Consider the following 72089-nt stretch of genomic DNA (forward strand, 5'->3'; position numbering starts at 1 on the left):
CACATTTCTGAACTCTCTTCCGTGAAGATGATGATCACCACCTGAAGGAACTGCTGACTGTAGAATGGCCACTAACCTGCTCTTCTTTTCTGCTTCCATCTGAGCCACCCTCGCTTCAATTATTCACTTCAATCATGACTGAAATCATTGAGTCCACTTATCATTCTCCTGGTTCCTTCACCCTCTCTTCACTCCTCCACTGACAAATAAGGTTGATGAAAATGTGCTGCAAGCATCTTTGCTGTTCACAGTTCACAGATCTCCCTTGCAATGCTGTCATTTTCCTGACCGCCAGCCAAACGACTTCTTAACAGTAAGGCTTCTATGCTCTGAATGGTTGGAGCATTGCAGGAAAAAACCCAACATTGACAGATTGATATGATCAGAAGGGGCCTTTCCTTCCTCCTCCAGGAAAAAAAAAATGTATGAGGCTAGGAGGCTATTACAGACACATGCATGTAAGTACCATAGATAATGTGTGATCTCTCTCTCTCTCATAGCAGAGACCACAGAAGCAACTCCAGATTTACTTCACTGAATGCCACAGGTATGATCAGAGAAAAACATAAGTAACCCTAGGGTAGTTTGCAGAAAAGAAGATGGGAACAGCTAATTGTTTAAGTCAGGCAAACCTTGCAGCAAGCAATTCATTCAGTAAGTGAATTTAGCTCCATTTCATGTTTGCAAATGATCCACAAACATGAGTGTTATTGCAAGTTATATCATGGCTGTTTGATTTGACCAAATGGCAGCCCATGCATCAAGGCCACACACTATTCATATGCTCCATTACTTTAAGTGCCCTTGATTACCCAAGTCATGTGGGATTTTCTTAGACGATTGAAATTTTTACAAGCAGTTAAATAAGTCACCTCCTGCATGAACATAGACGCAAACAAATTTGCACAAGTATTAGTTAGCAGGGATGCTCAATATCCCCTTTCCTTCCATTCATTCCTGTGCTCGAGGAAGTCCTCCTACTCCAAAGTCCCCCCTCTCCTTGGTTGATGAGAGGTGAATTCACCAGGCAGATGCTAGTTAGGGATGTTTCTTGGCTCCCAACCTTCTCATGAGGAAGTAGAGCAGCACCAACACTAGACTGGGAAAGAACCGGTCCTTAACCCCTCTCCTGCCAACTCCCCTTTCTTAGGGGCAAAAACCAGACAAATATAATGCAAACTGCTTGATAAGTTGGCTTGGTGGCATTTTATTTTATTAATTTATTTTTGTAATTTTGATGAATAATATTTCTTCGGCTCTGGACTCTGCTGGGAAAGCCTCCCTTCTCTCCAGCCTCATCTAGCAGAGTACTTGGCCTGGCTGATTCCTTGGCAGTGGGACAGGTCAGGACCCAAGCACAGGGGCAGAGACTACTCTGGTTCTTATGCAGGCCTCAATGCAGGTTGGAGTCCTGATGTAGCCTTTCCCCTACATCCAAAGATTTTCCCCTCCTGTCCAGCACAGCCATCCATTATGGGCCTAGGGGAAAGAATGAAAATTTGCTTGTTTCCAAATTGCAAACACAATTGGAAAGTGTCCAATTTCCTGATGAACCAAACTCCTGTACTGAACCATAGTGATACAGCAGAGATGGACTCATTTTTTGGAGCCACGCTGGGTCTGCACATTTCAGATAGGGACTTAGGCTACAACACATGAGCTGTAATTCGATCTAGCTGGCCAAACTGTTGGAAAGGAATTCAGCTGGAAGTGAGTTCTAACATTGCTCTTTAAATCCTGTTCCCCGCCCAGTGTAGTCAGGGACACCTTAACAGAAATACTTGGAATTCAGTGAACTGCTGAAAGTTCATGTAGAAAAATCAATCCATGTAATACACACTAAGAAGGTTTCCAGCTTGTAAAAGGCAAAGGGTGCTGTATTTATTTAGAGTCCCAAATTCAGTCCTGGTCACAGAAAACACATTGGGTCATAAACCCTTTTTGCAGAAATAGGTGTGAAAACATGAGCACTCAGCCGCCATTCGCTTTTGGGGGACTGAATTTGTGCTGCCTTCACTGGAGGCAGTCCAGTCTAGTATACATGACATGCTGCCTTTGCTAACAAATTAGGGGAATTCTATAGTTTGAGCTACATACATAGATGTGGGGAAAAAGAAAAACTCTAAACATGGTGCATGACCATCAACATCAAGACCTTTAATTTCAAAAGCTGATGAGAAGATATCAGGTCTGAATTTATCACCTAGATTTATTTTTCACATACGTAACCAGAAAGTTTGTTGTAGAGAATGAACACTCAATGCTATTTAGCATCTCTGAAGTTATCAGTGTTAGTGATGTGAAATACTACAGCCCTCAAAGTCCTAGCCAGTCTGGGGCCATGCAGCAGCCAGAGCTGTTTCAAAACAGGTCTCCAGTCTGGCATTAAGTGAGCTGCAATTCTTGCTAGTTTAAGATGAGAGCAGTGTAAGAAGCTATCTAGAATAGCTAAATGATCTCTTTTCGCATGGTGAGTATTTTAAATTTCCTCAACTAGAAATCTTTCTGAAACAGTGGTGAAGGCAAGAATGTTTGAAAAGCCTGTCCTGTAATGCAGCCCCTTATCTTCATTAAAGCCCAGATTTGGGGAAATCCCTGGGACTTGATTGTATCAGACATATCACAGAGATATTCCTATAGAATTTGGATGAGACACGAAGATAAAATGCAGCTGACCAATTTTTCATCACCACCTTGCCGGTTGCCTTGTGTATGGATGCATCATTACACTTCTTTCTATGAGAGAAAAATGGGTTTTACTTCCATATTAGGGCAGGAGAGCAAAACAGCCACAGAATGAAGATGTAAGTGATGCCAGAAAAGATATTTAAAGGGACATTGTCAACCTGAAACTTTCCTTATTTTTTGGAAACTGATTAAAAAATAGTTTTAGGCATTACACTTGTTCCGGAATACACCTGCAATTTTTGTAGTTTTGCAATCACGTTTTTCCTATAAGAAATACAGAGGAAATTGACTGAATGTTTTGGGTGGGGGAGGGCATGGGGCGAACAGGACAAAACACAGTGAAACTGAGTATGGACATAGTGCTGTCAATTAAATGCAAAAAAATGGAAAGAGTAACTTTTGTTTCTCACTTACAGTGCTCTTAAAAGTTGACAGAAGTGTGATTTTTAAATGCATGCTCTCTCCCAACCTTGCCCACTGTGTATAAATCTCCTTACAGCATCTTTAAAAGAATGTATTTCCATCTGTTTTGTTTTTGTTACAGGCCTGTGTAAGACATTTTGAGTTTGAAACATCTTACAGTATGCTTTAAATCAGGAGTTCTCAAACTGGGGGTCTGGACCCCTCAGGGGGTCACGAGGTTATTACATGGGGGTCGCAAGCTGTCAGCCTCCACTCCAAACCCCGCTTTGCCTCCAGCATTTATAATGGTGTTAAATGTATTAAAAAGTGTTTTTAATTTATGAGGGGGTCGAAACTCAGAGGCTTGCTCTGTGAAAGGGGTCACCAGTACAAAAGTTTGAGAACCACTGCTTTAAATACTATAGAATTCTCTAAACAACAGCACTTCCGAGCTGCAAGTGCTATTAAACGTTTAGGGCTGTATTTTGAAACACCAGGCTCAATTAGTTTCCTACAAATTATAAATGCAGTGAATTGAGGTCATTTAGATTTAATTACCTTATTGTATCTGAAAATAAGCTACAATATCAGTGCTCAAAAGTAAACGGCGGGTGTAAAACTGGGGGCCCAGTTAAGGGTAGGCTGAAAAGCAGTGCTCTTCCACTTTGAGAGGTCTACCAGTGACACATACGACTGCATTCTATTACCCAGCTTTAGATTGTCTTATACCAATCACCCAAATCTACAGGACACGAGAGACACTAACACTGTCAATAACAACAATTCAGTATTTCATTCACAATGTGAAAACAAACAATCTCCTTCCAATAAAAGGAATATCAACTAAAACTTCCAACTCAAAATAAGATTTTTCTAGTTAACACAAAACACAAATGACATGCTTGCTCTGTTTCAGGCACTTTCAAGATCATAGTTTATTTACTGTAGGTAAAAAGCTAGTATACAGATTAGGGATCCCTTAAACTTCAACTCTACAGTTATACACCACTTAGTATTTTTGCTCTGAATGTTAACCAAAAAGTTTCTAAACACCTGTAAGCCCCACTATTAGTATGCATGTTATGAGAAAAAAAAATGTTTAATTTGCTCAATGCGTAATATTTACACTGTGAAACCAGTGGCAGATAACAAGCAGTGGTAAAGAGGTAATAAACTTTAAAAAGCCAAAGTTTGTATTTTTTACATTGTGCTAATGAACATAATTGTACATAAAATAATGAACATAGTAGAGCTTCCCATTACAGAAATCTTAGTCATCTGAACTGTAGTCATTACTTGCTAACAATTTACATGCAAAGACCTCCTAGTTTGACATTTGATTTTTTTAAGTGTAAGTAGATTATGACATTTAAGAGACAAACATTAACTTGTGTACAAACAAACTGAAAAACTGCACTCGAGAACTGTACTGGTCACAAGCCTCTTCCATACAGAAATAATATAAACAATGATGGCAACTGGTCTCCTTTCCATACAACAAACATTATCAAAGGCGATGCGTAGGCTGAGTTGTACCCGGATGGTACAACTCCATAGACACTGGGAACACACAGAGTTCACACACATGCTCTTTATAAGAGGCCCATCTTTCCGTCGAATGGCAATGGCTGAAAGCAAGTAAGGGGCACAGGTGTACAACTAATTAAATCTTGCAAAATACAAAGATGGGGGGCTGTTAATATACAATTCAAACTATATACAGAATATAATGGAATGTATCCCATCCCAAAACTGCTTTGTGAAACAACTGGACCTGTCTACACTAGCCTCGTAATTCAGAGTTGTAATGTAACAAAATGTTAAGTACACAAGAGATTTACATGAGAGGTAAAACTTAGGGGGAATTTTGCATTAACTATTTATGGAGATGTTTAATGGATATTCTAATTTTAAAATAATTTTGTTAAGCACATTTGAACCAATGTCTATATATAAAATGTCCTGACAGACACTTCAATATTTAACTTTGGTGATTTAAAAGGCCTTTTTGTGACTTTTGTATGAACGGCATGGCAGAATGCTACTGACGCGTGTACACATCTGCATCAACCCAAGACTTGGTGATCCAACAGTGCATGCACATTTCTTCCTTGAGGTGCTTTCCAAGTTAAACCATTCCAGCAACCAAAGAGTGAAAAATGGATTAAACTAAGAATTTCAGGTAACTGTAATTTAATAGGGAATGGAATGCCAATATGGCAGCAAAACGTTTTTTAAACAGGAAAGTCTCTTGTACCAGCAGAATCCGTATACAGATACACAAAGGGAGAGGGAATACACCACCTATCATTCCTGTGAAACAAGAGCTGATTCATCATGTGAGAAGGTACAAATTACAGAAAACATGAATAGTCAATAGAAGAGAAACAACTGCGTTACATGAAGAAAGAAGAACACTTCAATCTGATCGCAGTTATTTTGTGAAGGCAGCTACAACAGCCCAGAGGACCTCATTTGTGTTGGCCTTCAGACATTCAACTTCAGGGTCTAAATCCAGGAGCTGCCGCACTCTCTTTGTGGCTAAATCATACTGCTCATCCAATAGGGGGGCAAAAGCGTTCTCAAGGACATCTGAAGCATGGGCTAAGTAAATGAGAGCCAGCAAGCGCTTGTCCATGCGGTGAGGGTCATTCACCCATTTGTCAAGAACTGCTTCTTGAACTTTCTTGATGAGGCGCTGTTTTATATTGTTGTTGGTGAGAGGGTGGGTAGTCATGTCAAAAAGAAGGAAGTTCTGTTTCTCTGTCGTCAATACACCTTTTTCCACTAGGTTTTTAGCTAATCGTTCACGCACATTTCGTAACTGGTAGTGCAATTTTAATGGGTTCCATGTCTCACCTAAAAAAGAAACAAAATATCAGTTAATCAAGGTTTAGCTCCTACCTTGACTATTAACAAGGATAAGTGTTTACTTTTTTTCTGTAGTGCAGAAATAAAGGCTTCAATTAATATGGCGACTTAGTGCAGAAAGATGCCATACTACTGGCAGCTCTCTTCTAACCTCTGGCCAGCAGATATAGGCTTAGACAAGTGGAACGTAAGAGTGCCTCCCTGAACAACAGGGCACTCAAACTTACATAAAACATGTAGCTGGTTTGTTTTCACTCCGCTGAAGGTGAAATGCAAGCTAAGTGATGACTTTTTTATCTATATATAAAACTAAACTAAACTAAAACAAAACTATATATTTGTCATCACTTATGTATGTAAGAAAACCATGGAAAGTGGAGAAGAAACAGAGGATAACAATGAATAAAAATAATTCTTAGTGAAGAAAATGTCTCTCCAATCTTTCCCAGTTGTCTATTTCCAGCACTGCCACTTGAAAAGGCTGGGAAACTGTCATTTTCAGCCATTGCCATTCTTTTTGCCACAAAGTTGTGCTAATGTTGATTCTTATCCCAGATATCCTTCTAATTGCTTTATCCAGTTAGTTTTATACTCATTTCCTTTTTGTAGACAAATCTGAGATAAAGGTGACCATCCACCCTCTACTATACATCTTCTTGTAATGCCTGAAGAAAGCTATGATGTTTTCATGAAATAAGGAAAGGCATTTCCAAACACGTTGTTAAAGGAGAAGAACAAAATTTTAAAAAGTATTTTAACTTAACCTTAAATATTTTGGGTAAAACCATGTAAATAAGTGCAGAGTATTACAGCAATGGCTCTTGTTTTTAGTCACTCGTAATCTGCTTAAGCTTTCATCTTGTGGGCTGAAATTTTAGATGTCTAGTCTGTTGAAGGTGAATTTTTTGAGAAAGAAAGAAAGAAAAGATAAGACGCAAAAAACAAACAAACAAACAAGTTTCCCTCATATAAAAAAATACATATCTTTTGGAAAAGCCAGCAAGGAGATGAAAGTTAAAAATTTGGCATGGAGGTGGCTCTTCTTCATAAGGGCTTTCGTACATTTCTATGACAAATGTTCCGATTTGGCAAGTTACAGGCCTTTGAAAATGCCATTTTGCATATATACAATAAAAATATGTTTAAATTGTAGTAGGTGTAATTCCTTCAGAACATTTCAAGGAAACACAGCGTGTGCTGCACATGTATATACAGTAAGTTACAAATGTAATCAAAAACTGACTGTAAAGTTTTATATGCGACTCAAAGATCCTGTGAACGTATGACTCCTTCAGCATGCACATTATTGCCTCGTGAATGACACAGGGCTCTCTACCAGCCCTGCCTGATTCAACGTGGTTTCCTCCGGTGGGTCCTGAAACTGTGTCTAAATAATGGATCACAGTAAGAGAAAGTAAGTAGGGAATATTAGCTAATTGTTTCCTTGTTTTTTTAGGTGTTTGTACTATTCAGATGTAGATTGTTGGTGCTAATAAAATGAGTAGTTTGGTGACACCTTGTGTCCAACTACACGGAACTGCACTACTAGAGATTTAGACGTGGTTGTATTTTCAGAAACAGTGGATGTTCTGACAGAAGTTTGCTTGTTCTGTAGGCTGCTTTCCCTAGGGATCACCTTAGGAACCACGCCTGCTTGAAAAACATTGCCTTAAAATGGCCTAATTTGCACTTCCATGATGGCTCTGGAAGATGTCACATAAGCAACCCTCTTAAATAGAATCTTCTTTTCTCTCTCATTTATCTTAAATTAGTGCAGCATAATATAAGAGTGGCTTTTCCCCAGGAAAAGTCTTCAGCCAAAATACTAAAAAACAAAAACTGTGTGTTGCTGTGAAGTCTATTTAAAAATCCAAGTATTATTCTTCAAAAACCAGTTCTCTAAACCAAGGATTCCCAAATCCTACCTCAAAACCAGCCACCAAATAACAGAGTATAAATAAAGAGGCTTGATCTAGCTTTCACGCATATCCACCTTAGGCTGTGAGCTCAAAGCTCAGAAGGGTCAAACCAGGTCAAAATATGGATGAGACCTTAAAGGAAAACCTAGAGTGTTGGTGACACATTACATGACCTAGGACCGGCCTAGTATGCTCAGCATGGGGAAACGGGCAGTGTGCTAATATGATAAGAAAAGCAAGCTCTAGAAATATTTGCAAGATTAGAGGGCTGTTAACCAGAATTCCTACTAAACCACAAAACTGTTCTTTCCCCTCTTCTCCTTTCTTTCCGTCTCCCATTAATTCATGCACAGTGAAAGAGAGGAGAGAGAAGTGATAGTGATAATGAATGTCAAGTATGAAATGAAGTGGGAGAAAAGGTGAATCAGTGAAGAGGGAAGGAAGGAAGGAAGGGAATGAGACTCCACTCTAATTTAAATATTGATCCGAGTTATTTGTGCTATACAGAAAGGGGGGAGGGGGAATCTAAAGGGAACACTGATTTTAGCCCTCTAACTTCATTCTGCCTGTCCTTAAGTCATGTTGTAGTTTCCATTGAACACAGTCGTTTTCTTCACTTTCTTTTCTAAACTACATAGTGTTGCTCTGCATTGTTCTACAACAGCTACAATCTATGTAGGAGTAGCTGCATTTCATTTCCATTCTGGGTGAAGTAACAGAGACAAACAGGGCGGATAAAAAGAGATGATTTTAAAAAATCAGATACATTTAATTTAAATACATTTTTCTTTGTTTAACATAAACTTGTTTAAAATTAAATTGAAATTATGACAATTTATGTTAAGGCATAATTTTACTATATTCTAGTCAAATAATTTAAATAAAATATGTTGCATCAATGAACCCGCCTCAAATTTTAATGAGTTGGAGGGTGCTGATTTTTTAATTTATATATAGAATCAGGGGGAACATCATATTTGAGGTCAACTCAAGTTTTATAAATACGTCACAACGTTACGTACTGCATTAAGTATCTATATTATTTTCAGTCTTTATAATGGAGCAAATGCTGGCATTTACATTTTTACAAATGTAAGTACTTTTCGTTTCTACAGTGCAGAGAACCTTTTGCCTTCATTACTTTTGGTTTCAGTTTGCTAGCAGCTGGTGCAAAGAGAATATTATTTTCTTCATGTGGACTATTTCATTCAAAATTGAGAAACCAGTTTGGAGTTGAAAAAGCAAGAAAACTTTTTTAGTCCTAAGTGGCACACAGGATCTGGTTCAAGAGGTGAATAGAGCTGACCTGCTTAGTAAAAGCAGCCACCATGTAATTCAATTTAACATCTTTCTGGGGGGAGGAGAAAGGAAAGAATTCCACGACAGTAGCATTTAACCTCAAAAAGGGGAACTACACAATATGAGGAACCTAGTTAAATGGAAATTAAAAGGAACAGTCACAAGAGTAAAATGTCTGCAAGCTGCACGGAAATAATTTTAAAACAACACAATAGAGGCTGCCATTGTGACTGAACAGAGTAAAAGAGGCAGTTAGAGGCAAAAAGATATCCTTTAAAAATCGGAAATCAAATCTTACAGAGGAAAATAGAAAGAAGCATAAACTCTGGAAAGTCAAGTGTAAAAGTATAATTAGGCAGGCCAAAAACAAATTTGAAAAGCAACTAGCAAAAGACGGAAAAAACCCTAACATCAAAAAAATGTAAATATACCCGAAGCAGAAAGCCTGCCAAACAATCAATATGGCCACTGGACGATCCACATGCTAAAGGAGCACTCAAGGAAGACAAGGCCCTTGCAGAGAATCTAAACGAATTCTTTGCATGGGTCTTCACTGCAGAGGATGAGAGGGAGATTTTCACACATAAGCCATTCTTTTTAGGTAACAAATCTGAGGAACTGTTCCAGAATGAAGTGTCAATAGAGGAGATTTTGGAGCAAACTGTAAGTTAAACAGTAATAAATACCCAGAACCAAATGGTATTCACTTGAGTTCCAAAGGAACTCAGATATGAAATTGCAGAACAATTAACTGTAGTATGTAACCTATCATTTAAATCACCCTCTGTAGCAGATGACTGGAGGATAGCTAATGTAATGCCAACTTTTTAAAAAGGCTCCAGGGGCAAGTCTGGCAATTACAGGCCAGTAAGCCTAACTTCAGTACAACGCAAATTGGGTGAAACTATAGTAAAGAACAGAATTATCAGACACAGATGAATACAATATGTTTGGGGAGACTCAACATGGCTTTTGTAAAGGGAAATCATGCCTCACCAACCTATCAGAAATCTTTGATGGTGTCAATAAGCATGTGGACAAGGGTGATCCACTGGATATACTGTACTTGGCTGGACTTTCAGAAAGTCTTTGACAAGGTCCCTCACCAAAGGCTCTTACGCAAAGTAAGCAGTCATGGGATAAGAGGGAAATTCCACTCATGGATCAGTAACTGGTTAAAAGACAAGAAACAAAGGGTAGGAATAAATGATCAGTTTTCACATTGGAGAGAGGAAAGCAGTGGGATTCCCTGAGGATCTGTACTGGGACCAGTGCTGTTCAACATATTCATAAATGATTTGGAAAATGGGGTAAACAGTAAGGTGGCGAAGTCTGCAGAGGCTATAAAATCACTCAAGATAGGTAAGTCCAAAACTGACTATGAAGAGTTACAAAGGGACCTCTCAAAACTGGGTGACAAAACAGCAGATTAAATTCAAAGTTAGTAAGTGCAAAGTAACGCACATTGGAAAACATAATCCCAACTATACATACAAAATGGTGCTGGGTCTAAATTAGCTTTTTCCTGAATGGTAACAGATCTTGGAGTCACTGTGCATAGTTCTCTGAAAACATCTGCTCAATGTGCAACGGCAGTCAAAAAAGTGAACAGAATGTTAGAAACCATTAGGAATGGGACAGATAATAAAACAAGAAATATCATAATGGCACTATATAAATCCAATGTACACCCACACCTTGAATACTGAGTGCAGTTCTGGTTGCTTCATTTCTAAAAAGATATATTAGAATTGGAAAAATTACAGAGAAGGGCAACAAAAATTATTAGAAGTATGAAACAACTTCCATATGAGGAGAGATTAAAAACACTGGGACCATTCAAGCTTCGAAGAGAGACCACTAAGAGGGGAATCTGATACAGGTTTATAAAATCATGAATAGAGTAAAGAAAGTGAATAGGGAAGTGTTATTTACCCCTTCACATAACACGAGAACGAGGAGTTACCAAATGAAGTTGATAGGCAATAGGTTTAAAACAAACATAAGGAAGTAATTCTTCACACAACGCACAGTCAACCTGTAGAATTCATTGCCAGGGGATGCTGTGAGGGCCAAAAGTATAACTGGGTTCAAAAAAGAATCAGGTAAGTTCATAGAGGATAAGTCCACCAATGGCTACTAGCCAAGATAATCAGGGATGCAACCACATACTCTGGGTGTCCCTAAAACTCTGACTAACAGAAACTGGGGCTGGATGACAGGGAATGGATCGGATCACTTGATAATTGCCCTGTTCTGTTCATTCTCTCTAAAGCATCTTGCACCAGCCACTGTCACAAGACAGAATACTGGGCGAGATGGACCATTGGCCTGACCCACTATAGTTATGTTCCTTTCTTAGTCAATGAATAAAATCAAGGAGGTGGGAGGTGAAATCCACCAATTCTAAAAACTTAAAGGTTATGGGGCCAGATTTTTAAAGACAGACCCCTAATAATGCAAACAGATGCCAGTGGGACTTTTAAACAATGTCTACGCAGGTTTCATGTTGATTTCATCTTCATTTGATGTGAGTTAGACACCTTGTTACTTTTGAAAATCCCATTAGGCATCCATCTGCATTTTTAGGCACAAATATTTTTGAAAATCTGGCACATGGTGACCAGAAACAGTCAATTCACTAACTACAGTTAATACTTCCTTTGTTTAATAAATTAGTTTAAAATGCAAAACATGTTCTTGTAAACTTATTTTTCCCTTGTGTATACAACACAAAGTAGTTTTATTTTACTAATATAAAACAATTTTAAAACATCAGAGGGGTAGCCGTGTTTGCTGCTTTTACAGATCCAGACTAAGAGTCTTGTGGCACCTTATAGACTAACAGACGTTTTGGAGCATGAGCTTTCGTGGGTGAATACCCACATTGTCGGATGCATGTAGTGGAAATTTCCAGGGGCAGGTATATATAAGCAAGCAAGAAGCAGGCTAGACATAACTAGGTTAGTTCAATCAGGGAGGATGAAGCCCTCTTCTAGCAGCTGAGGTGTGAAAACCAAGGGAGGAGAAACTGGTTTTGTAGCTGGCAAGCCATTCACAGTCTTTGTTTAATCCTGAGCTGATGGTGTCAAATTTGCAGATGAACTGAAGCTCAGCAGTTTCTCTTTGAAGTCTGGTTCTGAAGTTTTTCTGCTGCAGGATGGCCATTTTAAGATCTGCTATTGTGTGGCCAGGGAGGTTGAAGTGTTCTCCTACAGGTTTGTGTATATTGCCGTTCCTAATATCTGATTTGTGTCCAGTTTGGACAGTCTCTACTGAAAAGGATAAATGGCCGTGAATGGCGTGCCAGCTACAAAACCAGTTTCTCCTCCCTTGGTTTTCACACCTCAGCTGCTAGAAGAGGGCCTCATCCTCCGTGATTGAACTAACCTAGTTATGTCTAGCCTGCTTCTTGCTTGCTTATATATACCTGCCCCTGGAAATTTCCACTACATGCATCCGACAAAGTGGGTATTCACCCACGAAAGCTCATGCTCCAAAACGTCTGTTAGTCTATAAGGTGCCACAAGACTCTTTGCCAATTTTAAAACAGGTTTTTGCATAGAATCATAGAATCTTAGAATCTCAGGGTTGGAAGGGACCTCAGGAGGTCATCTAGTCCAACCCCCTGCTCAAAGCAGGACCAAACCCAACTAAATCATCCCAGCCAGGGCTTTGTCAAGCCTGACCTTAAAAACCTCTAAGGAAGGAGATTCCACTACCTCCCTAGGTAACCCATTCCAGTTCTTCACCACCCTACTAGTGAAAAAGTTTTTCCTAATATCCAACCTAAACCTCCCCCTCTGCAACTTGAGACCATTACTCCTTGTTCTGTCATATTTTTAATTGAATTCTAATTTCCATCCAAATACAGCTTGACAAATCCTGAGTAAAATATCATCTAGCAAATATGAAATGTATCATTCATTGCTTAAATAAACAAGTATTGATAGTGTATCCCCTGGTTAGCAAAAATTAGTACCACATTTAGAATAAAGTCTATTTAATGTTTGCAAATCAACAAATTTCAATGGTTATACCAACCAATGAGAATGAACCATTTTTTAGGAAAATTCCTAAAAAATACAAAAGTGAAACAAGATTAAAAACAAATGATTAAAATCGAGGTTCCCTGCTTGCTGATTTAAATCATGACTGAAACTGGAAATTTAAATCATTTTGATTTAAATTCATCCATCCTGCAGACAGACAACTTTGTAATGAGTCTTGCTACACTGAGATGGAAAGGCACTGCATAAAACAAGATGATCATCATTCAGTGGTAGAATTCCCTTTTCATTTCAGTGCAGCTGATGCACTATGTGGAGAACAACTGTCATGGATTTAAGTGTACTTGCAATTAACGTTTTCTTCAGTAATGGTATAATCTAACTTGCATTCCATCTCTTAAAACCTGTTTGTGGAACTGTATCAAAGCAATTGTGCCCAAATACGTCATCTTGCATCCTTCATTCTGAAGAGATTAATCAGAGTAGTCAGTTCTAGTCAAATTTCAAAATATTTTATAAAGTTTCTCTGAACGGTGAATTCTGAAACAAAAAGTAAAGAAAGTCGTGGGCTTGTTTTGATTTATAAAATTTTCAATTTAATTATGTCCTTGTTTTAAATTTGAAATATCAATTCCTCACTTCCATTTTTTCACTGGAGGATGTGGGCAAGATCTTTGGAGGACGTGAACAGTAAACTATAAGGATGTAACTTGAACTGAAGCGATCCCTGCTTCCAGATAAGAGGGAAAAGGCTCTTATAACTTGGAGAGGAAGGCTTGTGTTATTGTGGATTCAACTGTTATTTCTCAACAGAGGAGATGTGGTATTCCCAAATATTTTGGCTTAATATTCCTCAAAATCTGATGTGCCAGGCAATTAGTATCCCCAAATTTTACATCTTCTATCTAGTTAAGCCAATACCAGCAGTTACTTGTATTATCCAACTGGCCTCATTTTGATAAGTGCTGCAACACACCAAGGATCAGTCACTTCCCCAAGAAGCTTACAATATTTCCTCTAATCCAGTGATGACAGTTAACGAGAATTATTTTTTTAAACATTTAAAAATCCTATGTTGACATCTTACCACTAAGCAGTTCAATCCAGTTTTGTACTGTTTCAGGAGGCTGGGTTTCCTTAATGTGCTTCAGAGCTTCATCAAGTAGAACATCCCCTGTGGGAGCATCTGACTTGCAGATCACCTGATGGCAAGTAAAAGAATGCATTACACGTCATCCTTCTGTATTTTCATCTCCTTTTATACACCTTAAACATCTAGGATAAAAACTGGGAACATACGCCTTAATACCACACAACACTATTACATTTGATCTGCAATTCTCAACAGTGCACATTACATCTTGATCAGGAACATCCTCTTTGAAACAATTTAAACCCAATTTATAAACCACCAACAATTTTCTCTCTCTCTCTGAAGAACCTGCAAGGAAGCTTTAGTTAAAACCTCATTTTACCATACCTGGTGACTCCCAGTTTGTACTTCTGCTGTACAAAAAATTAAGGCCGCCAAGAATTTAACTGTGAAAAGTAAGTACTGTGTAATTATCAAGTATAGTCATTTATAGACAGACTTTACAAATACTGTTCCCAACTTTGAAACTTAATTATGTAAAGAGAATCTCTGATTAAGTTTAATTAGTCAGATTTACTGAACCATCCAAAGTAAGTTTTATTGCTTAACTTAGATAATGTTTTCACCCCTCAGCACTTCAATTTTTAGAATTGACATTTCAGCAGGTAACTATTCATCAAAGTTTCGTTGTAGTCTCCCACCAGTTGCAATTCACTCTCTTCCATAACAACCTGATACAGCAGCACCAGCCTGAATTAGCAGCTCTATGAAATGTAAATTGCTCCATTCATCTCTATCAAAGCTCCATGGACTCTGTTATTCTGTGGCCATGGAATCAGGTATTTTTCCATTATGCCTCAAAATGGAGTATTTTATCATAATTTACCATTTACCAGCAGCAAGTTTCCCATCATTATTTTCCTTTGTCTCCCTGCTATACTGGGACCTGCTTGTAACTGTTTCTTACTCTCCAGTTTTCCGCTCAAGGGGAAGTTAATTGGATTACACAGTGCACTGTTACATGGAGGCAAGCAGCTGGGCAATCCCAATCACCCTCTCTTTCTTCTCTTTTCTGGAGATCCCCTTAATGTGTTTCTGCCCTTGCAGCACACTTCACAGACCATCACTGGCCTGCTCTAAATGTCTCTTTTTAGGGACTGAATTTGACTTAGGTTTTCAACCTGGAGGTCAGGACCACCCTGCACTTTCCACACTGCTAAATGGGGAAATGATCTCAGGAAGTCAATCACAGCACCAAGTGCCCACAAGGGAGAAATCTATTTTAGTCTGGTGAACTAAGGCAGAGAGAGATTAAGGGCCTGATTTTCAAAGCTAATGGCCACTAACTTTCTTGCCAAATGTGTCTTTCTGTAATTTTGATAGCCAATATTATTTGGACTAGGTTCCTATCTATTGGTTACATCTCATATCCTGAAGCTGAGTATGCATACTTCTGTTTTATTGAAGTTCGACTGCTGATTTTCCACAACGCAGCAGTGCTGCTTTGGAGTTGAGTGGTACTAAATATGAAACTGCTCCTCTTTAAGCAAGTTCCTCACTGTATGGACCTCTCAGTCTGGTAATCCACTTGCTTATGGGTGTCTGACTCAATGCTGCCAGTCCTAAATATTCAAAAATTATGGAGTTGTCTTCCCCTCCTCCCCAACTTTTTTTTTTTAATTATAACATATTGGGTTCTTTTTACTTGCCTTTTGGTTTCTGACCTTTCAGGGTGCAGCTGGGTCACATTTTCAACTTTTTCTCCACAATTGGGATAAGAAACCTATTTTTTTTTTTAAATGAAAGCTGATTCTTACACAACTGTCTGATTCTAGGAGAACCACAAGTACATTGATGCAGAATGACAACAATCTGGGGATTTGATTGGACAGAAGTGGCCTGGGCTGAGAGCACCACCTACATTTAAAAACCTGCCTAAATATAACACCATTTTGAACCCCCATCACATGGAGTGAATGCGAACTTTGTTAGGAGAATGGAAAGATAAGACCTTTGACATTTATAATGAAAAAGATTATAAACATATTAGAGGGTCTCAATATGTCCATAAAGAAAATTACTTTTGCTCAGAAGAAGGGTAATGAAGTCAACCGATATTTAACTTGTGTGGCTGACAATCAGAGTTCAGGCACCCCCAGGGAAGAACAGGCGGTCTGAACCCCAAAGAGTAAGCAACTGAATCAACTGCTTGTATACAATGTTATTGTACATAAAAATATGTTGAGTAATGTCTTTTATGAAAGCTTGTAATGTTCTGAACTTGATGGTCATTATGAGATACGTATACAGACTAGTATCAGAGGGGTAGCCGTGTTAGTCTGGATCTGTAAAAGCAGCAAAGAGTCCTGTGGCACCTTATAGACTAACAGACGTTTTGGAGCATGAGCTTTCATGGGTGAATACCCACTTCGTCGGATGCAAGACTGTGGTTGTGAATCTATACATGTATATACATAATATTCTATGCTCATAATCTGTACTACAATTTCAAATACACCTGAAAGAAGGGAGGTACTCCTCCCCAGCCAGATGTTTACCCAAAGTCAGACACAAATAATGATCCATGGTACAACCCAGGAAAGGACAAGTGATGGACCATTACAGTCAAGAGGGAATTCCCCCTCCCCCCCGCCCCCATGAACCACCATAGTCTGAGAGGAAAAAAACCTGCAAACACTTAAAGAAAAAGGGTTGAAGAGAAGGCTATCCAGAACTCACAGACAGTCTTGAAGGTGGGGCACTGTCTGTGAATGATGGATCCTCCTTTAGGACTCGAGGGCATGTTGAGAAACTGTTCAGAGGTAATAGATAACTGGTATTAGAAAAGTGAATTTATCTAACATAGAAGTATAAAGCCTGAAGTTGCATCTTTATGTTTATTCTGTGTAATGTATATGCATTTGCTTTCCCTTACTATTTCATCTTTGAATCTGTGATTTTTCTATTAAATAAACGTTTTTGTTTATTTTTTAACCTAAGCAGGTCTCTTGTGCAAACTGTGTGGAGTGCTAACATGGAGCTGTTTTCACACCTTTGGGAATGATGAACCAGAGGGGCAAAGTCCAAATGACTGGTAGTTCAGAACTGTGGGCAGACGTGTTTGGAGAGACTCAGGACTGGAACGCTGTTGGGGTTACCCTGCAAAGAGTCACTAGGTTGGTGGAAGCCAGGGTGAAATTTTTAGGCTTGTGGATTGGCTACTGGAGTCACAGCAGTGAGCCATTGCAGCACAGCATTAAGGCACCCAAAATTACAAGGCAGGCGGTGACAGAATCCCTTACTGGTCTGGGGGATCCTCAAAACTTCACAGATTTTAATCTGTTACATTTCAAAATCAGATGGATAAACTGAATCCACTAGCCCCTCCATTTCAATAGGCCTCATGATTTAAATATTGTTGCCACAGTATTTAAGTCTCTCTTTAAAGCTCAAAATAAATTACTTTCTTCAAGATGTTCTCGTGTGCTTTTTATTATGCGGTTGCTGATATTTTAGCATTTGTTTTGGTAAAAAGCATGCACACTCCACTCTGATGGAATAAAGAATTCATGGCTTTTCAAACAAAAAGTAGGTCAAATTCTAAGCAAATGAACCTTGAAAGTGCCCCTGTAAGTATGAGATGTGAAAGAATGAACATTTTAAATATTAGCATTTAGGGCTTTTAGCTATACTATTCCTTAAACTCCGCATAACCTTTTCATCCATTTTAGGTTAAGTCTTTCATATATGGAAAAATGGAAATAGAGAGACTAAAAAAGTATTCTTTCAACGGCAACGAACACCAGAAAAACAAATCACCTAAGACTGAAACATCTTTTAACTCCAAGTTCTTTTATTTTATTTTTTTTTAAATACACCAATAACAAAATAAAATGCAAAATGGCTATTTGGTTTTTATTCCTGATTGCACATGTGCACATATTCATATCATTTCACATAATACATCTTTTAGATTCTCATTAAAAGCAGTTAACAAAATTCTAGGAAGAAAAACAGTATTGGTATGAGGATCCAGAATAAATATAGCCTTTAAGAAACATTCTTGAATGTCTGACAAACCAAAGAAACTCTATGAGGCTTTGAGAGGTGGGGGGGGGGGGAGAGATTCTGTGCAAACAAATTAAGGCGGAATACTGCTGGACTAGACGTAACAGTAGTTAGGTCTGTCTGCCTGAACAGAGGTCCAATTCTTCAGAAGTAGAGGAGGTTGGGAGGAGGCTTGGAAAGTTTTCAAACTCTGCTTTAAAAAAAGTTGACCAAAAGATAATGCTGACAGGGCAGTCTGCCCACAAAAGTAAATTTATTTTATGGTAAAAAGGCAACATTTAACCATTTTTCAATAACTTGATTTTATAAATATCCATTAGCGCCGCTCTGATTAATAATCCCTAAGTATTGTAGGAGTCTCCACAAAGAGTTACTTTAAAACCTGCAAAATCCAGGTGCAAAAGTGATGGATTAAAGACTGACTCAGATTTTTAGCTTAATTAGGGCCCTGATTCAATAAGGTACATAAGCACGTGCCCAGCTCAGAGTATCTGAGTAGTCCCATTGGCTTCCGTGAGACTGATCATGTGCTACATTAGGCACATACTTAAGTATTTTACAAAATTGGGGCCCAGATGCTTCAATTTTTTTCAAATTATGCACATCAATTCATTAACTCCTTTTAAAAAGTTCTTCAGAGTAGTGATGGTGCTGAAGCATATACACACAGCATAATCAGTATACTGTACAGCCCTTAGCACATCTGGGCCCTGACCATGATTGGGTAACATCTCTCAGTACAGAAAAAGATATTTTTTTCAGTATTTAAATTGTAATTTACACTTAGCCAATTACTTAGAACAATACAGAAAAAAATAAGATTGTTTGCCTCTTCCTCTTACCTTTCTTGTTAATAGACTTTTGCGCCTCATTCCACATGCCTCCAGTTGAAGACGTCCTCTCAATGCCAATTCAATTAACATGCAGCCACGCAACCCAGAGGAGATACAATCATTCCAAAAAGATGTGTAACCCTGCAGAAGGAAAGACAACTTTAAACAAAAGTTTTTCATCTGACGTGAACACAGAAAGGCTTGCTGTCTTCTCTAGTCAAATCTTAGAATTTCAGACAAAGGTCAATTTTCGTCTCCCTACTATTGCAAACCTAGAAAAATTAGCTTTTCACCCGCCACTTGATACAGAAAATCTGGAAGAAAATCTACCCCCCGATTTATTTAATTGATTTCTCAAAGTCTATCTTTGAAAAGTGGTGAAACATTAGAAAATTAACACAAATATTGTAGTAAATGATGCTTTTTAGTTATCTTTAGTGTGCTGTGTTAAACATATGCACAAGCAGTATATATAAATTACTTTTGTAATTAATTTTTTCAGACCTCGAAGTTTAAGTTGTAGTCTAATTTAGACACTCTACTGGTTGAATAGTATAATTTGTGTTTCCTGAGCAATGCTAACATTACATTTACATTCGTAAGTAGAAAGGCCCTGATGAAATGCTTAATACTGGCTTTCAGACTGCTATTAATGTAAATAGCATGATTATGCATAATAATCAATAAGCAATCCCAGATCATATGAAGGGATCTACTTAAAAACGCAGAAAAATCACATTTTTTGCAAGTTGGTCACAGCATAAATAGCCATGTAATACATCTGCGAAATTTGCTATTTATGCCGTGACCAACCCGCAAAAAATATGTGATTTCTCTGCAGTGCTTCTCAAACTGGGGGTCCCGACCCAAAAGGAGGTTGCAAGCCCTATTGTAGGGGGATTGCTACATTGCCACCCTTACCTCTGCGCTGCCTTCAGAGCTAGGAAGCTGGAAAGTAGCGGCTGCTGGTCAGGTGCCCAGCTCTGTAGGCAGTGCCACCATGAGCAGCAATGCAGAAGGTAGCATGGTATGATACTGCCACCCTTATTTCTCTGCTGCTGCTAGCAATGGCGCTGCCTTCAGAGCTGGGCACGTAGCCAGCAGCTGCCACTCTCTGCTCTGCCTTCAGCATTGGACGGCTCAGAGAATGGCAGCTGCTGGCCAAGCGCCCAGCTCTGAAGGCAGCGCAGAAGTAAGGGGGCAATACTGCAACCCCCCATCCTCCACAGTAGACTTGTGATGCCCTTTTGGGTTGGGACCCCCAGTTTGAGAAACGCTGTGTACCTTTTCTATACTTTTACCCTAGGGTAAAAAGCAGTGATGAGCTGCCAAAATCTTAACAACGGGTTCCCTATAAAAAGTTCTGATTTAAGGGATGTGCGACAGCATGTATTTTTTGTACCAATAGGGTTACCATACGTCCATATTTTCCCAGGAGGTGATTAAGAACCGAAAAGCCTGACATGTCCAGGAAAATACAGATGTATTTTAACCCTACCTAAAGTTCTTTTTTAAAAAGATGGGGCTGAACTAGAAATGAGCTCCGTTTCACATGTGTGGGTGGTGATCAGGGACAGTCTCAATTTTTGGGTCTTTTTCTTATATAGGCTCCTATTACCCCTCACCCCCGTCCCGATTTTTCACACTTGCTGTCTGGTCACTCTAGGGTGTGCACATATGTGGGTCCCAGCTGCTCCCTGCCCCCCCCCCTCATTAAAGAAGGTGTGCAGGGTTACTGCCCTGGGAACTGCAGGGCACCAGTGGATGTGGGGCTGGCTGCAGATAGGGGCGTGGGGTAGGGCTAGCTGGAGGCAGGGAGTGACACGGGCTGGCTGTGGGCAGGTGATGCAGATGGGCGGGCTGCAGGTGGCTGTGGGCAGGGGGTGGCTGCGGGCGGCTGTGGGCAGAGGCTGGCTGCAGGCAGGGGGTGGCTGTGGCAGGGGCTGCAGGCAGAGGCTGGCTGCGGGCAGAGGCTGGCTGTGGCAAGGGCTGGCTGCGGGCAGAGGGCGGCTGTGGCAAGGGCTGGCTGCGGGCAGAGGGCGGCTGTGGCAAGGGCTGGCTGCGGGCAGAGGGCGGCTGTGGCAAGGGCTGGCTGTGGGCAGAGGGCGGCTGTGGCAAGGGCTGGCTGCGGGTGGCTGTGGGCAGGGGGTGGGGCAGAGGGCGGCTGTGGGCAGGGGGTGGCTGGGGGCAGGGGCTGGCTGCGGGCAGAGGGTGGCTGTGGGTGGCTGGGGGCAGGGGGTGGGGCAGGGGGGTGGCTGTGGGTGGCTGGCTGCGGGCAGGGGGCGGCTGGGCTGGCTGGGGGCGGCTGGGCTGGCTGGGGCTGGCTGGGGGCGGCTGGCTGGGGGTGGCTGCGGGCAGGGAAGGCGGGGGAGGGGCGCAGATACTCACACGGGGGGGGGGGGGGGCTGGGAGCAGCAGGACCCAGCTGGGGACTCACCAGGCAGCAGCAGGAGCCCCAGGGCCAGAGGTCCAAAGAGCAGGAGCAGCAACAGGGCCAGGAGGCAGCTCACATGGCTCTCGCAGCACAGTGCAGCGCCCCCCGGCGGCCGGGAGGAGGAATTACAGGCTTCCCAGGCAGAGCCCATCAAAGCTTCCCTCGCAGGGAAGCTAGTTAACAAGCGGTTCTAAAACCGCTTCTAAATTTAACAACGGGTTCGTGCAAACCGGCTCCAGCTCACCCCTGGTAAAAAGTATATAAACACCAGATTTCACGGTCCATGCCACAATTTTCATAGCTATCAATCTGGTAGACCCCTAATTATATGCAACACTTTATTCTGCGTACATTGAATAAAGTTGTTTTCCAAACCAATTCTATCAAAATTAGCTATTTTTCTAGTCATTAGTTTCCTGTTTGAATACAACTGGCTAAGTATTTTTGAAGCCTATTGTAAAATAGTATTTATACATGCCACAAGATAGCAATTTAAGGATGTTTCATGAACTAAAGCAAGTCTAAAGTACTATCTTAGGTTTCTGTGATCTTTATGCTATCTGCTTAGGAAAAAGTCCTGCACAGATAGGAGAAATGGAAGAGATGACTCAAAAAATCTTCCTAACTGTGCATCTCATTGCTTACGTTTTTGTCATGACTTTAAAGGAATAGTGTCAATTTGAAAACCACGTCTAAAGTGTTTTGACTTACAGTAGTTCAAGATAATACCAAATGTAGGCCATTTTCAAACCAAACTAATTTTTTAAGTGGTATTTATTTTGAAGGCAAAGAAGAATGCATTTCCAAAGTTTGGGAGGGGAGTTGAAATTCTAGCTTATGATGGGAAGCCAACTTCGATTTTAACTATAGAGCAGTCAACATGGCCATAATACTATTTTTCATAAGTAAACTTAAAATATAGGACAAAACCAAACCCTTTAGAAGAAAAACAAAATCAAAGGAAGATAGGAAAAGTCATATTGGATCACACTCATGGTCCATCTGGTCCAGCATCCTGTCTTCAGCATTGGCAAGCACCAGATGTTTTAAAGGAAGGTGCAAGTAGGCAGATATGAGATAATCTGATAATCATGAAAGTCTCATGCTAACCCCCAAAAAAGACTTGATTAAACCAGGAAGCATGAGATTTTATATCGCTCTCAAATCATATGTCAATGTGTACAGTTATACCAAGCTAAAATGAGTGCATGCGTGCATTCATGATTTTGCTATACATTAATGTCGAATATGTAGTTTTTAATCAAATTAAATATACGTTATTCTCACAGTAATTATGAACAGTAACAAAAATTCTGTCAACTGATCAAAATATTAAAAATGACAAAGTAAAGTGTTTTTATACATAAACAGAGCATTAAGCACCTGTGGAACTCATTGCAGCAAAGGTTCAATAAGATTCAAAAAGGAATATTTATATTATATAAATATTGACAAAATCCACAGCTGTTAGATCAGCGGTGGGCAACCTGCAGCCCATCAGGGTAAGCCACTGGCGGGCCGCCAGACCGTTTGTTTACATTTGCATGGCCGCATGCAGCTCCCAGTGGCTGCAGTTTGCTGTTCCCAGCCAATGGGAGCTGCAGGAATGGTGAACTGTGGCTGCTGGGAGCTGCAGGCGGCTGTGCAAATGTAAACCATCGGTCTGGTGGCCCACCAGTGGCTTACCCTGATGGGCCATGTGTGGCCCGCAGGCTCAGGTTGCCCACCACTGTAGTAGATGAAACAAACATCTTTATAGATTATTTAAAAAAAAAAAAACCAAAAAAAAACCCCCACCCACCTTATGCTGAAGAGCATATGCCAACCACTAACTAATGGGAGCTAGAAAGAAGCTGCTTTTATGGATAGGTTATGCCTTAACTTGTCCACTATGGGCTTTGAAACATCTGGTCCTGGACACTGTCAGAAGCAGGATACTAGACTAGATGGATTACTGGCCTGATCAGTATGGCACTGTAGTAGGAAGACAGCCTGAGACAAAAGCCCTGTTCTGTGAGCGGGACCTGTTTCATACCAGGCCTCTGATACAAGGGTTTATGTCTCAGGCTCTCTGCTGGCACTTCCTACTAGTATTTCCCATTGAACAGCATCCTTTGAAAGAAAAAATAGATATTGAAATGAAACAAAAACCCACTGACCGGAGTTAATGTTGTGCCACAATGAAATATGCTTTTCCTTATATTTGATAAAAATGTGTTTATGATGTGGGTAGTTTAAGACTCATGAGGTTCATAACTATTTATTTCCTTGCTTTTAAGTCCTAGTGTTTTATAGAGAATTGTCATTTAGGAACCTTGATTTTTTTTTTAATTAATTGTTTAGATCAGTTGAAGTTAGTTTCACTATTACCACAGTAATCCCTACAGATATAAACTTCCCCACTTCAGCAATAATCCAAAACCATACATGACTACACTTCTGCGTAGGAGTTAAGCAATTAACCATGTAACAGTTTTCAATTAAGTGATTTTGGGGTGACCAGACAGCAAGTGTGAAAAATCGGGACGGGGGTGCGGGGTAATAGGAGCCTATATAAGAAAAAGCCCCAGATATCAGGACAGTCCCTATAAAATCGGGACATCTGGTCACCCTAAGTGATCTTGAAAGACTGATCAAAAGATAATTATTGTTTGTTAAGATTACAATGCTCCCTCTAGAGGGTTAGAAGACATTAAAATGGTGAGACCGCCTAAGTTCTCTTTTTTTTTTTAATTAGTCCTTGATGAAAGATTCAGACAGAATGTAGTTGACCCACATGTGAAGTAGCACCATGTTTCAAGGAGCACAGATTGCAGTGCTATGAACACAGTCACCAAGGAGAGTATTTAAAACAAATAAATAAAAAAACATTCTGTACATTTTAAACCTGGCATATTAATTGGGCTTTTGATGGCATTCAGACAGAAGCACTGATCATATTTGAGTTCACAGCAATGACCACACATGATAATAGAAACATTCACATAAAAGGCTGATTTAGCAGGAAGCAGTTAACTCAAACCTCCTGGTATAGTAGAAGAGGAAGAGAAGAAGTGTTTGTCACCATTATAACAATATCTTTTATTCAAATCAGATCACATTGAACAACTCAGAGCAGTATTACATGGTACTATTCTTGCCACTCACACAACCCTCACCAGAAACACTGCTAACTATCCTTGATTTACTCATCTTATAGAATCATAGAAGTGTAGGGCTATAAGGAACCTTGACAAGTCATGAAGCCCATCCCCCTGCGCTGAGGCAGGATCAAGTAAACCTAGAAAATCCCTGACAGTTGTTTGCTTAACCTGTTCTTAAAAACCTCCATTGATGGAGATTCCACAACCTACCTTGGAAGCCTTGTTTCACCACCTTCTGAGACTTTTTGTAGAAGTCTGCTAACCAGTTTTAAAACCCTTATTTTAAAATTACTCGGCAGAAGGTAAAAAAATTTTAACTGTCTCAATGGGCAAAATATTGAAAGGCTAATTTTCTCTGCTGAAAGTCTGTATTAGAACAAATGTCTCTGAGTTCAATATTATATGGCAAGTCAACATTTCAAATCAAGGTATTATTTTAATGACCTGTAAATGAACTGTTACACTGATTTCTTCAAATCACGTAGAAAAATTCAGCTTTGACTTCAAAGTGAACCTGGCAATTTTCATGTCAAACAAAATTTTGCTAGCCAAAGTTATAGGAAGCTAAAAATAAGGCTAATACAGGAATCTGGTTGTGATCTTAACTATGGAAAGATCACTCTCTCAATGTATTTTATTTTACATCACATTTTAATATGACACCAGAACATATACGAGTTCCTCCTATGGTTCTGCAGTGAGTGGTTAACTAAAACATTACTCTTCAATTGTGCAGATTTATGTTCTCTTCCACAACGGCACATAGACAGATAAGTAAATGTGCTGGTTTCTGCTTCACTTAAATGAGAGAAAAATTGTGCTAGATGAAGACAAAGTTGGCAGGAAAATAACTTTAATTTTTCAAGCCTTTGAAGTCCTTATCTGCACTAGTCAAAAAGCATTTCAACCAACCATTTGAAGCACTGTAAATGTGTATTCCCTGTACAACTTCAAACCACACAAACACAAAGAAGCTATGACAGGCATTTTGAAAGCATTCTTTGTACCAAGTGGTTGTAAACCTGAGAAAGTGTTTCATTCAGGTCCAGTTGAACCAGTGCAATCTACAGTGGTTTCTCCCCATTGTGGGCAGGAAGCCACAACTGTTGTAGCTGTATCAGATCAGCTAGTTCTAATTCCATCTTGCTGTTTATTGGCACGAGTACTTTTATCTACAGAGATTGATTTCCAACTGTCCCTATACCTTGCTAGTCCATAAACTTGGCTGGCAGTACCAATGTCTCAAAAAAATCAAAATAAACAAGTACAATAGGACCCTTTTTATCTGAGCCTCCATTATCTGTCTCTCTGTCTTAGCCACCCCGGGGCTGACAGTCTGAACCCTGCTGCCCCGGGGGCTGAAGCTCTTTGACCATTCTCTGGATTATCCAGATTTTTGATTATCTGATGGTGCCCCGGTCCCAATTAGATCAGATAAATAGGGTTCCACTGTATTTGATAGCAATGCATGCCATCTTCCACTCTGCTGGATACCACAATGTAATCTACAAATACAACATTTCTGTAACACTCATCTGACCCAGTTTTAATATACTGTTGAGTAGTGCCCATACAACACAACCAGGGGTCAATTAAGTTTTTGCATACCTACCAATTACACTGATTAATCATGTCTGTAATGTGCATTTAGGGAAAATTAGACAACCATCGAATAGGCAACAGTGTGTCAAGAGGCTATATGAATGTAGAATTATGTACAAAAAAACTGTATTCAAAAATTAAAATATAAAATTTTAGAGCCTACAAGTCCACTCAGTCCTACTTCTTGCTCAGCCAATTGCTCAGCCAAACAAGTTTGTTTACATTTGAAGGAGACAATGCTGCCCGCTTCTTGTTCACAATGTCACCTGAAAGTGAGAACAGGCGTTCGAAAAGCACCATTGTAGCCGGTGTTGCAAGATAGTTATGTACCAGATGCACTAAAGATTCTTGTCCCTTCATGCCTCAACAACCATTCCAGAGGACATGCATCCATGCTGATGATGGGTTCTGCTCGATAACCATCCAAAGCAGTGCAGATCAACGCATGTTCATTTTCATCATCTGAGTCAGGTGTCACCAGCAGAAGGCTGATTTTCTTTTTTGGTGGTTTGGGTTCTGTAGTTTCCGCAACGGAGTGCTGATCTTTTAAGACTTCTGAAAGCATGCTCCACACCCCATCCCTCCAGATTTTGGAAGGCACTTCAGATTCTTGAAGCTTGGGTCGAGTGCTGTAGCTATCTTTAGAAATCTCACACTAGTACCTTCTTTGCATTTTGTCAAATATGCAGTGAAAGTTTTCTTAAAACAAATAACATGTGCTGGGTCATCATTTGAGACTGTTATAACATGAAATATATGGCAGAATGTGGGTATAATACAGAACCAGAGACATACAATTCTCTTCCAAATTTGTGAGTTCAGTCACAAATTTAATTAACATTTTAATGAGTGTCATCAGCATGGAAGCACGTCCTCTGGAATGGTGGCCAAAGCATGAGGGGACATCCAAATGCTTAGCAGATCTGGCACAAACAACGGCACCTTGCAATGCTGACTACAAAAGTACCATGCCAATGTCTGTTCTCCCAATTATCTCCCATAAATGTAAACAAACTTGTTTCTCTTAGCTGCACAAAAAGTACGTCTGTGTGGACTTGTAGGCTCTAAAGTTTTACATTGTTCTATTTTTGAAAGCAGTTTTGTAACCCCCCCCAAAAAAATCTAGATTTGTAAGTTGCGCTTTCACGATAAAGAGATTGCACTACGGCACATGTATGAGGTAAATTGAAAAATACTATTTCTTTTATCTTTATTATGAATATTTGCACTGTAAAAATGATAATAAAAAGTGAGCATTGTACACTTTGTATTCTGTGTTGTAACTGAAATCAATATATTTGAAAATGTAGAAAAACATCCAAAATATTTAATAAATTTCAATTGGCATTCTATTGTTTAACAGTGCCATTAAAACTGCGATTAACTCAAAAAAAATCAACCACGATTAATCGCAATCGGCAACCCTAGTTTAAATATGAATATATAGTACTATAGTAAATGAAATGATGAATTCACACTACCATGCCTCTTTTGCATAATGTTGATTGCTAATTTGGCTCCTGGACCAATGAGGTCTGAGTATCACTGATTTAGATGGTTCATCAATATGTATCAGCTGTTCAAATGATGTGCATGGCAAGTTCAGGCAAAATATTCCTCAAGTGTTGTGCACTAGATACACCACTACCTCAGGCTTACTATTTTGGGATGATTATCCCTATCTTAGCAAATCTGAATTAATTTCCAAGTTGTACTATTCAAATTCCATAAGACAAAGGCAACTGCAATCTCTTGCTGATGCCTTTGAAGCAATAGTGAAAATTCTTTTGGAAATATATACTGTATACGCAGAGTTACTATGCAGATCAAAGCACTATGCGCAATAATAAAAAAAATCATCATCTGTCATCCATTTGAAGCATACTGCAGAGGTTCGTCAGCTGACATACCGTGAATTCTTAAAAAGATCAAGACAGCCAACTTTCTGGGCAAGGTGTATTTCATAATGCACTTAATCATCATTATGAATAGAAGTCTCTAACTTTTCAAGTTGAGGATTTCTTGTTTGAAGTTTTGCTAAAAGTTACGCAGAAACTCACAACAAAGATGGACAATTTTGGTCTTTATATTAAAAAAACATTTCTTAGCAATGTAAAATTTGAAGAAGCGAGCATTTCTGGATCTGTAGAAATAAAGCTGAAGAAAAATTCACTTCTACTGGTGCCTGCACTTTAGCTAGTCTAAGAATAATGACTTAAATCTTCAAAACTAACTAGCATCAAGGGTCTTACGTTAGGATTAATAGTTTTAAAGGTATTGAAGAAATTTCATTTACACTTAGCTAAGGGGAAAATGATTGGTCAGGAGACGGAAACAAAGTGTCAGATTAGTTTAATTAAAGGAGCTTCTTACTTGTAGATGTACTATCAGATAAAAATACATTCCTGTAGTTTGTGACAATTAACTATCCTTATGCACTATAGCACTGGCTGCATGATCACAGTCCATTATCTCTCCAGGAAGCCCTTCAGCAGAAATTGGAAATCCCAGTGTTTTCTGTGAGAATAGATTTCCTGTTACCGCTTTTGTTCTCAGAGCAGAAAATCCCTTCTGCACAATCAATTGTGCTGAGGACAAACACTATTTCTACAGTAATGAGGTTATTTTGTTTTAGTGTTTTTTTGCAAAGGGCAGAGGAGGTTAGGGAACAAGGAACTCCCCACTCCCAATGACAGGAACCTGGCAGCATTGTTTTAACAATAAATTGCATTTCCTTTAAATAATCTGCCTCTTTTGATAATGGAATTTGAATTTTTGAAAGCAAAAAAAAAAAGTAGTAGTAAAAACACATCACTTCGCGTCTCCATAAAATTGTGCTCAAATACCACAGTGATGGATATATTAAACATTTAACTAGATAAATAGGACTTTTTCCATAGAGGTTTCTGCCTGACTCCTCACCCAAAAAAGTAAATGTTTTTTAGTCTGAACGTTCTCTTTACCACTAACTTCACTTTGATCCAACAGCTCACTATGATTTTATAAAATTAAATCTGACCTATTCCTGCCAGCTATAACACAGAAGTGAATTAAATGGTTTGGGTTATTTACAGGCCAAAGTATATTTGTAAAGGGACGGTGCCAGCAGAAGGGGGTTTAAGTTGCAAAATCAGGATAACAGCATACACAAACTTTAACCATTACTATAATTTAGGTAGAGGTATTTTTCCATGTAACTGTAACTAAACTCAAGATTACAGAGAAAAGACGGGAAGAGACAAACTGCCACAAGAGCATAGAACAACATCATATTTCTTGCTTTTTTGCAAATTTAAATACACTATCTAGGATACTGCACTTTGAATGATTTGACTGCAAAATTACTTACAGTCAAATCCATACATTTCCTGAAATAAGTTTTCTAGTTTTTTGAGATAAGGAACGCTTTGGCAGGTATCCCACTTAGGAACACCACAATACATGTCATCCTAGAGTGGAGAACTTTTACATTAAAAGCCTTGATGTAATAACTGCCTCCTTCAATGCTGATAAGAGGTTCTCTCTTTATGGAAAGCAATGAAAAACTTGTGTAGACTTTTTTCTTTTCTAAAGATTTATTCACATAATTTGTTAACTGGTGTTTCAAGATAATCCTTCAGCCTTTTCAAGCATGTCCTTCCATTTGTTTTTAAGTGTACTTTATTTTATTCTTCCAGAGAGTAACTGTTTAAAAAGCTCTCAACATATGAATAAGGAAACATAAACATTACAAAAATAAGCACTCAGTCAATATGCTCTTGCTTTGTTTACAATCTTTCCAGTGGTAAACCTTTTATTATTAAAAACAACTAACATATGTGCCCATTTTTGTTTTGTAATGACTTGTACTACTTTAATTTAACAGTGAGGGCAATTTTACACATATTGTGCAACACCAATTAAATGGTATGGAAGTCACAGGGCTAAATACTGGCTTAGCAGAAGAGTGTATTTCTTGAAGCTCTGCAGAACTAAAGGCATTACAGAGTAACAAGCTACCTTTTAATACCATAGTTAACAAAAACACTTATCTGTATCTGGTACAATCAAACCGCTATTCTCTGATTTGCCAGGATACTAAAAAGACATAGCAATATTTATAAATATTGGTTTATAGCTGCCCATTTTTCATATCTAATTATTGTATTAAAGTCATGATGTGTTCTAATCTACCTTTGGTATTGGATTCTTGATTCAATCTTTACCAAGAGAAACTCTCCTTGTACTTATTTAACTTACATGAAACAGAAAACAATGTAGCCGTCCATTTCTACAATTGGAAAAAGGGCTTATTTTCAACATGTTATCTATCATTCCAGGTAGACAAGGCAAGTTTTAACACGTTAGTTGATTGAGGTAAACTTTAGGCAGGGGATGGGTTTACCTCAATGAAATACCACATGTTAAAACTACAACTGCCTTGTCTATACTACAGTGTTACCATGTATTGGTTGGAGTGTTAAATACACCTATTTCTCCTATTGAAGACAAGGCATTAGTTACATACAAGTTGCCCCTTGTAAACTTTTGATTATTAAACCAGTACCTCAGCAGGATGCATTTTGATTTTACAATCTTGTGTCAGGTTTATATACTGACATGACAAACTTATTTTCTAGTGAAATATCTGCTGCAGGAGACTGAAACGTCAGTTTTAATTAAAAAACATTACTTCCAAATGTAATTCATGTTTTATACACAGTGACAAGAGTTGGTGCCGAGATGTTAATTTCCAGGCTACTGACCAACTTGGCTAGAGCTTAAGTAGAGCACCAAGTTTTAAGAAGAGCACAAAATATAAAAGTTGGGCCTGGAGACATGGTGTCTGGAAACTATTTTGCAAAAACCATGCATGCCTTTGAACTAACTATAGTCCAGTGTTTTTTTTTTAAATCATGCTATTAAATTCATAGGTAGGTATCTAAATTGGTAGGACTTTCTTAAAGGTACAGAATGTTCAAAGGTTCCTGACTTCAGTGGGAGCTTGTAGGTGTTGAGCAGTTTTGAAAATTAGGTGACTTACACAGGGCTTGTCTACACAGTGCTGCAGCAGCACTGCTACAGCGCTTAGTGAAGACACTACCTATGCCAGTGTAGGTACTCCACCTCCCTTTGAGGCAGTAGCTATGTTGACGGGAGAAGCCTGTATGTAAGCAGGAGTTAGGCTGCTACAACTGCATTGCTTAGGGGTGTAGATTTTCCACAGCTGAGTGACATAGTTATATCGACATAAGTCTGTAGTGTAGACTAAGCTACAGGCACCTAAATAAGAATTTTAGGCACCCGTTTTTAAATAATCTTGGCCATAGTATTTAGCTAAAATGCTATCAGTGAGTTGAGCTGTTGCTTGATGTTTATTTGAGATGCCCTAGTGCAATGGTCCCCAAACTTTTGAGGGTTGCGCCCCCCCCCACACACTTCTATCTGTGCCCTTTCCCCGCCGCCCGGGAAGGGAGCGCTTCCTCCAGGGGAGGAGGATGCGAACAGAAGTGAGGGGGCCAAGGCTGGAGCTGGGGCTGAGAGTGGGGCCGCAGCCAGGGGTCGAGGCTGGGGGCAGGGATGGAGCCACATCTGGAATGTGGTGAGGGCCAGCAGCTGCGCCCACGGCCAGGGGCGGCCACACACTTTCGGGACCTCTGCACTAGTGGCTAACCAAATTCCTTGGTGCTGGCAGGTCCACTGTCAACAATGCAGTATTTGTCAAGATATCTAACCATTCTTAAAAAGTAGCTATAGAATATGGAAATCACAGGAGCAACCTGGTTAATTCTAATCACAAGCTGAATTTACAAGAGTTGGAACTTAGGGAAAATATCTTGTTTAAAAAAATTGATCTGGAAGTCACACAGAGATAACTATTGCACTTCACAATACCATTTTTAACAGTTATTTTAGGGGCAGTACTGTGCTTCACGTAACTGATTATCCAGGCCAAAATACATCTTTATTTCTAGAGAAAGGAGGATCTGTTAGTTATCCTTTTAATGGAAATGGCTTACTTGAATTCTTTTTAAAACAATTCAAGAATAACGTTCTAAAATTTTTTGAAGGGAAGCGAGATAATGAGAATGCTTTCTGATCTTTCAAAATTACACTGCGTGTGGAAAGGGACTATAACACTCAAAAATTATGCTTTTCTCAGTTAGTGTAATGGTCACAAAAATAATGAAAGCCATAATATTTACAATATAGGTTTTTCCCATAATTTTACTCATGTAATTTAAAATCTGCAGCATTTAGTTTGGCTTCAGAGGCATCCATATAAATGGCTCTCATTTCTGCTAAATAGCTTTACAACAATAGCTTCTTGCTTTCTCAGGTTACAGTATTTATTCATAGCAGGTTGCAACATAATGAATTTTGAGTTCTTGTTTTTGAACGGTTTCTCATTGAAGCTTTTCTAAACATATTCATGGATGGTGCTATTTTTCTGTTATGTGGTGAGAGTATTGTGCATCCATTTAATTGGTCTCTCCTTCCATTTGCAGTGCAATGAATTAATACACAAAAGGTCTATGTTTTGGAATGGACTGTCTGAACTGCTGTTTGATGCAAAAGAAAAAAATCAAGCTTTTCCTAGCAACATGTTCAGAAATAGCTCCATCTAGGAAGATGAGTAAAAGCAGAATCTAACAGATACTTCTTGGAAACCAGAAAGCATTTCTATGAGAAAATCACAGGGGGAAAAAGACCCCACTTTTTATAGTATTTCTTTTTCATTTCACATTTTTTATAATACTGATTTTTCTAAGTCACCCTAACAAACAAATCTCAGAAAATTTGATACTTAAAGTGAAAGTGTATACCTTGAGTTTAAACAATAAAATTATGTAAGAGGGGGAAAAAAGCCCTAAAGCTGTTCCCATCCCTCCTCATCCCAACTTTTCAGGGAAGTTTTGCCTATCTTTTTTCTTTCTTTCTTTTTTTTTTTTGGAAGGGGGAGGGAGGTGAGGGAGAAGGCTTTATAGAAAAGATGAGCAATACATTTTGAACTAAACACAATTAGGCTTGGGCTGAGTTGGGTGTCCTCTGGCAAGAAGTTTCATAGTTGAGGTCTCACTAGAGCAGGGGTTCTTAAATTGGGGGTTGGGACCCTTCAGGGAGTCATGAGGTTATTACATGGGGGGGGGGGGTGTCGCAAGCTGTCAGCCTCCACCCCAAACCCCGCTTTGCCTCCAGCATTTATAATGGTGTTAAATATATAAAAAAGCATTTTTAATTGATGGGTGTGGGGTCACACTCAGAGGCTTGCTTTGTGAAAGAGGTCACTAGTAAAAAAAAAGTTTGAGAATCACTGTGCTAGAGAGACTATTCTGCCCCAGCTCCGAGAGTCTTGTCTTGAGTAACTTAAACTGTACTGGCACTGTGCAATGCAGTTGTCTCAGTGGGTCACAGAAATTGTCTCAGAGGGAATTAAGTACCAACCCATTAACAGACCTGCAGATTGGGACCAGGACATCAAACTTGTATTGGAAATTAATGGAGAGTCTTGAAATCCTTGGATCGCATGTGCAATCCTTCATGTCACCCTTTGTTGCTTAGGAGACTTGCCACTCAGCTGCATCAGCTGCAGCTTCTATCTTGTGGTTATGCTCATCCCCAGGTAGTCAGTTTCAACAGTCTAACCTGCTGGTGACAAAAACTAGCATTACAATGTGTTACGTCCTCATCTAACATGAAACAGCATGTTCTGGTCAGCTAAAGGTGGAAAACATACATTATTTGCTATAAACAGCTGTCTGTAGTAAAAGAAGTCCAGTTTTACCCTGAGGCTTCAAACAATTTTGATGTTCATAGTCTGCATTCTATCAGTGTATTGATGAAGGTTTATTAAAAGTGTGTTCCCATTTCTTCCATCATTTCTGGTTTTTCCTCACTTATTTTTTTCACCCATTACACACACAGAATCATAAGACTGGAAGGGAGCTCAAGAGGTCATCTAGTCCAGTCCCCTGTACTTAAAGCAGGACTAAGTATTGTCTATACCATCTCTGACAGGTGTTTGTCCAACCTGCTCTTAAAAATCCCTTATGATGGAGATTCCAGAACCTCCCTAGGCAATTTATTCCAGTGCTTAACCACTCTGACAGTTAGGAAGTTTTTCCTAATGTCCAACCTAAACCGCCCTTGCTGCAATTTAAGCCCGTTGCTTCTTGTCCTATCCTCAGAGGTTGAGAAGAACAAGTTTTCTCCCTCATCCTTGTAACAACCTTTTATGTACTTGAAAAATGTTATGTCCCCTCTCATTCTTCTCTTCTCCAGACTAAACAAACCCATTTTTTTTTTCGATCTTCCCTCATAGGTCATGTTTTCTAGACCTTTAATAATTTTTGTTGCTCTTCTCTGGATTTTCTCCCATTTGTCCACATCTTTTCTGAAATGTGGCACCCAGAACTGACACAATACTCCAGTTGAAGCCTAATCAGCGCGGAGTAGAGCAGAAAAATTACTTCTCATGTCTTGCTTACAATACTCCTGCTAATACATCCCAGAATTAGGTTTGCTTTTTTTTTTTTGCAACATTACACTGTTGACTCATATTTAGCTTGTGATCCACTATGACCCCCAGATCTCTTTTCACGGTACTCTTTCCTAAGCAGTCATTTCCCATTTTGTATGCGTGCAACTGATTGTTCCCTCCTAAGTGGAGTACTCTGCATTTGTCCTTATTGAATTTCATCCTATTTACTTCAGATCATTTCTCCAGTTTGTCCAGATCATTTTGAATTTTAATCCTATACTCCAAAGCACTTGCAACCCATACCAGCTTCGTATCATCCGCGAACTTTATAAATGTACTCTCTATGCCATTATCTAAATCATTGATGAAGATATTGAACAGAACAGGACCCAGAATCGATCCCTGCGGGACCCCACTTGTTATGTCCTTCCAGCATGACTGTGAACCACTGATAACTACTCTCTGAGAATGATTTTCCAACCAGTTATGCACGCACCTTATAATAGTTCCATCTAGGTTGTATTTCCCTAGTTTTTTTTATGAGAAGGTCATGCAAGACAGTATCAAAAGTCTTACTAAAGTGAAGATATACCACAGCTACCACTTCCCCCCTATCCACAAGGCTTGTTACTCTATCAAAGAAAGCTATCAGGTTGCTTTGACACAATTTGTTCTTGACAAATCCATGCTGACTGTTACCTAGAAGATAATGTGGTGATAAGTGTGTGCAAATTGATTGGTTATTTGCTTCATTATCTTTCCGGATATAGAAGTTAAGCTGATTGAGCTGTAATTCCTCGGGTTGTCCTTATTTCTCTTTTTATAGATGGGCACTATATTTGCCCTTTTCCAGCCTTCTGGAATGTCTCCTGTCTTCCATGACTTTTCAAAGATACACCTCTACCCCGATATAACGCGACCCGATACAACATGAATTTGGATATAACACGGTAAAGCAGCATTCCGGGGGGATGGGGTAGCACACTCCGGCAGATCAAAGCAAGTTCGATATAACGTGGTTTCACCTATAACGCTGTAAGATTTTTTGGCTCCCAAGGACAACGTTATATCAGGGTAGAGGTGTAATTGCTAATGGCTCAGTCAACTCCTTAAGTATTCTGGGATGCATTTCATCAGGCCCTGGTGATTTGAAAACATCTAACTTGTCTAAGTAATTTTTAACTTGTTCTTTCCCTATTTTAGACTCTGAGCCTACCTCATTTTCACTAGATGTTCAATTGCCACCAACCTTCTTGGTGAAAACCGACACAAAGAAGTCATTAAGCACCTCTGCCATTTCCACTTTAAGGCCAGAAGGGGCCAACATGATCATCTAGTCTGATCTCCTGCACATTGCAGGCCACAGAACCTCACCCACCCACTCCTGTAATAGACCCATAATCTTTGGCTGAGTTACTGAAGTCCTCAAATCATGATTTAAAGACTTGAAGTTACAGAAAATCCACCATTTACACTAGTTTAAACCTACAAGTGACCCATGCCCCAGGGCAGCAGAGGAAGACCAAAAAACAAACAAAAACAAAAACAAAAACCCCTATGGTCTCTGCCAATATAACTTTGGGGGTGGGGGGAAGAGGAGAATTCCTTCCTGACCCCAAATATGGTGATCTGTTAGACCCTGAGCATGTGGGCAAGGACTGACCAGCCAGACACCTGGGAAAGATATATTTGCTGCTAGCAGTCACAGATCAGTTACCTGCCATTGTAGGCACTCTCCTCATACCATCCTCTTCATAAACTTATCAAGCTCAGTCTTGAAGCCAGTTCTGTTTTTTGCCTCTACTGCTCCCCTTGGAAGGCTATTCTAGAAATTTACTCCTGTAATGGTTAGAAACCTCTGTCTAAATTCAAGCCTAAACTTGTTGATGGCCAGTTTATATCCATTTGTTTTTGTGTCCACATTGGTGCTTAACTTAACTAACTCCTCTCCCTGATATTGATCCCTCTGATGTATGTATAGAGAGCAATAATATTTCCCCTCAGCTTTTTTTGGTTAAGCTAAACAAGCCAAGCTCTTTGAGCCTCCTCTCATAAGGTAGGTTTTCCATTAGTCTGATCATTCTAGTAGCCCTTCCCTGAACCTGGTCCAGTTTGAATTCGTCTTTCCTAAGCATGGGAGGCCAGAATTGTACACACTATTCCAGATGAAGTTTCACAGGTACCATTATACAAGGCAATCACTTCCATCTCTCTACTGGAAATACCTTGCCTGATACATCCTAGCACTGCATTAACATTTTTCACGGCTGCATCACATTGGCAGCTCATAGTCATCATGCTGTGATCAACCAATACACCCAGGTCTTTCTCCTGTCTCTTCCAACTGATAAATTCCCAGCTTATAGCAAAAATTCTTGTTACTAGTTCCTAAGTGTACGACCTTGCACTATTCAATTTCATCCCATTTCTATTACTCCAGTTTTCAAGATCATCCAGATCTTCTTGTATGATATTCCAGTCTTCCTCCGTATTGGCTATACTTTTCAATTTAGCGTTATAAGCAAATTTTATTAGCACGCTCCCTCTTTTTGTGCTAAGGTCATTAATAAAAATGTTAAATAAGATTGGTCCCAAGACCAATCCATGAGGAACTCCACTAGTAACCTCCCTCCATGATGACTTTCAGATCTACCTCTCTGCCTCCTTCTGCCCCTCTCTCTGACATCTTGTGGATGTCTAGCCATCAAATCAAGCTAAACATGGCTAAAACAGAGCTCCTAATCTTCCCCTCAAATCCTTCATGCTACATCCTTTCTTAATCATAGTGGACAACATCACTGTGCTGCCTGTCACTCAGGGCTATAACCTGGGCTTCAATTTTGACTCAGACCTCTCCCTAAAGATCTCCCAAAGATCATTTTCTTAGACAGGTGATGTGGTCAAAGCAACAGGCTCTTTGGATTCTTCTACTGGCTGCCCACTTTTTGTCACATCAAACATGATCTGCTTGTCTTCATGTTCAGAAATGACCTTAATGAGCAATCCCCACTCTACCCATCATCTCTCATTTGCTGTCAAGATGTCAACTTTCGCCTCTAGTTGGCCCATGATGTCAGCCTCCATCACCCACTTATTCCTTTGTGTTTTCTCCCATGCTGACCCTTACTCGAGAGGAGCTCCTCATACAGATTTCCAAATCTACCTCATTATTCACCTTCAAAACCCACCTCAAAATTCTCTTATGCTGTAATGCCTACAAAAAAATTGACAATGGCTGCTGATGTGCTGAGACCACTGCTTACTATGCTGTCCAGTATTGTCTCACTGCTTCCTTGTGCTCCCCAGTCTGTCTATCCATGTATTTTGTTTCCGGGGTTTTGTGTATCTTCTATTAAGATTATAAATTAATTGGGGAAGAGGACCATCTTTTGTTCTGTTTGTACAGCAGTTAGCACAAAAAGTGGGGCTAGCCCATGACTAGGGCTCCGAGGTGCTACAGCAATACAAATAATATATATTCACTGTCACTGAAATCCATATTCAAATGTCGCTGTAGTCCATGGCATTTTACAATCTCAGAGTCTCATATAGATGTTAAACAGCGGGTGAGAGAAATGAGTCTCAACAGAACTCCACATGACAGGGAACTAGGTGAGGAGAGGCACGTATCCATGTCCAGAATCTGTTTGCAAATTAAATTAAGATTAAATTATTTTGTCTGTAGTCTGAGACAAGTATAAGGCTGAGGAATTTAAAAATACTTGAATTAGTTACCCCACATACTCTAGTAACTGTCATGCCAAAAAAAATACATGTGAAGAAAACATTAAGTTTGCATGGTTATGCATCCATAAATAAAATAAAATAAATAAATCAGGAAATGCTACAGTTGAGGGGTCACACAAACAAACTACTTTCTTCCATATGCCTATGCTTTTCATACTATCTAATTATAGCAACACATTGTTTCTTATATAAAGCAATAATACATTTTTTTCTATGATCCTAGCTCACATATATAACCTCTTAATATTTTGGTCGCTGCATATATCAGAAGATGAAATTTATTCTTATAGATTAAGCCCAGAAGACACAACTGTGATCATTTTATCAGACCTTCTGCACAACACAGGCCAAAGAATTTCAACCAGGAACTTCTACAGGAAACTTTTCTTGCCTAAAAATTTACCCCAAAACATCCCACCTTCTTACGTAATGTTTCCCCCTCTTTCCTAGATGGGCAGATGAGAACTTTTGTCCTTACTAGGGGGTAAGGGAACATCCTCCTCCAATCTTTCCCAGAACAATTACTAGAAGGTATTACTTTCTTATTAATGCAAATATTTAGCTGTGCTATAAACTAAACAAATTTCATTTGTAACAGATCCTTCAATTAAAGGCAACAGGTCTGCAGAAACAACTTAATTCTGCAGCTTCTCAGAAATAATCCTCAGGGCCAGATTGCAGGACATGAATGGCTCAAAAACGAAATTTGCGTGTCAGAGTAAGTTTTTGTCCGTCTCTCCACCCCTCCCCAAATACCCCAGTATCTTAACTGTGGGATGTTCACAGCAGAAAAATCCATTTCTTGGAAGAAGGAAGGATTAAAACAGTAATTGTTTACAATAAGCAGTGTCACAATAAACAACAAATTACTGAGGCACCAGCTTCTAACAAGCTCTCTTTGTGATTCAATGGAAATTTATTTCCAACATGTCACAAGCCAATATTTCCGTTAAGAAAAACATTAAGAGTGCAAAAGTAAAGGGAAACAGACTTCTGAGAAGTTCTACTAGTGATTACTTTCTTTTTTAAGGAAACAAACAACCTTCTTCTCCATCCAAGCCAGGACAGATCTTAATAAGGATGATGGATTTGTGACAATCTGGTGAATCTGTTTGTACAACTTACATATAAAGAGACCCCAGCATAAAACAGAATTTGTATTGGTTTCAGAATGCAGACTCCATTTTGGATATTGGGCTTTTTTATCTTCTCTGCAGTCATCTTACCTCCACATTAAACTGGAATTCCAAAGACTGGGGGCAAAGGTCTAATCTTAGAAGGTCACTGACTTAACTGCTCTCCCAACGAACTGGAATCACCCTAAAATAGGCTGGCTCCCACCTAAATGAACTGGTTTATTCCGAGAGAGGTTGACTAGCAATAAAGTCACTTGGTAAGGGTCTAGGATTATCTGATGACGCTGATCCAGTAACCTCAGTAACCTGACTGAGGGACCGAGTGGTTATAAAAGGACTTGGAGAGGGGAGGATGGAGAACACCACATGGGAAGTTTTGGGCAAGAGGCGGGAAGAAAATGGCCAACGTCAGAAAAGGTGAGCTGGATGGAGAAGACTCCATGTTTCAGAACACAAGCCATGCATTGCAGGTGGAGGACTCTCAACAGACCCAAAGGATCCTGACCCCAGCCCTAAGAATGCTCAGGAATGGTCATGAAACTGAGGCAGGGAAACGCATGTCAGGTTTATTATTTTTGTATAGACCTGTGTATTTCTCATGCAATTAAGCGCAATGGTTTTAGAATCTTGTGCAAAGTGTCTCTGCATTTTATGTTTTACACCTACAACATATCCCTTGAAATAAACTGTGGAACCAGATCACCACATGGCTGGAGTTCTGAGAGAGAACGTGTTTAGGCTACAGGGGGAATTTAAGGAGTCAACACCAATTCTAGGGTCTAACAGTCGGACTGCATACATGGGTGCGACTCAGAGGAGACCCCAAGACAGGCTCTGTTCAGACTCTGGAGGCTTAAAACACATGGGATTCAGCACCTGTATGCTCTCACAACAATCTGATGAGTTACCAGAAGGGAATGCTAAACTGGAACCATGATAGCATTGCTGGTATAAAAGGATATTTAAAGCTGCATTGTAACTGCACCTTCCAATAGGCTATCTTCATATTCATGGGTTCTGAAGGTAAAAACTTGCCTACCAATTGAATGGCTGTCTTAGACTCAGGAAGTGGCTGCTACCTTACATAACCCTTGTGCTTTGGCAGCAAGTACAATCTGTGGGAGTCCTCGGCCTCAAAATTCATCACATCTTCAAATGCTACATGGAGGAAGATGCACTACTCAGACTTAAGGGGAAAGCATTCAGTTTTAGGCGGTTCTCTCTGTCAGCTCCCACTTGTTCAGTCTGGATCCCCAGGGTAACAATCACCTTCTTTAACGAGAGGTGAGGAGGGGTAAAAATGAGTCTCATCTTCCCCGATCCCACTGGGAAAATTCCACTTCTTCTAGTTGAACTAGACAAAAACAATTTGTTTGGCCTTTTCTTGCTTTTGAATGTCTTTGATTTGTGTTTCTTATTACAAAAAAGTCAGTTTTTTCTTTGACCTTTTTCTGGCTTGTAAAGGTTCACCTCGAAGTCAAAACCAAGCACAGGGTTATCGTCTCTTCAAGTCCCGAATTCTCTAGTGAGTTTTGGAGAGAAGGAGTAAGACTCACACAGCATGTGTCGTTTTAGTTCTATTTCTCCGAGAACATTTGAGGACTACAAAATTGGATCCTTCAAGCATCCATTTGCCTGAGAATCAGGTCTGAAGCCACCAGACAGGGATAGGAGGAGCATGTAGGGATGTAAATATCAGTTAAAAATGTTAAAATTATATCAGTTAACTGAAGTCGCTCCGGCAGCGGGGTGGCACGGGGCAGCAGGGGCTGGGGTCACGCCGCCCAGCATGGCCACTCCAGCCCGCTTGGCCCAGGGTGGCCAGCACAATCGGGGTCCCCTGTGGCCTGGCAGGAGCTGGAGTACCTGCTGGCCCAGCTCGGTGTGGCAGGGGCTAGGGTACCCGCTGCCCCAGCACAGCCGGGGTGGGGTTGCTCCAGCCAGCCTGGCACGCCAACAGTGGGGATTACCAGTTAAGGGCTGTTTAACCTTTTACATCCCTACAAGCAGGGTTTCCCCATGGGGAAGGATGGGTCCCCAAGTTAGGGGGGGGAGGGGGGACACGCACAGGTGGAGAAGGAAAGGCATGTGAATAACATAGGTTACTGGTTTCTCCAGAGAGACAATGCTTTACTGGAATCCACTCAGACATCTTGGTGCTGTCACCATGCACACACTAACTGGGAACTGAGGTGATAAGATCTTCCCCAGAGTCTGGACTCTTTTGCAGCTGCGGATCCTTTGTGACAGGCTGAGCAACCATTTCTGAGTCTTCTCCTTCTTTGCCACATTGGTCCAGGTGGAAGACAAAAGATAGGAAAATGCTTCAGTAAAACCTTGAGCTCAAAGCTCAAGAAGAGTAGATTTGCTGGTTCCCTTAAAAAATTAAATTAGCTTCGTCACCAGAGGTCTGTAGCCTACAGTTTGTGCTGCTCTGAAGACAAAGAAATCTGGGAGAGGCTTAAAGGGACAGCCTCATAACTCTGCCAAGTCAAAGAGATCCAGTCTGCCTTCAGATGCCTTTGAAAAAAAAAGAGTAGAAATATTCACAATTAAGATGGTGGGATATGGAGGGGACAGAATACAACTGAGTCCACTGAACTCATGTTGAAAATACACAGTAAAATAATCGTTACTCACCCCAGCATAGAATCATGAACACTGGCTGGTATATAAAGATCACCTCAGTTCACAGCTAAGTTGTCTACATAGCTAACTATTGTAGCTCCTGAATTGCATCTAAGGAGGTTGTGACATTGGTTGAAAAGCAAGTGTATAGTACATGGCCGATGACAAAGGTATTAAAAGAAATACCCAAGAGAGAGAAGAATCATGCAAAAAGCCTACCAGCCTGATTTGCAAAAGTGGTGAGTACCCACAAATGCCACTAAAGCCCATGGAAGCAGCAGATGTTTAACACCTGGGGGGCTGGGGGAGAAACAGATTACCAGATACTCATTTTATAATGTTAATTGTTCATTTTAAGTACTGAAAAAGATTCTAGAAGCTACATTATGTGAACATATGTTTGTAGGGAAAAACTGATATGATATTATCCAAGATATTTTACATATTAATAAAATAAAAGCATTTATTAATCAATATGCATAAGAGGCATAGGAGGAGGAAAAATGAATTAGGTATTGGGTATACTTTTTCAACCTTATTTCCCCAAGGACTAGGCCTATTAATATGGGTGAAAAATACCTACATCCAGGATCATGCTTTCTGCAATTTCAAGGAACAGAACCCCTGTACATATTGTACACAATAAAGGGTGCACATGCAGCACTGCCAGTTTTTGTTTTCGAATACTTGACTGTGCTACCTTTAAAAAAAGGTTACGATTTTTGTATGGAATTGGAAAAAAAAAAAAAAAAGGGCGACTTGTGAGGTTAGCCATTAAATGCCTAGTTAAAAGACAATGTTAAATGACTAACTGTCAAGAGTCAAAATGAATGTAGAATTTTAGTACCAGACTGTGATCAAGTTTCTCTTTGTAGACCTCTGTCCAACGTAGGTGAGTTACTAGAGAGCAGATGCATCTCAGCTAGTCTGTGTGTGTCAGCACCATGAAACCCATTTACAGGCTGAAGCCCTACACAGCTAAAATTTGGGTAAGAGTTAAAATATAATGCAAAAGCTATATTCTACTTTCTGTAGGACAATTTTCTGTTTTGAAGTTTTCAAAAGCATGCTCTCCTCTACAGAAGTTTTCCCAGCCAGCATCTGTAATGATCTGTGAGATTTTAGTACCTGGTAAAATGACGTAACATTACTTTTCTTCTGTAAGTTAACAGTCCAGTCTCCAGCTCACAAAGAGTCAAGAAAACTAAAAATATCTACTGCTGCCCAAGCTACACAAACTCCTGATTAAACTTCTGTGTGTGTGTGCGCTCGCGCGCCAAGAAAAGTTCACAGTTATAGCCTACAACAAAATTATTATATTGGTCTAAATTGCAATAGATAATAGCAAGTTGTGAGCATACTATACAATTTATACGAGTTTTATTTTAGCACAGAATCAGTTAAAATATTTGATCTGTATTTAGTGTAGCAATTATCTACACTATGGAAATAAAACAGAAGACCCACTGAGGCTTGTTTCATGATTCATCATGCTTCTCCAAATAGATTAGTTGTGGCACATCTGTAAAGAGTTTGAGAGCAGCTGTATATATTGCTATGATTGAAAAGGTTTTCATTTCTTACAGCGAGGACTCAAAGAACACAAGTAGATGTTACAAAAAGCAGCCAACTCCCAACCTTGTAGTTGTCAAGGGGACTGATGCCAGAGCTAGACACTGTATAAAAGATGAACAAGGGCTGTTAAGAGCAGTCTGTACCGCTCTTTTAAATTACACTTTAAAAAAAAAAAAAAAAAAACTTTCCTATCCTCCCAATATTTATTGTTCCATCTTCCTTAAGCACTTCAGTAAGTCCATCAAAGAGTAACCCTCTTTCACTGTTCCTTTTATAAGTACCATCTTATAACATAATACAGTAAAACAATAGGCCATTCGTCATCCTCCTACTTCAAAAAAATAAGTACCCTTGTGTCACAGAAGTTTGTACCATATTAGAATGCCAAAAACTCTCTAAGTGAATTCCAGTAGATCCTGTATTTAAAGATTAGGCCCAAAAATTGAAAGAAAAGCCAGAGAACAAGAATTAATAGGACATAAGTAGGAAATTGGACTGTCAAGAATTGTGCAATATTCCTAAGGTTGTTACAGTTAATTTGGTCCACCGCCGTTTATCAGTTTGTACATTCATGCCAAACACATAGCTACTTTTAAAACAATAATGCTGTTAATTAAAAATTTATCACTGCTTTCAATCACAGCAAAGAAAACCTTGGACTTATAAAATTAGACACAAATCATTCATTAAGCACTTACCAAGCAAAAAACAAACAGTAAAAATGGACCATCAAACTGAAGCACTCTGGAATATGTTTCTCCTTTAGTCAACAGCTTTAAAAGGTTTGCATGAACTGGACTTCATTTTTAGTGCTTAACTTCTGAAGGGTTTCCAGAGGAATTGCAGAACTTCCTGAAGATGTGATGATCCCTGAAGAATCCTAGTTATGCACTGTGTTCCAATATGTTACCTATTCCCCCAAGGACACCACATCTGCCAGTTAACATTAGTCTCCGTTGTCCCAGTAGCATGTCAAGCTGCTATTAATTGAAATATCTGATTGAGCTTTAGAACATTTCAGCCTCCAAGATTGTTCAAGCTACCCAACAACTACAGATATCTTTAGATAAATCACTGTTTCATAATATACACTTTAAAGAGATTGTGTTTACTGAACACACACCATTCCTGGAAGCTTAAATGTACCAATAATGGAAAAACTACTCAGCAGCAATGTAGCATTACTGTAGTAATTTAAAAATATGATCCTGAACATTCTGTGTATGCTACAGACCCACAAACACACAAAAATGATCATAAACATACGTAACTCCTTTGGCCATCGTTTTGCCAATTCTTTTGTCTTTTATACAAAAGGCACATCACCCGTCTCTCTGTCTCTCCAAAATCCATAGTACTTTTTGTATACTATTCCAATTATTTGTTACATGGTGTAATAGTTGGATTTTTACCTAAAACGTCACACTTAAGTGCGTCACTCAAAGACTACACTTCTATAGAAAATTGCTTGCACGCAGGAAGTTAATAAATTTAAACCTTTGTAAGTCAGCATTTTGCCTATAGGCTCAAGATGTATTTACATCAGGGTCCTCAGTATCTATATTATTTATAATACAGTATGCATCAGAATGTTTAACGTGAAACATGTATGTGTGCATATATACTTTTTTTTTTAAACACTAAATTATTTCTTTTGTATTTTACCTTACTATTAAAATACAGAAACGGTTATGTGCATTTTGGAAAAAAAATAAAGAGGAATAATCAACGGGAAAAAATAATATGAACTCAAAATGTACAAACAATATCATAGGTAAGGATCAAAGGCCAATAGACTTTGTGTTCTGAACACGTGTATACTGCACACAGAAAATGCAAATACAGTAGTAAGATAAAGCTTTTTTTGTTTTGAGAGAAGTAAATTTCTCCATACCAAGGATGTCCCAGGCTTTGTTGAAACAAGTACAGAGTAGGAGTACTTGTGGCACCTTAGAGACTAACATTTATTTGAGCATAAGCTTTCGTGGATGCATGGAATGGAACATATAGTGAGGAGATATATACACACACACACACAAGAGCATGAAAAGGTGGGAGTTGTCTTACCAACTCTGAGAGGCCAATTAAGTAAGAGAAAAAAAAATACTTTTGAAGTGATAATCAAGATAGCCCAGTACAGACAGTTTGATAAGAAGTGTGAGAATACTTACATGGGGAGATAGATTTGATGTTTGTAATGGCTCAGACTGGGAATGGCTGGTAAGACAACTCCCAACTTTTCATGCTCTCTGTATTTGTGTATATATCTCCTCACTATATGTTCCATTCTATGCATCCGAAGAAGTGGGCTGTAGCCCACGAAAGCTTACGCTCAAATAAATGTGTTAGTCTCTAAGGTGCCACAAGTACTCCTGTTCTTTTTGCAGATACAGACTAACATAGCTGCTACTCTGAAACAAGTACAGAGTGATTACGCTCAGCAGGCATACTCTGCGAGTTTTGCTATGTTTTAATTAAAATAGTGTACCTCTTTTGATCCACATAAAAACCTACAATACATTGAACATATTTAGTTATATAAAATTCCTAGAGCTACATTGCTGTTTGAACCTTTTCCAAAAAGGTTGTTAAAAAGGAAAGTCTCACCACACACTTCAATTACAAATTGCATCCATTTCAACAGGGCTCCTTCTGTATACAGTTTAGGTGATGTTAGATTATATTAAATTATATTGATAGAATATTAATACATCTGTCTAGACTCTTTCCACCACTCCCTCAAATTTTCCAAGAAACTCTGAGAAAGACCCACACAAACAACAGGGGAAACAAACCATACAGTAAGAAACAGTTAAACTGACTATACATAAAGTGCTGTCAAATACACGAAGTAGACTTGTTGGAAAAAAGTGAGAAAACTATTTTTGTTTACTAATGTTAAGTATTACTTGTAGCAATGGAAGATAAAATATTTTCAAAGATACGTGATTTTAAATTGACAGATTTTAAGTTGAAGACACAAAGCTCTACAAAAGAGCTAAGTAGATAGGACAGACATACACAAAGCATATAACCCCATGATACATTTATCACAAACCTCAATAACTGCATAATACTGTAGCCCTTGTCCACATGTCCTCTACCTAACCCCAGTGGATGACCTCATGTCTTTATATTTTCTCTCAACCATAAGCTCTCTGGGACATGTATATTTCTTTTGTCTGTAAAGTACCATGAATATCTGTCTCAATGGAGAAACATTAAATACAAGTATAATCTACAGAAGATTCCTTACTGCAGAAAGAATCCTTAGATTCTTTTGCGACATGTGCAGTTATTAAAAAGAGACAGAACAAATCATCCAACTATAACAATCTGATACATAACTTGTACAAAGAGAATTTTGAGGCCCAATATCAAGAATTTGAAATCTGGAAGCACCCAGAATGTGTTAAGTGCTATACATACATACATACACACACACACTCTCTCTCTCTCCTAAAAAGAGCTTACAGTCTAAGGCCCTGATCCCGCAAAGACTTTAAGCACATGCTTAACCTTACTTCCATGTGTCAGTGTGGAGGCCTCATGACATTATTGGGACTCAACACAAATGCAAAGGTCCACCCAAGCAGATCCAATTACAAGAACATGGCCTAAAACAGTGGTTCTTAACCTTTACGCAGCCTGCACCCCTTTGGTTCTCAAAATATATTCCCACACCCCTTATTAAAAATCATTGAAGTAGGTCAGTTCTTTAAACCTAGATATATTTTTGTTTGTATATTACAGTAATTGTTAAAAATGTATAATGTTAATAAATACATAGGTTTGATGAAACAAGTAGTTGTACTTGCGTACCTGCGCTTAATTTGTGTTTTCGATGATTTACCTTCTAAAAAAAAAAAATCTGGCATGTCTCACCCCCCCAGAAAGGCCATCTCGCACCCCCAGGAGGTGCATGCACCCCCGGCTAAGAACCACTGGCCTGAGATAACAAGTATCACACAAGAGATCTGAAATAGGGATGTAATAAAAGGTATACAATTTTAATATACGTTTAAAAAAAAATGTCAGTTATACCAGCTGCTTCTCAACCTAGCCATTATTAGTTGGCTAATTAATTTTAGGTATCATGCAATAAAAGTCATCTAAAACAGAATGCTAGCAGTCCCATCTCACATCAGACCTTACTAATGAGCACACACAATCTGAAGGTACCTTCTTCCTCCCACTGCCTGCATTTGCTAGTTGGCTTGAAAAGCAGAGCAGATCTCTAAGTTTACAGGTGACATCAAAACTGAATGGAAGACCAGATTAGTATATAACACATACCAAACTAATCAGTCCCTTTCTGTTGGATTGTTCCTACAGGATTAGTTTTCTTTATCCCTATTAAACCCTCTTCCCCCTCACCCAAAAAAAGAGAAGTTGGTAGAGATGAACCAGCCCCTTCTATAATCATGTCACAAAGACAACTAAAAATACAATAAATTTCAAATGATAAATTCAAGAAAAAATATGAAATTGTTTACCATCACGATTTAACCCACTTCTAGTGTCTGAAACCCATTTTTGTCAGAAACAAACTTATCTCCCAGCATTTTAAGGAGGTACAAATAAAATACTGACATACACTAGACTAGAACTGCTTATTGCAAATAATTTTTTTTAAACGCAAAATATTTTACACACACAGACATCTGCACCTCCAATTTGGCAATCCAATTAGTTTAGCAACCCCCAAAGCCCAGTATTATTGTGTACAACCAAATACATGGAACTGAGCCAGTCTCCCATATACCAAAGCCCCAAATGAACTGTGGAAAAGTGGGTAAAATATTACAGCTCTGGCCTGGTACCCCAATTTCACCCCCAATAGTCTCTGGAGTTCCTGACACTCACCTTCAAGGTCACTGCCTTTATCCCCAAACCCAGAGTCACTATCCTGCCTAAAAAGCCACTACATGCACCCAAACCTCCTCCTCTCCAGAATCATTACTTCTCTCAAATTCACTGCAAGCTATCCTCCAAAGGCACCCCAGCCCAACACCACCACCAAAACCACCACCAGGCCCTGAGCTACTGTGCCAGATCCCAGTCCTCCCTCCCCCACAAGGTCCTGGGCTCCCCCCCCCAGCCAAGCCATGGGCTCCACCCTCAATTCCCAGGCTCCTACCCCACCTCCAGTCCCTTGTGCCCCCCCACCAGCTCCTCCTCCCCCAAGTCCCAGCCCCCCTCACCAAGTGCTTACCTCCTCAGAGATGCCAGCCCCTCCCCGCCCCCGACAGGTCCTTATCTCACCCTCCCGTCAGTTCCTTGGCCCCCCACCTCAGCACACCCATCCGTCAAGTCCTGGGCCCACCCCATATCTCAGCCCCCCCCAAAGTCCTTGTCCCCCAGCCCTGATGTCCCCCCCGGGTCCCTGGCTTCCTCCTAGATCCCACCCCCCCCACCCCTCAGGTCCTTGGCCCACCCCATATCTCAGCCCCCCCCCAAAGTCCTTGTCCCCCATCCCCGATGCCCCCCCCGCCGGGTCCTTGGCTTCCCCCTAGATCCCAGCCTCCCCCACCCCGCACCCCTATCCCTCAGGTCCTTGCCCCACCCCTCGGCTCGGCCTCCCCGATGTCCCTGCCCCACGCCCTCACCAGACCCCCGCCGCCCCCCCCGGGCCTTGCCCTCCCCGCACCTCTCGGTCCTTGAGGCCCAGCAGCAGCACCTCCTCCATCAGGGTGAGGCGGGTTTCCTTGGAGTCGCCCTTCTCGTCGTCGCCCTGCTCGTCCCGGCGGCCCTCCTCCTCCGGGCCGCCCCCGGCCACCCGCTCCTTGTCGGCGGCGGCGCTGCGGGAGGCCTCGGTGCGGCGCTGCACCAGGCCCGAGCTGCGCTGGGTCAGGGAAGTCATGGCTCCGGCCGGCGGCGCGGGCGGGGGGGGGGAACCCGAGCGCGCGGGACGGGGCCGCGCCGGGGACACGGGCTCTCGCTAGCCGCGCCGGGGCTGCGGCCGGCCGGGGGGACGCATGGGGGAGGGCTCGGCCGCGGGGGCGGAGGGGCCGGCTCCCCCTACGGCAGGAGCAGCCGAGGAGGCGGCGGACGGGACGCGGCTTCTCCTCCAATATGGCGGCGCTGGCTGATGTCAGCGGAGGATGTGGCAGTCCGGGCAGGGGGAGGGCACCGGAAAGAGCCGCGGCCGGGGGGAGGGACCCTGCGAGGCGGCTCGGGGCGCGGGGATTCCCCCCCAGGGAGAGACGGGGGGCGGGGGGTCCCCACAGGGAAAGGAGAGGGGGTGGTTGGGGGGCAGGGATCCCCCACAGGGAGAGGAGAAGGGCGCAGTTGGGGGATCCCCAGGGAGAGAAATGGGGGGGCTGAGATATGGGGGGGCAAGGACCTGAGGAGGGGGGGAGGGATCTAGGGGGTAGCCAAGTACCCGGCGGGGAGGGGCTAAGATTTGGGGGGGGCATGGGGCAGGGTCATCGGGGATGGGGGACAAGAAACTTGGGGGGTGTATGGGGGGCAGGGAGGAGAGGAGAAGGGGGTAGTTGCGGCGTGGGGGGGTCCTCTCAGGGAGAGAAAAGAGAGCACTTGGAGTTTGGGGTCCCCTCAGGGAGAGAAAGGGGGCCCGTGGTTGCAGGGATCCCCCTCACAGAGGGAAAAGGGGGCCCCTCGGGGTGCAGGAATCCCTTTCACAGAGGAAGAAGGGGGAGCTTGGGAGGGGGTGAGGATTCCTGTCTGGGAAATTATTGGGCAAATAGGTGGGTTTTAATTTGCTGAACAAATTAAGCTTGAGGGTTTGGTTTTACTAAACCAGAACTGGAAGTGGTTTGGATCTGGGATTCCTTTTATCCCAATGAATAAAGTCTGCATGCTGCTGAGGATAACTGGCTTCAACTTTGAATCATCTCTGATTGTTATTGATAATGTGAGTGAAAGTTGGCAGGTGTTGGGTTAGTGCAGAGGGAAGATAGGAACAGCATGTGCTGGGAACTAGTAAATCATGTTGTCTGTGAATCTAAAACCAAACTAATATTCAACCATTGTGTTAAAATAATAAATGTAATGTTATGGTGCAATCCAGCTCTCCCCAGAAAATCCAGACATTCTGACGATCGCTTGCTAATCTAGACTATATTCTCCAGGGCAGGGACTGTAATTCTTTATTTGTTAGATGAGGAGCTCAGCATATATCTGGAATGGTATCTCAGACTAGGGCATTGTGAACAGGAATTTTAAAAACAATTTGAAGGATTTCTGAAGTGTCTTTTTGAAAACCCAAAGCAAAATTCTTCAATTCAGGGAGAGAGAATGAGAAATACCCTTAAAATTCATCCTTGATGAGAGTCTTTGTCTTCACAAAAGAGTGGGACTTGGCAGGTCTCGAATTGTGAACTAGATGCCACAAATAGTAACACTTGTGCTTAAATTTAATCAAATGAGTAGTACCACTGACTTCAGCAGGACTATTCATGGGAGTAAGAATACTGATATGCATCATAGTTTCCAGCCTAAGGACCAGATCATTCAAATTATAATTTTCTAAAAACAAGTTTATTCTCAGTTTAATCTCATATGTATCCTGTGCCAAGGGATTATATCCTACATTTTCAGGGGAATGAGTTAATCTAATTTCTAACATGAATGATTCTATAATTTCTTAAAAGCATAAAGAAACATATATCCAGTCCTCTATGCTAAAGTATTATCGCTAGCATTTTGGTGCAGCTTTCCACACAAAAAAAGGTGGGTGGAGGTATATGTGTTTCAGAATCTTCCTCTGTATTGTTCTAGCAGAGAGATTGTCAAACAAGGAGAAGGGCTCATAAAACTTTCTAAGGGGCACAGTGAGCATGGAAAGTCTATATGTATATTGGTCCCCCATGAATTAGCTGGGTTTATCATGTCTCTGCCAGGCCACCTACCTTCTCTCTCATATCCTGGGACCAACACAGCTACAACACTATCCAAAGTAAAACACCTTGGGACAATGTTTGCTGTACCTGGGAGAGGACACTTTCTCCTCTTAGTCTGAAGGTTGTGAGGGTTGGGAAGTAATGGAAAATTACCAAGAAACAGAACAAAAGAAGCAGGTGACCTCAGCAGGAGTGTATAAAGCAAGGGTCTCAAACTCAATTTACCTTAGAGCCAGTACCAGTCCTCAAATCCTCCCAGTGGGCCAATAATGGCACTGAAGATGGTGTTCATGCCACCTCCCAGTCCATTTCCCACCCTTTTCCCTCACTCCCTTGGCCTCATGCCACCCCAGCTGACTCTGCCCGGTGACTAGTGATGCTGCCTCCATGGCTGATTCTGCCCTGAGACTAGAGACGGTATCTCTGTCCCTCTCCCCCAGCCAATGGGAGCTGTGGGGAGCGGTGCCTGCAGCAGACAGCCGGGAGCGTGGCTGCATGGGCATAGGCGCTGACTTCCCCGCTTTCCCTTGGGTGCTCGACCCATGCTCTGCCCCTGGCTCCACCCCCACTCCACCCCTTCTATGCAACCCTGCCCTGCCTCTTCCCACCCCACCCCTGCCCTGCCCCCATTCCAACCCCTTCCCCAAAGTCCCTGCCCCAACTCTGCCCCTCCCTGCCCTATTCCAACCCCTTCCCCAAATCCCCGCCCCAGTCCCACCTCCTCCGCTGGGCGAGCCACGTTCCCGCTCCTCCTCCTCCCTCCCAGCATGCCACCAAACAGCTGTTTGGCGACAGCCAGGGGGAAGCACTGGGAGGTAGGCGGAGGAGTGGGGATGCGGTGCACTCGGGGCAGGTGAGGTAAGGTGTGCGGGGGGTGAGGGGAGCTTGGCTGCCAGTGGGTGCAGCGCACCCAGTAATTTTTCCCTATGGGTGCTCCAGCCCCAGAGCACCCACAGAGTCGATGCCTATGTGCATGGGTCTCTCCTCCACAGCTCCACTGGCAACAGCAGGGATAGGGAGCCAAGCTGCCCGAGGTGAATGACATGTTGCCGAATGCAACCCCTGGGAGCATCCCAGCATCAGGATGGAGCAAGACTGGAGGGAGGGGCATGTGACTCTCTCCTGCCTGCTGCCCTCCCGCCCCCACCCACCCCCCCTTCGCTGGCAGCCATAAGGGCCAGATGCAAGAACTTTGCAAGACCCCTGGTACAAAGGGACTCACAGGAGAGAACTGGGGGAAAGAGCCATCTTGCACCAGTGTTAGATGGAGGCTGTTGTAGAGGCACGATGGAACACAGATCTCTCGGGGAAGCGGTAAACTAGTAGGAATATTATGTTTAGGGTGAGTTATTATTTTGTATGATCTGTACTCTCCTGTGAAATACATGATTAAAAATAAAGAGTATAAAGTTGATAGATTGAACAAATTATGAGTCTGTTGACTGCTTCACAAATACTGCATGTTCCTGAGCAAGTTACACTGTAAACCAGAAGCTTCACACCTGTTGGGTGAAGTTCTGGGTGAGGGATGTGTTTATATATGGGGGAGCCAGAGGGAGTTAAGGCTGAGCCCAGAGGGGCTAGGGGGTTGGACAGTAGGTTCCCACACTCAGAAAAGGGGGGCGGTGCCTCAGAAAAGGTTTGCAGCCTGAGTGTGCGCCTAGGGATCCCAAGATTGGGGCAATGGCTAGGCTCCATTCAGCTACCAGAAGCTTAATCCAAACCCATGGATCCAGAGCACATGGACTTGGATTCCCCTCACAGCAGTCCTAGTGGGTAACCAGGAAGGGGACCTTGCTAGTTTCTGAGACACTTCATATGTTTTCTTTTGACTTTTATCTTCTCTGACCTTTAATCCTCATTTCTATCTTATTCTATAATGGGCAAAGAATAAAGAAAAACATGCAGTATTTGGTTTAATACTTTATCTTTATTGTGAAGTGGTTCAAGTCCTCCACCTTCTGTTGGTTTGTAAATATTGTACAATTTTTTTTTCTTTTTATTACTACAAATTTATACATTTATTATTTCCTCCATCAATCTGCATTCCAAAGTGAATGATATATTATGTACAGCTAAGAGGAGCAAGAACAGTTATCTGAAAAGAAGAAATGTTCCTTGTAGCCTACAATAAAAGAGCGCTTGGGTCTCAGTGATAAGAGATAGTCAATAGTCATTGTATAGTCTCCTAAGAACTCCTCTGCTGTTTAGCCAGTTCAGGAATGGCTGAATCATGGAACTGTCTGAAAGGTTTAATGGAGAATAGGATCCTCATCTCAGTAGCCATTACTTTGTTGAAGATCCAGTTCTCCATGGTACTAAAGATCCTTAACCACATGAGTGGTTTTATATAGCTCCTGGTCTCTGCCAAAGTAGCCATTATTTTGTCAAAGATCTTCTCCAGCACAACATATGCCTGTAGACTAGCTAAATCCATTTGCCCCAATCTCAGAGGCAGGCAATATCACTGGGGATATGTCAAAAGGCACTGTTGCATTCCTCTCCTAAATTTTTCTAAAAAAGAGGCTTCCATGTGTTGGACAGTGGAATTTAAGCTATGTTCTCCATCTGCTAACAATGGCACGTAAGGAGTCAGCTAATACTGGCCTGTGCGTGTGTTGTGGTGGGAGTTTTTTGTTTTGTTTTTCTAATTAATACAATGACATACTCCTCCTACCCTCCAGACTCTCATTGTGTACAAATTTGGGGGCCATGGCTCATGCTGCATGTTAATATCCATAGCTCATGATGCAAGGGTTGGGCCCTCTATTATTGTGTTTCTAGGGCCCTGTGTTGCCATTATCCACCTTTCACCAGGAGTTTACACTGAGGGTTTGGCTACACTTGAGAGTTACAGCGCTGGTGGTGGCTTTACAGCACTGTAACTTACTCCCCGTCCACACTGGCAAGGCACATACAGCGCTGTATCTCCCTGGCTATAGTGCTGGCTGTACTCCACCTCGACGAGAGAAATAAAGAGAACAGCGCTGCTCTTGCAGCGCTGGAGTGCCAGTATAAACAGTGATAAATCTTACTACACTGTAACTGACCTCCGGAGCCTTCCCATAATGCTTTTTAAGTAAAGATAACACTCTTTGTTTTGTTGTGATGCCTCTTTGTTTTGTTGTGAACTCAGGGCTCCCGGAGCTGCTTATCTAAAAAACAAACACAGCTTCTGTTTGCTCGAGCAGAGGCAGGGAGGGGGGGATCCCCTTGTGTTTGCTTGAGGAGAGAAGCAGCCCGGAGTGGGGAAGGGGGAGTCTGTTTTGGAGCAGCTGCTTATCTGGTCTGAAGGCTATTTGCATTTAGTGAATGAGCGAGGGGTGGGGGAAGGGGTCGAAACTTTTAAAATGAAGGTTGGTGCTGTGTATCTTCAAGTCCTTAGAACTTGAAAGGCAGGGAGCTGACAGTGTCAGCTCCAAAAATCCACTCTCTCTGTCTCCCCCACGCTCCCTGTCACACTCCACCCCACCCCCCTCTTTTGAAAAGCACGTCGCAGCCACTTGAACGCTGGGATAGCTGCCCATAATGCACCACTCCCAACACTGCTGCAAATGCTGCAAATGTGACCACACTGCAGCGCTGGTAGCTGTCAGTGTGGCCACACTGCAGCGCTTTCCCTACACAGCTGTACGAAGACAGCTTTAACTCCCAGCGCTGCACAGCTGCAAGTGTAGCCAAACCCTGAGTGCTGGTATTCCCTATAAAGTTGTGGCAACCCAGTGCACCACTCTGTAGAACTAGAAATTAAGTTTGATAACTTTTTGAGGTTTTTCAGCTTGTTCTTGTATTGGATACTAGATATCAACAGGGACTGTCCAGTGCTATGTTTCGTAGGGATACTGATAATAGATTTTTTTCCCTGATCTCTGCACAAACAAGCAACATAAGAAAGTTGAAATTTAAAAAATGGGTCATTGGGGTGAGGGCTGTATCTCAAGGATCCCATGACCAAATTACCCCAAATTTGCACCACAAACTTAACCTTGAGTCCTCCTGAACTGACTTAGCAGTTTTGAAGCCAATCTGACCATACAGATGGATTTTGGAGAGGTTGGAAGATTTAGCTTTACCCAGAAATGCTACTGCAACTTGAAATGGGTATATCTCAGGGGTGGGCAAACTTTTTGGCCCGAGGGCCACATCTGGGTGTGGAAATTGCATGCAGGGCCGGGGCAGGGGGTTGAGGTGCAGGAGGGAGTGTGAGGTGTGGGAGGGGGTGCAGTGTCCAGGAAGGGGGTCAGGGCAAGGGGTTGGGGCAGAGGAAGGGTGCAGGGCATATGAGGGGACTCAGGGAAGAGGGTTGGGATGCAGAAGGGGTGTGGAGTGCAGGAGGCGGTTCAGGGCAGGGGTGTGGAGTGCGGGAGGGTGCTCAGGACAGCGAGCTGGGTTGCAGGAAGGGTGCAGGGTGAGGCAGGGGGCTCAGGGCAGGTGGTTTGGATGCAGGAGGGGTGCAGCAGGGGGCTCAGGGCAGGGGGTTGGGGAGGGGTGCAGGAGGAGTTCGGGGTGCAGGCTCCAGCCAGCACTGCTTACCTGGAGTGGTTCTGGGGTGGCAGTGGCACGCACCGGGGCCAGGACAGGCTCCTTGCCTGCTTGCCCTGGCCCCAGCCCCACGCTGCTCCAGGGGCACTGTGGCCCCTGGGGGTGGGGGAGGCAGAGGTCTCCGCATGCTGCTCTTGCCTGTGGGTACCTCCCCCGAAGCTCCCATTGGCCATGGTTCTCCGTTCCTGGCCAATGGGAGCTTTGGGGGAGGTACCCACTGGCAAGAGCAGTGCATGGAGCCCTCTGCCCCCCCTCCCCTCCCTAGGGGCTGCAGGGACGTGGTGCCAGCCGCTTCCCGGAGCAGCGCGGGGCCTGCGACACCACTGGGGTGGCAATCCCGTGGGGCAGATCCAAAGCCCTGAGGGGCTGGATCTGGCCCGTGGGCCATAGTTTGCCCACCGCTGGTGGATATACTCTTGCCGCACTATGTATAGGTATGGTAATTATAGATAAGGTTTTGTTTACATACAAAATTGCACCAGTTTAAATTGTACACTGATTCAGTTAAACTGTTCAACTTTTTGTGTGGCCAAGCCTTAAATAAAAAGACTTACAAGTTATATTTCATGGATATTAAAACAAAACAATTTATTATCAGTAGACAACAAAAGGAAAAGGGGATTTTTATCATTATTAGACTCAAGAGACAGAACAAACTGTGCCAGAGCTGAGGTTGGTGATGAAAAGTAAGTTGAAGGTAGAAAGTATCTTGAGGTCTGATTTGAAGTAGAAGGACCTTACTTGGTGCACAGGAAAAGGGAGTCCGTTCCAATCATAAGGATCAGAATGATAGAAGACATGGAGTGGTGAGTAAGAGAAGGAGCAGAGGGAGTATAAGGAGAGAGAGATGGGCAGAGCAAATAGTGGTAGTGAGAGTAGCAGGAGACCGGAGCTAATCATCAGCTGACTATAGATATTACACTGGTGCTACAGTAGCTGTTTTTCTTTTTTCTCTTTGAGTTTCTGCTATACCTGTTTTTATGGTCTAGTTGTTCTATATTTAGTCAATAGGCATATTTACACGATAATGTACATGCTAATTTAATATCTATGAAAGCCTTGAATGTCTGGGACCTGGTTACCTAAGAAACCCTATATCCCATCACAGGACTTTCGGTCAGCTGGGATTCTCTTGCTGAGTGTTCTCAGGAGTGAACTCTCCAGGTCTGGCTACAGAGCTTAGAAGTGAGCTATAGAGTTGGCTCCCTCTGACACTCCAGAGAAGCCTAGTTTTGTCACTTCTTAATGTACCTAGTGTGACATTGCACCCCATAATGCTTTATAGAAATATGCTTATGAGTATAAATACGACATAACTGGAGCATGTTTTATGGTAGATATGCCATGTAACATATCTTTGCAAAGGTTATAATCTACAGAATATATTCATCCTATTTGTATGCATGTATCATTTTTATATTTGAAGTTATTAATATTGGCTATGCATTTGTTTGATTCTAAGTAACCTCAGTGAAGCATTTGGTCAGCTTCTTGAGAAAGGACTGTGACGGGTTGGATCACAGAAACCCCCCTGGGAGCCGCCAACTGATGTGCCAAGACTACTTCTGCTCCTGTTTTTCCTGCCAGCTCAGAACTCCAGCACTCTGTCTTGCTGAGCCGGACACTCCCGTCTGCTCCAACAAAGACCTAGGGTCTGAATTACTTGCCCCAAAGCTGCAGGTTTACCTGAACACTTCTGTTAGCTGTTTTCCTGTCTTTAGCAATCAGATGCCCAACTCCCAATGGGGTGTAACCCCAAATAAATCCATTTTACCCTGTATAAAGTTTATGCAGGGTAAACTCAAATTGTTCACCCTCTATAACACTGATAGAGAGAGAGATGCACAGTTGTTTGCTCCCCCATGTATTAATACATACTCTGAGTTAATTAATAAGTAAAAAGTCATTTTATTAAATACAAAAAGTAGGATTTAAGTGGTTCCAAGTAGTAACAGACAGAACAAAGTAAGTTACCAAGCAAAATAAAATAAAATGCGCAATCTATGTCTAATCAAACTGAATACAGATAATCTCACCCTCAGAGATGCTTCAGTAAGTTTTTTCTCAGACTGGACACCTTCCAGGCCTGGGCACAATTCTTTCCCCTGATACAGCGCTTGTTCCAGCTCAGGTGGTAGCTAGGGGATTCTTCATGATGGCTCTCTCTTTTTTTGTTCTGTTCCACCCCTTTATATATCTTTTGCATAAGGCGGGAATCCTTTGTCTCTTTCTGGGTTTCCACCCTCCCTCACTGGAAAAGCACCAGGTTAAAGATGGATTCCAGTCCATGTGACATGATCACATGTCACTGTAAGACCCCAAGCCTTCATGCCTCCCAGCCTGACTCACAGGAAGGCCTGCCTGCAAACAGAGCCATCCAGTCAATTGTCCTGGTTGATGGGAGCCATTAAGATTCCAAACCACCATTAATGGCCCACACTTTGCATAATTACAATAGGCCCTTCAGAGTTATATTTCATATATCTAGTCCCAGATACAAGAGTGCCATTTATACAATTAGGATGATCACACTCAGTAGATTATAAGCTTTGTAATAATACCTTACAAGAGACCTTTTCATAAAGCATATATTAGTTGCATTATATTCACTTATTACCATATTTTTATAAAACCATATAGACTGCACAACATCACAAGGACTATTCTCAGTAAGTGCCCAGTCAAGAAACACTTAACTTACAATGGATTTTGGGAGACGCCAATCCACATCTGAGCTTTCCTGGGAATATTCAAACTAACATGTAAACAATGGCATTGGCTTGCAAAAAGCTGAATCATTTATAGACGTGACTTGCCCAGGTGGCTATAGACTCCATCTTATTACTGTGATTTTGCACAGGAGAACAAAAGGGTTTCCACCCACAAGAGAGAGAATATAAAAGGCCCTGGAAACCCCTCCATTTTGTCTTCAGCTGGCTCAAGAGATAGCCTCTCCACCCCAAAGAGATGCCTGAAAGAAGCTGGAACAAAGGACCGTAACTACAGGGGTGTAAGTGATTGCTGGACCCAGACTAGGAAGGAGTCTAGTCTGTGAAAGAAGCTTATAGGAACATCTCTGAGGGTGAGATTTACCTGCATTTAGTTTCCACCTGTATTAGGCTTACACTTGCATATTTTTGTTTTATTTTGTTTGGTTATTTATTTTGTTCTGTTATTACTTGGAACCACTTAAACCCTACTTTTTATATTTAATAAAATCACTTTTTACTTATTAATTAACCCAGAGGAAGTAATTAATACCGGGGGGAGCAAACAGCTGTGCATCTCTCTCTATCATTATTATAGAGGGTGAACTATTTATGAGTTTACCCTATATAAGGTTTATACAGGGTAAAACAGATTTATTTGGAGTTTGGATCCCATTGGGAACTAGGTATCTGGGTGCTAGAGACAGGAGCACTTCTTGAGCTGTTTTCAGTTAAGCCTGCAGCTTGTGGGGAATGTGGTTCAGACCTGGGTCTGTGTTTGCAGCAGACTAGTGTGTCTGGCTCAACAAAACAGGGTACTGAAGTCCCAAGCTGCCAGGGAAAATGGGCTCAGAGGTAGTCCCAGCACATCAGGTGGCAGTCCCAAGGGGGTCTCTGTGACCTAACATGATCACTTAACATGATGTAAAGTTGGTAGCAGATTTTCTCTAACAGCAACATGAGGTCTCGGGCTTCCCTCTTGGGGCAGATCAATGAGGTTTTTTATTTTTGTGGCAATCAGTGCTATTGCCTAGAAAATCTTGGAGGCTTAGTCCACATTTTGATTGAATTGGTCCAAACTATGGTGCAAAGGCAGATTATTTTCAGAGACAGGACCATGGAACATCTAGCCCAAGTAAATCATTTGGAACCACATCTTGACCATGTTGAGGTCTAGAGTCAAGACCCCACCTCTTTGATAAAGCCTAACCCTAATAATACCATCTTCACAAAACCAACCTACAGTTGGTGAGACTGAAGAGAATAAAGTAGAAGGCAAGAAGAAGAAAAGTGAAATAAACACCCAAACATATACAGAGAGAATGAAGGAGGATATGACAACATCGTCATCAGGTCTGATCCAACGTCCACTGAAGTAAATGGAAAGTTTCCAGTGGATATCAGTAGGCTTTGAATTAAACCTTCAAAACTGTTCTTAATTTTTGTATAGTGCTGAAATACAAACAGTGACAGGCATCTTAGGAAACCATAAGAAAAGTGTTATTAGTGTGAGCCCATTTCAAACAGGGTCCCTGAATGTCAAGTGTTTCCAAATTCTCCCTCCCCACTGCTGAATTCATAGAACTGCTAGTTCCTGGAATCTTTTTGTTTGGTTGGTTGTTTTGTTTTGTTTTTTTAATGACTCTCTTCTCCCTGAAGGCTACTAGCTAAATTTTTAAGATATGATGCTTGTGCAGGACTGGATTGGCCAGTTTGGGACAAAAAAGCCTCTGATAAGGGTTTAACATTCGATAAATAATTTTACAGGTTTGGATGTTACATACATCAAGAGTGATAATACCCTGTTATAGGAAGACAAATTTTATTATAAAAAATGCAGCATTAAAAATAATAATTACACAAAAAACAGTTAAGACCTTGGTTGTAAAAGAGATACAGATCTGGCCATTCATCTGCAGATTGGTGGTTAAAATACAGTCAGGCTCAACAGCAACAACATTAAACTCTTTTCTGAAATCAGATCAATGACCTCTGTAAAAATTAACTGGCGGCTTCACATTCAGGAGGCTACCATCAAGTCTGGTTATACAGTAGAACCCCAGAATTACAAACCACAGAGTTATGTGGTTGACCAGTCACTTCATATCTCATTTAGAACCTGAAGTATACAGTAAGGCAGCAGCACAGACAAAACAAAATACAATACAGTACTGTGTTAAACAAAAGCTACTTTAAAAAAAGGGAAAGTTTAAAAAAAAAAAGATTTGACAAGGTAAGAAAACTGTTTCTGTGCTTTAATTTAAATTAAGATGGTTAAAAGCAGCATTTTTCTTCTGCATAGTAAAGTTTCAAAGCTATATTAAGTCAAAGTTCAGTTGTAAACTTTTGAAAGAACAACCAAAACATTTTGTTCAGAGTTATGAACAACCTCCATTCCTGAGGTGTTCATAACTCTGAGGTTCTACTGTAATTGGCACCTTGGAGTCCATCAAATATTTAATATAAAATTCATAAAGATGACATGAATAAAAGATCTGCTTCAGTTCCAAATACAGCAAATCCCTCATTGTTTCCATTAAAGTACATAAATAATTGTCAGCTCATTAAAAATATATGTAAAATTAGATAGTGAAAAGAGAATATTTCTAAAACTTACAAGTAAAAATCAAAATAGTATTTTGTCCAATTAGAAAATGTCTAGGTACAGTATTCTGCTTTAGTCAGAAGCACATATGTAACAAATTCTTACTTTTTGTATGGTCCTCATTATTGCAACTAACCAGAGGGGATCATAAAATTAATACCAATATTTAGAATATGTAAGTGTGGGGTGCTCATCCATTATTCTGAAAGCAGTGGAGTATAGAGATGGAACATAGAGGGAATAAAGCTACATTTCATCTTCATCCTCTCTGTATTTCTGAGAAAGTAGTTAATCATGTTGAAAAACTTGTTTTAAATATTGGCTTGCAGAACTCGTATCCTATATGCCTTAATGGTTTTATACCTCAAAAGGAAGCCAGGAGACTTTTTATTAGAGCTCATTTACCCATGTCCTTAGGACAGTCCTGATTATGGAGCAACAATCCTCAGATTTGTAAGTTTGGTGTGGGTAATAGTTGGAACTTTCATAGAACTTTCCATATTGGAAGCACAAAGGGCATTATGAATATCAATGAATTAAGCACATAAAAATTCAGGGGCCAAATTCCTCCCTGGCTCACAGGCTGTGATTCTGAGCAGAATTTGATCCTAGACGCTTATTCTAAACCTCTCTGCTCTGTAAAATTGGGCATGAAATCATGGAAGAATGGACTCTCATACTTCCAGTCAAATATTACAATTATTAGACTATATCATCTTTTATGCCCTAGTCCTCTTTATGTTTAAGTTACTCTGTTAAGTATGTTTGCAGTATCATTGTAGTCATGTTCATCCCAGGATATGAGAGAAACAAGTTGGTGCTCTATATCCCAGAAAAGCTTTGTGTAGCTCAAAAGCTTGTACCTTCCCCCAACAGAAGTTGGTCCAATAAAAGACATTACCTCACCGACCTTATCTCTGTTAAGTGTGACATTCTGAAAGCTATTGTTTAGGGGGAAAACAAATGCAGTAATTTATCCAAACTCAACTCCAGTTCTGCAAAGAAAAGACTGGCCATGGTAGAGGTGAAAGGTTTCTGAACCTTATTAGTCAGCAGTAAAATGCCCAGTTAGGCAGTGAGGAAATTCTGTCCTGTTAGATGGCTATACGGAGGAGCGGGAGAAATCTGAGGAGATTTTTCTATGGCATTTTGGTTAATGTTTTAAAGCAGACTAAAGGTTGACTGCCTTTCTATGGGCCAAATACTACCTTTGGTTATGCCTCTGCAACACCATTGGCTTCAATATCTTGAAACGATGTTACCACCAGTTGGTTTACAAATAATCACTACCAAAGAGACCTGCCCACTGGGTTATCATTTAACTAATCTTGGCTTCAGTAGTAAATGTGACTGGTGACAAAGAGCTGATATTTACATAGAAACCATTTGAAAGGCAAAGCTGAATTAAACTAGCCTGCAGACTTCAATCTCAATTCAAATAAATGTAATTACCTAGGGGGTCTGGGCAAACAGATGTTAAACACTTTCTCTTTCTCTACATACTGAAGATCAAAGCGTCTTTGAACATCAAACACAATTTAGCCTTAGTTTGAAGCGAGCTAGTTAATTAAAAGATGGCTTTTATCTGATTGAATGAGAAAATCATTACCAAGCTTCCCTCCTTATTCATCACTAACAGGTTGGTGCCCCCTATCTATGAAATTCGGAGCTCCAGAGTTGTTGCTGGAGGCTCTAGGCTAAGTCCCACCCTTCAGCTCAGGCCACCAGAAAAGTTAATCCACAATTCTGGAAACACTTCAACTGATATTTAGCATTAAGACAACAACTTGATATAATGTATTAATTAACTTTAAGACAATTATATTCTGGCAAGGCACCTCCTACGTCTTGCCAGACTTAGCACGTCCCCCTCCGGCGGTGGCAGGCCTGCAGTTAAATCAGCCCCACTCTGGGTTGTGGTTGCTTTCCCCCTTCCGTGTTCCTTTGGTCATATTTTCCAGGTAGGCCTCGAGGTTGGCCTAAGGGTTGCTCCTTCACCAAACAAAGAGGAAACCGTTTCTCAAACTCAAAACCAAAGGGGGATACCTTGCCCTGCCTCCTTGCTGGGGCAGGGTGTTGTCCTGTTGTTTGCCCCGAGGTGTCAGTCCTTCCCCTAGCAGACACTCAGGTTTGGATTGTTCCCCTATGGGAAGGGGCACAGCCTCTCACCCTGGAGAGTGGTGTCACTAGCCTGGGGGAGGGAGGGAGGGTGGATGTGTGTGTGTCCTACTCTCTCCCCATAGGAGTTTTTTTTTTTAAAGGTCTCAGGCAGCCCCTACTTGGATTCAGGTGTTCCTAATTGACCTGAGGTAATCCCTTCTCAGCTTGTAAAAAAAGGGCCTTTAACATTCTAGGGCTAACATATCGGCCTTCCAGGACCCTCTTACAGCCATCCGGCCTGACTTTGTCACAATACATTTAAGACTCCCATTAGAGAAAAAAAATCAGTTTGTATTCTGGTAATTTACCAGACTTCCAGAGTTACTTGAATGAAGAGAAAAGCTGCTAATAGAAAGAAAATCATCAGGTAAGACATTTCTTATTCTGTTGCACATCACTAATAGGAGGTAGCAAGCAGTGAATCACAGAATGGGGGAGGATAAGCAGACTTTCAGTCCCATCTATTATTCTACTAGAATAATTAAAGTTCCCTCTAGATAAAACAAGAAATTATATGGGAACCCATCTTAGCACAGGATGCCTCTGTAGAGGAATGGAAACTTTGTTTGCAAATCTTCCTCAGGTCATGTCTACTCTACAAAATTATGTCAACCTAAATTATGTTGGCATACAGCCACCACAGTTATTATAATCACTTGTGCATGTGCACACTACACTTAGGGTTGCCAACCCTCCTGGTTTTGTTGGGAGTCTCCTGGAATCAGGCTTTATCTCCCAGAGGCTTCTGAAGCCAAACCAGGAGATTTTAGGTGCTAGACGCTCGGGCAGTGAAGTGGGGCTAAGACAGGCTCCCTGCCTGCCCTGGCCCCTTGCTGCTCCCAGAAGCAGCCAACACCTCCCTGCAGCCCCTGGGGGGCCAGGGGGTCTCTGCACACTGCCCGGACCCCGAGCACCGACTCTGCAGCTCCCATTGGCCATGAACTGTGGTCAATGGGAGCTGTGGGGCTGGCACCTGCAGGCCGGGGCAGCGTGCGGAGCACCCTGGCTCCCCCCCAGGGGCCGCAGAGATGTGCTGGCCTATTCCAGGATCGGTGCATGGAGGGAGCAGCATGTGGAGCCCCCGGCCCCGTTTACCTCAGGTGGCTCCCGGTCGATGTGGCAGTGGGGCTAAGGCAGGCTCTGCCCCTGCAGCTCCCATTGGCCACAGTTCCCAGCCAATAGGAGTTGCAGAGTCAGCTCTCGGGGTGTGGGCAGCGTGTGGAGACCCCTGCCCCCCCACCCCCAGGGGCCACAGAGATGTACTGGCCTCTTCTGGCAGACTCCTTATCTCTGGTTTTAAAAAAAACCAGCTAACTTTTTTACATACGCTAATTTTTTCTTGTGTCTTTTGTATAAATCCAAATTTTAAAAAGCAATTTTGTGTATTTTTTTTGTTAATTTTGTTTTTTTATTAAAACATATATGTAAATTTCCCTCAATTGCCAGTTTTCATATTCTTACCCAGTTGCTGTTTTGGTACTTTAAAAACACTTTTTAAAAGGATAGGCTAGTATCCTAGTTCACTGAACTTCTACAAAATATCCCTAAGAGTGGCCTTGTTTTGCTACAGCTCAGTCAATACTGCTTTTTCATGTTAAACTTTAAAAAAAAACAAATAAACATAATGCTTCAAATAGGCCTCGCTGCATACAGAATATCCTTTAAAAAGCTCATGTTATGTTACATCTCAGTCACTGCTATATTTTCATGTTAAATGTTAAAAAAAAAACCCTTTATTTAATATAATGAAAAACTGCATGTTTAGCAAGTGTTAAAAGTAGGGGGGAAAGTTGAGGGATATGGGGGTGTTCTTCGGATAGGCTATCTCTGAGCTTCATGCAGTCACAAAGTGATGGTTTTTTAAGCAGAGGCTTCAGTCTTTTACAGTCAGTAAATGGAATTAAATACTTGTTATACCTTTCACAAAGTGTCTTTCAATATAATCTCACTATTTGTTAAAACTTTAACAGCATTTAAAAAGTTAGGAAAGAAATCTGTGTGAAAAAACAAGCAAATTGAAGGGGGGGGACCCCTAGAGCATTGGTAAGGCAGACTAGGCTAGCCAATGATCTATGCACTATAATTAGTCTCATCTGTTTTTAAAATGTAGAAAAAGCCACAGCTCCAGCCTGCAATGTATTATTGTAACAAAATCTATGGACCCAAAACAAACACAGGAGCTTGTACTTGCAAACATTTAAAAACAAAGACATTTTGATAATGCAACAGAAAAATTTATACTTAAATCTAAAAGCCCTAAGAAAATGAAAGCTTAATATAATTTTCACAAGGATTTGTTAAAAAGTGGGGAGAAAAATAAACATCTCTCTGATTCACTGGATTATGGAATAAGGGGAATATAAACTAGCTGTCACTAAGGTTCTGTGGTTTTAACGCTGGGGTGTTTCTGCGTACTCATTTATTTTTTTATTGAAACACACATGTAAAAATGTTAAATAAAGGGATGTGTCTTCATATAGGCTTGTCTTCAAAGTGATTATTCCTTTACAAGACTTAATATAACTTTAACCTCTGTTTGTTAAAAAGTGGGGGAAGAAGCAATCTTCTTATCTCTGATCCACTGGCTCACTGATGCTGTTTTTGGTGCAGCTTCAAATTGTCCTCACTAAAAGCATAGGGAAAACCTTTTAAAAACTTTTTGTTAGTAAGGGTTGTTGTCAGTAGCTACTGGTGTGGTGCTCTGCTCTTGTTCAGTGATAAGTCGGCCGCGTGCGTGTTCCCTCTGTGTTGTGCCCCGGCTCTGTACAGATAGCTGACACAGCAAACCCCGAGAGAACCCCCAAAGACCACAGACTCTAGTAAGGTACGAAGGAACCTGAGCCAGGTTTATTGTCAAATGAAGCACAGTAATAGTTTCCCATAGACTCTACAAGACATACTACGAATTTGTGCCCCTTGGCAATGGACCGGCTCAGTCAGTGGTGGGATTTCCCACTGACCCCCTAGGCCAGATAAAGATGTGCACTCTGGGACCTACTTTTATACAGTTACAAAACAGATTACTCAGCCCTACTGATATATTGAGGTATAGCCCCTTGACTGATTAGGGTGCTGTCTCCTCCTTTGATCATGTTGCTTCAAACAAACAGATCTATCCATCATGCTGTCCTTTTGATCCTGTCTTTAAGATGCACCTGCCTGTTCCTTGTTATCTCTGTGGAGTGTTCTGATGCCATCTTGGCACAAGTTCCTCTTATTAGCACTTATGCGTGGATGCACCTGCTTCTAGCAGCCCTCTTCTCGCCAACTTCTGTGAATGGGGCCTGCCTCTGGCTCACAGCCCAGCTTTTGCTTAGCAATTCCTGGAAGTACTTTGGTTCAGGCTTCAGGCCTCAGACTGGGCCTCTGACAGAAACATTTATGTTTCAGGGCCTCATCTTACTACAAGGGTTTGTGGGTTTAACCCTGGGGTGTTTCTGCATGCTCATTTTTTTTTATTGAAACACACATGTAAAGTGTTAAATGGAGGAATGTTTCTGCAGATAGGCTTGTCTTTCGAAGTGGTCTTCTTTTCTAATCCACTAACTTAGAAAGGCTGCTTCAAACTGTCCTCACTAAAAAATAACCTATGTTAGCAAAAGCATAGGGGGAAACTTTTTTTGTTACTATAAATTACTTTGATAAAGTGGTTGTCTGTGGTTTTAACCCTGGGGTGTTTCTGCATGCTCATTTTTTATTAAAATACCTATAAATAAAGGGCAGTTTCTTCAAATAGGCTTGTCTTTTCAAATGATTATAAAAGTTTTATTCCTTTACAAAACTTAACTTTTACTTGCTTTTCTTCAAAAGTTTGAAAAGAAACAAACTGCTTATCTCTATGTTCTGGACATCTAAAGCCTTCTTTATCTCTAATTCACTGGCTAACAAAGCTGCTTTTGCTGCAGCTTCAAATTGTCCTCACCAAAAGCATAGGGAAAAAACTTTTTAAAACTGTTTGTTACTAAGGGCTTATGGTTTTAACCTTTATTAAAGTGCTACATGGTGGGAAAGCTGTTTGGGGTCTGTTTTTAGATAGAGTAAGGCAGTTAAAGGGGAAGAGGGTGGTAGTGAGCGAAGGAGAGGGAGATGGCTCTTGTTTAAAAATCTTGGGACTATAGGATTGGTTCAGGAAAATGTATTCTATGATGCAGCTGTAGAACAGCATCTGATTGGTCCGACCCAAAGGCGGCGATAACTAGCCTGAGGGGTTGAGAGCCTTGGGAGGTCTCTTTCCTCAGGAATTCTCACAAGGGAAAGATCTCTCTCTGACTCAACCACGTGCTGCCTATCTTTGCCTTTTGCAAAGGGCTTTCTTTTCCCTTTTTCTGCCAAGTTCTCTTTTAACCTATTTTATATTTTTAAATGTTCTTTTCTTAACCTACCTTTATATTTAACATTTTAAATGTTTCTTTATTAACCTACCTTTATATTTTTTACCATGTGCTTACTAAACAGTCTCCACTTTATAAAATTCCTTTTTTCTGCCATGTGTTCTTTAACCTACCTTTATATTTAATAAAGCTTTTACATTTATTTCATTTTTTCTTTAATAACATGCCAAACTAGTCCTTTAAAATCATCTCTCCTTACTAAACCTAATTAAACATTTTCTTCTGTTTAATAACCTTTCCTTTTTTCCTCTAAACCTAATCAAAGCTTTCTTTATCTTTAAGCTCTCTCACTCTATTTTCAACCTTTTTTCTCTCTAATCAACCAAATGTATATAAGCACAAGCAAGCAACATTCCCCCTATTCAAACAAAAAATAATTTTAAAAAATTTTCAAAATGGCCAACTGCACCAAACCTCGACACCAACGGAAACGGAGGACGGGACATAAGCCCTAAACATGGCATAGAACCTGTCCAAAAATACATGTTGATAAATGCTATTGAACTGTATACTATTATTGAGTGTTTAGTATCTGAAAGAGAAAATGTTCAGAACAAAGGTGTTTTTATCAGTTTAAAAATGGAATGTGTATTAACTTTAACAATCAATATCCCTTGCCTATGCTGTAGCTACCTTAACAATGTATAGAACATCTATATGCAGGATTAGTACCTGCTGCCAGACTGAATGTGTTCTGAAATGAATCGTAATTACATTTAAGCCCATTTCCAGAATCCATTATTAGCTGCAGAACTCCAGGGGTTTTATTTATACACAGGGCCTCTACCCAATACTTGAACATTTAAATGTTTCTCTAACAGTGGATTTAATTTACCTCAATAGTCCCTGATATTCTTGTCTATGGCAGGTGATAGTCAATTGCAAGTTGAGTCACAAGGTCACCATCTTAGAAAACACTAAGTTGCTCATAAATCTCTCTCAAAGTCAGGGGCTGGAATTAGTCACTCAACAAACCATCCAGATCCCAAGTCTGCTGTTGTTTAATGGCTGTGAATGCCTTTTACAGGCAAATTCAACACAAGCCAACTCTGTCATTTTCCCAAGGGACTTTAAGTACAAGCAGTTATTTGAATTAATGTGCACATTAGGTGTGGTGGCCCTTGTGTCTTAGTAAATTCCCAAGGTGGCCCTTGCCATAACCAGAATATATGGTTCTGATGAGGCAGAATAGATCCTCTCTCTCTTTTTGCATGATAGCTGCATTTGCTCTTCACTACAGAGCATAAGTACTGAAAGATGTATGGAGAGGATCTGCTGATCATTCTTCTTACCATGACCATATTTTACAGTTACAGCATTTTCCATTCTCATCATTGCCAAGTATTTGTTCAGTACAATTTTCTGTTCTCCTTATTTTAAGTGTTATAGCACAGAGATCAGAGCTGGGAGGTTCCATTCTGCGGTAAGCAGTGGGACACTGTACTTTAATCCATTCAGCAGTCTTAGTTACCATAGCCTGACTATCTATAACACATGATAGCTATATCCTACCGGGAGGATGGGCCCCTCCTTAGGAAGAAGAGGCAGGGGGGAAATAAGAATACTTACCAGTGAGGATGGAGGATCACCTGGAAAAAATGGTCTTTCGAAGTTAAATAGCTCCCAGAAAAGCATATTAGGAAAGATTCTCCTAGGAGAGTGAACCCACCTGGAAAGTTCAGTGGGGAGCAGGCAAACACGGAGGAAGCAGTCAGTAGCAAAGAGGCTGGATTTTTATATACAAGGAGCAAAGGATCCAGATGGCAGATGTGCTCTTTTGTTTTGTGACCCTGGATCATACTCAAACAGATACATCCATTTCCCTATGTTTTGATGATTTAATAAAGATGTAGCTTTTTGAGCATCTATTATACTTTGCTTAAAGTATACTACTACTTGTGCATCACATTCATGCATAAATAAAAAGATAACTGTATGATAATGCCTGTTACAAACACAAAAACAGAAAAGGAAAATGGCTTGTTTCCAGTAAAGTTAGTTGGAGAGTACAGGAATCACTTTAAATAATGTGTAATGAAGTATTTATTCAACACTTTGTGATTTTATTTTTTTCAAAAATTACAATGAACAAGACTGTAGATTAGTGCTGACTTTGAGTTTGCTGCATGTTAATTAGAATTTTCATAATAACTTCAGAATTAGTAAGTAGAATTCAGATAGGAATTTCCAAGTATTAAGAATGACAACTCATATTTTTACAAGTCTGAGTGGTTTCCATTAAGTTTGAAAGAAAGTGGCTATGAAAGAATGAGGATTTGTGCCGTATAGAGGTAACAAAAACCATGTAGGGAGTGTATGTATATTATAAACCCAAATAAAAGACAATTCTGGTTTTCCCTTTACATTGCAGACATGTTTGGCTGATTCTAAATAGCTTTTTTTCTGTTCCAAGATAGCGGAAGATTTTCAAGAGCACCTATGGGAGTTAACTTTCAAATGGAATTTGTGCTCCTAAGTGCTTTTGAAAGCTTCCCCCAGCCATCTTCAATAAGAAGAAAGGCCATCTAGAATTAGCCAGACATGTCTGGTTTTCACTTCACATTGCTCTTTAACCTGAAAACCATGAGTAGTGGACACTTGAGTGCAGGCACTAAAGTTGGTACAAATTATTGTAATGCTACTTGGCTACCTGTTCTTGCAATCCATGTAACTAACCGGGTAAAGTGTTATAGAAAATACCTAGTTTATTTTATTAGAAGGATAAAATGTGCATGTTGAGAATTAAAAAAAAGTAAAATTTTAGAATCTTTGTTATGGAACTGGATTAGTGCACCTCAGCTGAGTGATTGTTCAATGCCAGTATGATGTTACAGCATTTGTACTCATATTCCAGCCACTGCTATGAGCCAATGTAAAGTGTGTGAAGTGCACTGCCTATTCATTTTTTGAGCATCTTGGAAGATTTTCCAAAAGAGCTCAGCTCCCATTTAGACACTAAAGTAAGTGGGTACTGAGCTCTTTTTAAAAACCTAGCTAATATGTTGAGCTATTTTGAAAATCTGGCCAGAGTGGGAAAAGGAGAGTTGCTTGATGCGAAGCACTTCTGAAAATCTGGCTCAGTTCCTTGATATTTTGTACAGGAGCAACTAGTGTTAATGGAAGGGACTGAAGCAATCAATTATTCTACAAAATGCCCAGTAATGCTAGAGAATGTGAGTATATACACTAAACAAAATATATTTCCAGAGAATAAAAGCAGCAATAAGACAAGACCAAAAGGCAGAGGGGCATGTGTTAGGTTGGTGAGGCCCTCAGGCTGAGAGGTGTTTTTGTCAAACAGCAAATCAATTGGGGGGAAAGGAGTCATCATCTCAGATTTTTGCATATGGATTATTTCCCTCCAAGACTCAGCAATATTCAATTTGATAATGCTTTTGAAAGGTAATATGAGCTGGCAAGAAAGACAAATTGTGAACTTTGATAACTGAACATCCTTTTTTCTACAAAGCTGTTCCAAGAGGGGATTCCTCCTCTCTATGAACGTATCAGGGGAGAAGGGAGAGAACACTGTTCCTTAGGGAAAGGAATGCTGTCTGAGAAACCCTGACTTAAAGTATGGGTTTAAGTAAATCATTTTTATAATCAGCTAAACTGATCTGTTATCCATGGTATCTGCTAGGCCTATTGAAGTCTGCTTTCTGTCCTAAGAATAGGCCTCAGCTCTTTCTGGCAGGAAACAGCTCTCCTGGCCCATGCAGCTGTTTTCTTTCAGCAATGTTTCCCAGCTGCAGTGCTAGGGGTTTTGTTTACTCCTCGCCCTCTTCCGCCCACTAAAGAAATAACACTCTCCATGGTCTACTGTGGGGATCTAGACCGATCTAGCTATACTGGTACTTTCAGTCCAGCACAAAGAAATTTACAACGTTCTTGACAGATGCCTGCAAGTGT

At 40.9% G+C, this 72089-nt stretch overlaps 1 protein-coding gene across 1 annotated transcript; it reads right to left on the reverse strand.

The window, feature by feature from the left end:
• Window positions 1–3996: 3996 nt before the first annotated feature.
• GOLPH3 (golgi phosphoprotein 3) lies at window positions 3997–50001 on the reverse strand. The gene is made up of 4 exons (XM_045021542.1): window positions 49560–50001; window positions 19193–19324; window positions 14277–14391; window positions 3997–5949 (listed from the first exon to the last, which is right to left on the reverse strand). The coding sequence occupies exons 1-4, from the start codon at window positions 49770–49772 to the stop codon at window positions 5525–5527; spliced, it is 885 nt and encodes a 294-aa protein (XP_044877477.1). The 5' UTR covers window positions 49773–50001; the 3' UTR covers window positions 3997–5524.
• Window positions 50002–72089: the final 22088 nt, after the last annotated feature.

This window comes from Mauremys mutica, chromosome 6 (assembly GCF_020497125.1).
Source record: "Mauremys mutica isolate MM-2020 ecotype Southern chromosome 6, ASM2049712v1, whole genome shotgun sequence".
NCBI classification, from domain to species: Eukaryota; Metazoa; Chordata; order Testudines; family Geoemydidae; genus Mauremys; species Mauremys mutica.

Coding starts and splice junctions, on each gene's coding strand:
- GOLPH3 (XM_045021542.1), bottom strand. CDS start 49,772: ATGACTTCCCTGACCCAGCGCAGCTCGGGCCTGGTGCAGCGCCGCACC. Junction 14,392..19,192: donor AAAGTCTATTAACAAGAAAG/GTAAGAGGAAGA, acceptor ACTTGCCATCAG/GTGATCTGCAAGTCAGATGC. Junction 5,950..14,276: donor CTGGATTGAACTGCTTAGTG/GTAAGATGTCAA, acceptor TTTCTTTTTTAG/GTGAGACATGGAACCCATTA.